This window comes from Saccostrea cucullata, unplaced genomic scaffold, assembly GCF_032062105.1.
Source record: "Saccostrea cucullata isolate Sc308-1 unplaced genomic scaffold, CSIRO_AGI_Scuc_v1 ctg2377, whole genome shotgun sequence".
NCBI classification, from domain to species: Eukaryota; Metazoa; Mollusca; class Bivalvia; order Ostreida; family Ostreidae; genus Saccostrea; species Saccostrea cuccullata.
In genome coordinates, this window is record NW_026941602.1 from 5,728 (window position 1) to 77,816 (window position 72,089).

At 32.2% G+C, this 72,089-nt stretch overlaps 2 protein-coding genes and 1 long non-coding RNA gene across 10 annotated transcripts; all 3 read right to left on the bottom strand.

The window, feature by feature from the left end:
• Nucleotides 1-3,372: 3,372 nt before the first annotated feature.
• On the bottom strand, nucleotides 3,373-5,135 carry LOC134258149 (uncharacterized). Its single transcript, XM_062740703.1, has 3 exons — nucleotides 4,902-5,135; nucleotides 4,192-4,317; nucleotides 3,373-3,992 (listed from the first exon to the last, which is right to left on the bottom strand). Exons 1-3 carry the CDS (start codon nucleotides 5,014-5,016, stop codon nucleotides 3,568-3,570), a joined length of 666 nt encoding a protein of 221 aa, XP_062596687.1. The 5' UTR covers nucleotides 5,017-5,135; the 3' UTR covers nucleotides 3,373-3,567.
• Nucleotides 5,136-22,580: 17,445 nt separating this feature from the next.
• LOC134258146 (uncharacterized) lies at nucleotides 22,581-57,275 on the bottom strand. Of its 8 annotated transcripts, none has more exons than XM_062740694.1 (17): nucleotides 57,213-57,275; nucleotides 52,024-52,120; nucleotides 50,305-50,527; nucleotides 50,028-50,159; nucleotides 49,874-49,940; nucleotides 49,161-49,288; nucleotides 44,237-44,302; nucleotides 39,810-39,875; nucleotides 33,887-33,964; nucleotides 33,379-33,501; nucleotides 31,221-31,286; nucleotides 30,161-30,241; nucleotides 29,199-29,270; nucleotides 28,664-28,762; nucleotides 27,297-27,368; nucleotides 26,584-26,655; nucleotides 22,581-25,424 (listed from the first exon to the last, which is right to left on the bottom strand). In XM_062740694.1, exons 2-17 carry the CDS (start codon nucleotides 52,093-52,095, stop codon nucleotides 25,396-25,398), a joined length of 1,446 nt encoding a protein of 481 aa, XP_062596678.1. In that variant the 5' UTR covers nucleotides 52,096-52,120; nucleotides 57,213-57,275; the 3' UTR covers nucleotides 22,581-25,395. The 8 variants fall into 8 exon arrangements, with proteins under 8 accessions (XP_062596678.1, XP_062596677.1, XP_062596675.1 ...); XM_062740693.1 differs by having other exon boundaries at nucleotides 28,664-28,765; XM_062740691.1 differs by having other exon boundaries at nucleotides 28,664-28,768.
• Nucleotides 57,276-59,179: 1,904 nt separating this feature from the next.
• On the bottom strand, nucleotides 59,180-62,228 carry LOC134258150 (uncharacterized). Its single transcript, XR_009990096.1, has 3 exons — nucleotides 61,532-62,228; nucleotides 61,004-61,060; nucleotides 59,180-59,636 (listed from the first exon to the last, which is right to left on the bottom strand). It is a non-coding gene; the product is annotated as an uncharacterized LOC134258150 (long non-coding RNA).
• Between the last annotated feature and the right edge of the window lie 9,861 nt (nucleotides 62,229-72,089).

The following is a 72,089-nucleotide window of genomic DNA, read 5'->3' on the forward strand; positions in this document are numbered from 1 at the left end:
GATAAGAGGAAGTAGTTTTACCGAACCCCTCTAAGAGAAATTTGCTATAATATTTCATTTTTATCTTTGCCTTTTATAGAGTTAAATCTTTAGGCTTGCAAACAATTATGAAACATTACTTTAATCTATCCAGAGGCCTATTCAAGAGCAAACGTTTGCGAGTGATCGCCAAAATTCCTCAAACCTCCAGTAGAAATGTTCGCGAGCGCTTGCTCTGTTTAACCGACCTCTGAGCATGAGTAAAAAGTCCATATAATGTGAACAGGGACAACATTTGTACTGGTTCTGGCCATGGGTGGGTAGATACTCGGCAGAGTTGTGTAAAAGTACTTGTATCATAGATGGACTCTAGCAAAATGTTTGTGCAACAAAGTTAGGTGAAATGAGAGACGCAAAAATATGTATAGGAGTGGTTACATGTTGACGTTCAATCTACATATTTAACATTATAAAGAAAACAAACATGTTCTTTTAGGGCACATTAAAAGTTGTATAGCAAGAAACAATTACCGAAATACGACAAGGGAACTCGGTCACTACTAAATATTTCCTTTGAATCTCAAGTAATCACTAGGTATTTGAAAAAGATCCCCCCATTGACACTTCCTGAATTTTAAGGTTTAGAGATTTTGATTTTAAACTAAAACGCCATGAAATTCTTGGCATAATATTACACCTACCAATTGTTGTTTAAGGAAGTTACTTTAATCTATCCTTATCATGAGTCGGCGTTTTTTTACAACTACTAAGTTTTTGAAAAATTTATTTTTCCATGCTGATATTCTTCTGAACTTTCTTTTGTCATTTTTATTTGATGAAGGCCTTATCATTGCTCAAAATTGAAGTTTTATTTTCCCGAACGCTATTACTAGTATCTGTAACATTTACTGTGCCTTTCATCAACGAAACTATGACCATGCATGTTAAGTTAATTTTCAAATTGATGGCCACAAAAAAATATTTTTATTACGTTATCACATTTTTGTGGGATACAAGGGTGTACTTATTTTGCATTTACTTGCAAGATGGAACTATATTAATGAGCACATGTAAATCAGTCAATAACGTTCGTTGGATGGTTTCTATGGAAAAGTTATGAAATGTAAACTATGTGAATCTTTGACAGCCAGACACCTTTAGAACGAATTTAAGCTCTTTCAGGGCACCAGCCTGAAAAATCTTCACATTTATGTTCCTGTCAAAATATTAACTAACAGGAAACAAATGAATTTGAATAAAGTGATAATGTTCACATAAACAATTAATGTAAATAATAATAATTTATGTGTTGAATGCTGTTCATTTTCTTTTCTCTAAATGTAAGTAAGTAGATATTCTATTTTATTGTTCAAACGCAATGTTTTGATTTTTTTTTCCATTGCCTGGAATTCTCCCAGGCCTTGCAAGTGGCAGGTGTCATGTTATGTAATTTTCCCCAGTTCCTCAGTTTCGGCTACTGGTAACACAACTCAAAAATTTTCCATTGTCAAACCTTACTCCTTCTTAGACAATTAGTCATTCAGAGATGTCCATCATAATCACGTGTCTTGTTGCTGTCTGGAACTGACCAGTCAGCGCTGAGTCATTCTCGCTTTTACGACGCTATGAATAACAGCAAAAAATTTGGCACACTCACCACCATCCAAGCTTTCCCTACCTTACTTGCATTTCTTTATTTTAAATTTAAATAGATTATATTAGAAACATTGGCATATTCATTTTTGTAGTGCCATCTTTTTGTTTTGCTGTATACCTATGTATACCTATTATTTTATTTTTTGCAAATATTGATTATCTGTAAATTTAGGGCATTATAATATCAATATATATTCGTACGATAACATTTTTATCTGATCCCCTATCATGTGATGTTCATGTATATATTTTTTCATCATGTGATGTTCATGTATATATTTCTTCATTTTAATAAATGACATATTTCATCGCAACAATGGTGTTAATTTCATTTGATTATATCTCAGCAAAAAACAGAGCTGTGGTGAGATTGTGCAGCATGAGGAAACATAAAATTTTATTACAGTTCACATGTATACGTATTTCAGTTTATGCACGGGAAATTAAAAAAAAACCCATCAAATTCCAAAACATTCATGTTATTAAATTTCACTTTTTGAAAAGAAAGTAGAATCTGAAGATATTTGTTCTTTTTTTATTTGAGATAAAATATCTTAGTAAAATGAGATTGCCGTTGAAAATATGTAATATATCTTGATAAATTCATGTTTAAAATTTTACAGACTAGCATATACCCTCGGGTACACCTTTGACATGTCTGAAAAGGTCATATTCATTGCAATGGGATCAATATAATCCCCTTCCATCTTATTGATTCTTAATTTTATTTGTTCTTCCTAAAATTTTATATTCAAGTAACTCACTATTAAACTTGTTTTGCCTTAGATTTATTTTTTACTTACTTATTATCTAAAATTTATATTTTTTTGTCTGAAGATTTTGCATATTTTGACCAGGGTCTCAAATTTAACATCAACGACCCCATTTCTTCGTTCACTATTTTAAACTGTAAGATTCTTTTGACAATCAGCACTTATGTCATAACAAGTATTACACAAGAAAATATTCTTTCATCTAATATAGGTTCTAATGCTCCATATTTGATACTTTTAGTGCAAAAAGGTCACACACAAATTTAAGTGCATTAAATTGAATGAATCATTCTTTGATGCATATTATAGGAGGGATGACCGACAAAGTCTTGGACGAATCGGTTGTCCCGAAAGATAATAGCCGCACACAGCTTAAGTTTTCAGCAAATGTATATTTATCATATTTGAGTTCATCTTAATTTTCTGTTATAAAATATAGACAAAAATAATTATTTTATTATGCTTGAATGTGCACAGGCTACTGTCCTACGGTACACAATGAAAAAAAAACAGAGTTCTATAAGAGAATACATGATTATTGCAATGTATTTCGAAATACATAACAATAAATAAGGTTGAGGTAAATATTATCATATCTTTAATTCACAATCTATTGAATAATCGTTTTGAAAGTTTCTAGTATTTGCTTAATGTTTGGCAGTTTTCCGAGCATTCAGAATGGAAGATTGATAAACACGATATATGAAAAATTGAGACGTTTGATGACGTTACGGTGCACTGGAGGACTGTTCAATTTGATTTAGAATTAGTAATGACGCCCTGAGAGACTGAATATAAAGAAGAGAAAATATAAAAATACCACAAGATCTTTAGTATACTACTGTAATAGGAGTTATCTTGGCAAGATTTATTTTTATCGAGTCCACATGAACAACAAAATATTTATTATTTTATTTTTTTAATATTTATTGAATTCAGAATTGATATACATGTACTTGGCGAGGATTATGTTAACCGATTTTCTGCCATAACGCTTTGACTGGGACTTCAGTGTCGTTTAAACATTTTATCATATAATAAAACCGTCTTGGTGAATATTGGACATCTCAGTAAAACAGTAGAAAATATACAGATGTCTTGGATTGTGAATCCATGTCCACATTTTTTTTTACAAAATGAAAGTTTTGATTGTATTTCGTCATTTTAAAGCATCGTAAAAGTGACTGGATTCTCGATTGTCGGATTCATTTTTTTTCTTGGGGAAAGTCAGCGTTTCAATATAATCATTTTCTGAAGGAAGTAGACATTCTTTTTTACTTTCTACTCTGTTGTTCTCGTCCATGTCTTCGTAAAAGTTTTCTATTGTGCCTTCATTTTCAGTTCTCCTTTTAGACTCTTTTTCAAGATTTCCTAACCCTTGCTTTCTTTGAACCATCCTAGGGTTATATTGTTTTACTCTTTTCCAGGTTATTCTTCCAGCGACAATGAACACCAAGAGAGCCAAGAAAGATACAACACCGGTGAGAATAACTGTTAACTGGGACCCACTATTTGGGTTTTTGCTCTCTCTTTCGGATTCAGTAGAGTTTATATCTCTAAGCATCTTGTCATTTTGAGGTGAATCTTAAAAAATACCATAAACATTAATCTTAAAACGAAAGCTTAAATAGTTGGTATTTTTAAAAAGGATAAGGAATGTTTTCATTAAATATATATACATAAAATATACACATAAAATTTAAAGCAATATAAAGCTAATTTAATATTGACTTGCAGGGCTTTATGAGGGACATTGTCAGTCAATCTTATTGAGAAAATATACCTGGACAGCCTGTTGATATGTCACACAACTCCTGTGAACAGTTACATTGCTCTTGACAGGATTTGCCATACCCAGGATAGCGGCACTCCATGGAACAATTGAGGCCCGTGTAACCCAAAGGACACTCTTTAAATGTAAAATAAAACTATTCTGTGCTAATGATCAAAATAGAATCATGTAATCTCCTGGTGCGGGTCCCAAAAGGCAACTGAGCTTCAATAAAATGAAAAAACTGTTAAATAAACAATAAGCTGAATTTTTAATTTTTCTTTGAAAAAAAACAAAATATTTTTAAATATACAAAATAATAAAAATAATCTGCGGAAATATATGTATATTTTTTACATTCTTCAAATAAATAATCAATATAACTCAAGATGCCAAATGGATTCAAAATTCCATTTTTACTAAGCAATATTATTTTTGAGACTTTTAAAAACAGCAGTTTTTTTTACCTTATCCTTTATATGAAAAAAGGTATAAAACAAATAGTCTAACAGAAATGGTTTCCGTTGCTTAAAGAATACAAACCTCCTTTTACTATGAACATTTCAAAATAAGGATAATAAATCTATGATCCTTCCAAAATAATTGGGCGAGCACAAACTACTGCTTTTGCAAAAAAAAAAAAAAAAATGCGATGTACTACTACAAGTAACAAGTTCTAGAAAAGAAAAATAAAAATTACTCATTAATTTTCAGATACATACGAATTGCTTCTCCTTTGGCAGCATCGATATGAAGAACAACGATTCTACATAATATAGAAAACATTTTCAAGTCAACAGATAATTGTCCTACTATGATCAGCAGCATTACATGCATAACCTTATGTAGTTTGTGAACAGACTTTTCACACGTGACTTACTATCATGATATTATTCCATTGCATTTTGTAAGAGTATTAGTTGTCTGATTTACTTCCTTGATGATGTTACACACAACCTTATTCATATTTCATGCCGATTATCTTTTTTTCTATCTTTCAGGTCAATACTGGTTCAGATTTTTTCTTGGTGAAAAATCATTTTCAAATATAATGTAATACATGGGATCTTTCTTTAAATAAATTTATACCCGCATATATGGAAATTTGTTTTCTCTCTTGAAAAATAAAATCTAAATATTGTACCCTTATTCATATTATTTAATGCATAATTTGAATTTTTTAAATGCCTGCACTTAACGCCGTGTTTTTGGTCTTTTTCGGTCGTTTCTGTTGCTTACAAATCTTGACCTAATATACTATAATACCAAAATATTGTTAAAATTTTATTTAAAAAGGAAAATTTTGAATTCTGTTAAGAGGGATACATGTGGCTGGAACGATATCGTTGACAACTTACACGAACGATCACGTTACACGAACGATTCCGCATGATTAACGCACGATTAAACCTGTTACACGAACGATCTTTCACGTTCACGATTCTACACGTTACACGATCTTACACGATTGTTAACGCAAACGCACGATTCTTCACTCAAAATAGTTCAAAATATTTAGGAATCAATATTTTCAAAACGAAATACGGCTTAATACTTATCTAAGATTTAAAATAATTATCAATATTATTTTATAGACTTTGAAGTAAAAAACGGAAAATGATATTTCTGTAACTAAATATATGCAAGACTTTATACTTAGGATTAAAAATAATTATTTCTAAGGTAATTCTCCGATCAAATAAAAACGGATTTTGTTCGTTCTATTAGACGATGTACATGTATGTTGGTCGTATAATTTGATTGAATTGGATATCATGATATGCAGAAAGGAGGATACGATTGAACAAAAATGGCAGCATGGAATGACTTAAATTTTAATTACAAATTTTATCCTTATGTTTCCAATGATTCAATGTCTGATAAACTTGCTAATTATTCACCTTTTTATTTGCAGAAATTAAAAATAAATTAATAACAAATAGGTTCAAGAGATAAACACAGATATTCAAAACTCTTTTCAAAAAGGCTTTAAAGATCTAAGTATGGTTTATCACAATAGTGATCGCGCTATTTGACGAGAACTTAATATTGTACGACTTACTAATAATGCTTGTTTACAAGCGATAATTAGTTCTTTCTGCATTCTATAATGTAAATTGCGCTTTTTCATTTTATTTGGATTTTAATTAATAAATTAAGAAAAACAAACAAGGGAAATGCTTATTTTACAAATAACATTTCGATAAAAACTTATAAAACGAAATTAACACGATCTCGCACGATTAAAAACGCACACGATTGAGTCTGATACACGAACGATCTTGCACGTTACACGCACGATCACTCACGATACACGAACGATTCTACACGATTGGTTTGTCAACAATAACGTTCCAACCACATGTAAAAAGCAACTTCCGGTAATGGAAAGAAATTCATTCAACCGTTAAATAACTGATTTGGCAAAGTAAAAGATGTCCTAACGTTTTTGGTACATAGTTATTACCTGTATATAATTTTCACCCGAAAATTAAGGTGTTGCAGATCTATTGACGGTGAGTATACAACTACTACTGTTAAAAGGAGAACAACAGACAGACATGTGCTGACTATGTATTACGTCAGTAAATAAAAAATGGGCGTCCTCATTATCGTACGGAGATTGAAAAAAATTGTGATGAATCCCGGCTTAGAAAACAGATTCGTACATCGTAAACACAGACTTTTTTATTGTAATGAATTAAAGTTGAAGATTAAATGTTGATCATACCTGCAATATAAAACAAATGTTGTTTTTTTTTGAAAGTTTATATTTTCACGCAAATTTCGCAGATCCTTATGTGCAGTCATCCTTTTCCTTCGACAGTTTTTTTTAATTTTTTAATATTAGCCGTACAAAAAATGACATTTATATATTTTTTGCGAATAATTCAAACAGTTTTGGATCGAAATCGACCGATAATGGAGTATGTGCGGTATTCATTACGAGCATCACGCGTTTTAGAAATTTTACCATTGATGATATCATATACCCGACCTTAATGTTAGACCTTTCTTTCAAAAATCTCACCATTAAGTATATAGCGTGATCATTACTGGTGATATCGCCTCTCACGAAGTGCAATTCTTTATACTTGACAATTTCTATACGTTTCAATCACGCATAACTTTTAATAACGTTTTCTGGCTTACAATTGCTAATAAATACTTGAAATATCGAATGTTGAAGTTGGATTTCAGATTTCATCATTATCTCTGACGTAAGAACATAAACCTATGTAAATTATAATAAATTACATTATGCCACACATAATTCCTCTACATCCCAATTAGACAACGGGGACCTAAGTTGTTTATTTATTTATTTATTTGGGGGGGGGTGCTATATATTTATTTACCAATGCGCTCTGTACGTTTTATATATTGTTGCAGAATAATTTATACTTCATACTGTATAGGGCATACCATAACACAATAAAGTAAGTCTTTTATTTTAACTTATACATAAATTTGAAAATCAATGATGAATACAAATCCATTAAATAATATTCTATCACGATTATTGCAAAGATCAAACAAAAGCCGTGGACATTATTCTCCAATAAATCACGAACGTCATCAAAAAAATTTCAGATCAGAAACACGTATAAAATCTGAAGAATTCAATGCATGTTTGGCTGTAGACTGAAATACTTGTTTGGACCGCATCGATGTGTCGTCTTTTGCAGTATAAACACTGTAAATTGAATAAAGTACCTGATGAATTTCGGTTTCTGTAGCTAATAAGCGGGGCTATATCACGGACCTCCTCACACATTTAAGAAACGTACGTGATTTTAGTCCCAAAACAGGAACATGATTGTTTTATAATTGACCAATACATATTTGTATTTTAAAAAGGCTATTTTTTATGTCACGAAAGCTCGAATCGTTGGCATTCCATACACAGGTAAGCATTCAAATTTTACCTCTGGTTTTAAATGGAACAGCGTAATAGAAACTTGGTGACCTAATTCGTTTCTCTATAAAGGAAACGATCAGCCGTAATTTAGCGATTATTAGACATGGTAAAATAGAAGAAAAGTCTTTGTTGTCGTGAATGATGCAGAATAACCTCATCGGTGTCGAAATGTTGTATGAAGTATAAATTATTCTGCAACATTCACGAATACGCGGACTTTATTTCATAAACAAATCTATCTACCTTGGCCATTCTTTACGGAAGCCGGTTGGTGAAAACTAGAAAAACTATTTGATCTAAGGGCCGCCTGATACAGACTGTAATAAGATATGGTATCGCTGAAATTATATGGTGGTTAGTAAGATAAGTTATATGGCGACTGTAAGATCTTTTTATAAAGCGGCCGCTAAATATTTTTGTAGCAGACGCAGGACAATAATTTGGGGGAGGCCAGATAAAATATATTCTGTCTGGCACCTACTGACTTCCGTAGTTCATGATAATTTACAACAATAAAAAATGTTCCCATTATTAATTCCTAGAATTGCCTCAGAATCACAGTTCTAATCAGAGTTCAACCCGAAAACAACTCGAACTTCCCTGTCTATTCTCCCCATACATTGAATGTTTTTCATTTTTTCCTGTTTTTATTTAATATAGTATTTTTTTTTAAATATATATAGAAACGGAATTATTTCCTTCAAATGTGATAAATTATTCTGAAATCAAAATGGTTCCATTATAAAGTTATATAAAAATGATATATATATATATATTTCAGAACAATATTTTATGTGAAAGTTGGCTTTAATACATAACAAGGTCATATTTACCATGGAATTTGCAAAATATTGACTCTTGAACAATACTTCTGAAACCCCTGATTATTTTAGTCAGTAGCAAGCTTAAGGCCCTTTTTAGAATTTGTTTGGTGTAGTGCATACTCTAGCATATCGAATTAACTCGGAGACAAAAAACAGCAAATACAGATGATAATGTCTTTATTGCTACTACGTGGAGGTTGACGTTTGAAAAGTTGAAAAGTTGAATTTTTACGTTAATCTTTGTGTTTGTTCTAAGCTTATCGTAAACGTCCTTTTCTAATAGAAAATCAAATATAAAACAGACGTATCGAACAATGTGGTGTCTTAAATTATCACTAGTTTAAAAAAAGTATATGGAATCAACGTAGGAATCGACATGATTAGTCTTTGTCGATTCATCTAAATCCATAGAAAAGAATTCGTTTTACATGGTAGGCTTTTCAAAGACACGATTCCCTAAATTTGACGCGTAGTCTTTTAGTGAATCAAAACTGAATTTTTTTACTTCTATAAATTAATTCCTTTCCTGAAAATAAAAATCAGTTTACGCTTTATAATCAGTCAAGCGGATTATAAAAAAGCGTAAACTGACCCAAACCAGATTATACTCGATTATTTGGCCTAGAATTAGAGTCATTCCTTATAATCTAATTTTAAAATAATTAATCAACTTTGGATAAATGATTAGAAAAAAAAGCATACCAGTAGTCGCATTTCATTTTGAAGATTTGTGTGGACAAATATACTTTCTTGTTTTAAAAATTCGACAAGCAATAAAATCGTTTGAAATGCTTTCAAAGTTTCATAATTATATATTCAGAATATAAAATTGAAAGGGTGGATCAGTGGTGTTAATTTTTTTCTTTAGATATAATTAAAATTTTGTTAATATTAAACGTGCATTAAATTGGGTATATCTCTTCTGGATTTCCTCATTTTTAAAAATATATTTGTAAAATCTGATCAAAGAATTCATGACAATTAATATAATATATATAATTAAGGACTAGAATTAAATAAGTTATTATTTGTACGGTATGCATGGAAAAATAAATATATATCCAACATGTAGCAATATCCTTAATACTCCAAACAAGGAAATATGATATTTTTCTTCTAAAAGTCATAAAAAATAGAGATCAAGGAAAAAAATCTGCTCAAACGCTCAGGTGCAAACCTTTAGGTCTTTCATAAATGTAGATATAGCTACAGTTCCTGAAACGTTCTATTTTCCCATTTTTCCATTCGCTCACCGTTCGTTCAGCGTGCGTTCACCATTCGCTCTCCGTTCACTGTTTTACGTTAACCTTTCAACGTACGCTCATGTTCACCGTTCGCTCTTCGTTCCGTTTATTTTGCGATCACTTGCTTTCACTGTTCACTTGCTTTCACTGTTCAAGTGCGTTCACTGTTCACTTATCGTTCAGTCTTTATTTTCATTCAGAACTTCGAAGTGAAAGGACTTATCTTTCTGATGGTTGGGATTTACACGTTTTTTTTATTTGATATCTAAGATATCGTATTTGAAGAATTTTTATTTCATTGCACAACTTATCAACGATATTTATATTTTTATTATTATAACTATGCTGTTACTTTGTTCATGAACTTTCTCTGAGCACATAAAGTACATATACATGTATGTAGAACGATGCTAAAGTATTAAATTTAAAATAGGACAATGTACAAATACTTCAAGCACGGCAACATTTTGTTGTTATGTAAAAGACGAAAAATCGGTAAAGGATGGATAATAACCGCAACTATACAAAGAAATATTTCTTACACGTATTTTCAAAAAATGCTCGAATACATGTGAGAACTAGTTCTGAGAATTATGAACAGTACTGCAGATATTCAGTTCATTAAATATTTTAAGAGTGAACTAAATTGATAAATGTGTTTTTAAAAAAGACAATTTTCTTTTAAAAATCTTAAACAACAGATTTTTTTCTACTTTCTTAACTTCGACAAAGTCTATTATTGGGAAAATTCCCTTCATCACCGTAACTAAATACATGTTTATTTTTGCCGTTCGCCCCCCCCCCCCTCCTCCCGCGCCTTTTCCCCCGAAATCGATTTCTTAGTATTTTCAGTATATTTTGATTAACATTTAATACGTATTGTAGCAGTCTGAAAACAAACATCAAAATAGTCATTAAATTATAGTATTTCAAAATATACACGTGCCGACTGTGTTATTTTAAATTGGCAGGGTGCATATGTTTCAAATTAAATTTCAATCTTAATCCTTCCAAGTATATAGTCCCAATATTTTTTTTTATCATTTGTTTCTTCAGAAATGTGGAAATCAGATCTAGAAATGAAAGGAAAAATGTTACAATTTCTTGGAAGTACTAAGTGACTCTTTGTCTTCGGCATGTTCTGTGAAACGAGATTTCTAAACTTCCACTATGTAGAAAAATTTTGATTGACAGGACAAGCATGTGGACTTCGTGTGAACCTTGTGAACTAAAAAGGTAAAATAGTTCACATTATTTCATTATTTAAAAGTATAAGCATATTTACTATATAAGTTGATTAAATTTTTATTTAAATTACACGCGTTCGGTAACAAATACACTTGTTTTACGACAATAAAAATCATGTTATTAAAATATAGATTTAAAACATCAAACATGCATGTATGTGCAGAAAAAAAAAATTATTATTTATTTTTTTTTTAATTCATATTGAAGTACCTGAAATTAAAATAGATAATAATACAATAATTTCAATGCATGGAAAAGATCGGAGGCATTCCGAATAAAATGTTCATCTTGCGTTCACTGTTCGTTCACCGTTCACTGTGCTCTCACGTTTGTGTTCTGCGTTCACTCACCGTTCACACATTGTTCATCAAGTTGCGTTAAGAGTTCGCAGATCGTTCACTCAACACTCTGATTTCGTTCACTGTTCAGGTGGGAAAGTAAAACGTTTCAGGGACTGTAGTTATGTTGTACATCACTAGGTTAATATGAAACAATATTCCGAGGATTTATTTTTATAATAATAACAAAGTTACTTGCTCTTTCATTTAAAATTAAATTCAAAAAAGTCTCGAAATGAGACTTGAAATTGAAATCTTTCCATGGAATAATTTTCATTTTATGCTTCTCATTGTGCTTCAATGTTCTTTGAAGTTCCCGAAAGGTCTTATAAAAAGTCGAAAATTTTACTCCATAATAGTATTTTAAAAAGACATATTTTAAAAAGATGAGGTTCTTTAAATTTAACCAAAATACCAATGTTTATTAAAATGATATGAAATCATAAGTAATTTGTGGTGTTTTGTAATGATAGTAAAATCTTTATACGTACACTATGCATTGTAAAATGACCGAAGTAAATAGAAGAAATTAAAGTACCTTATATGTATAAAAATTGTGCAATTTCTTCAAAAGGCTAGATACCTGTAAATTTTATTTCATTATTTTATTATTGAATCATATCTATCAAAATGTATGTTTTAAAGTATTAGGTATCCAATATGTTATTTAAATATATGCAATTTTTACATGAAATCATGGTCGAAAAGGTCTACATGTATATAATTACAGTTCGTAAAAGTATAAACTTTGGCATTTTACATGTATTTAGTTAAAAAAAAAGCTTTATGTTGCACTACTAATTTAAGCGCTTTTAGTGTATTTTGCCCTGAACGCTAATATTTTTATTGTGGGCTTAAGGATTTATTTATTATTAACACTTTTTGTAATAAAATCTATTGCATTTAAAGATGTGTAATCTAGAACGACATGTTGATATATACACACTTACATATGCAAACATAAGAATCGATAGAGTCATGTACCTATTAAAATGATGTGGATTCTCTGACAAAATTATGTTTCGAGTTTCAATTTTCTTTATCTTTTATTCCAAAGGCTTATCAGATTTTATACAGAATATAAAGAGTACAGCATAAAAGATTATATAAAAAATACAAAAAGGATATAGATAGCAAAAGTAATTACAAATTAGACTTTTACAGAGCTGTAGCTTTGTATAAAAAATTTCCCAAATTAGATAACTCTTTTACATTTGACTTCTCAATCAACTAAAAACTTTAAATACACTCTGTTTAGCATACTAACATCTCTGAATATACATACTTCTCAGACGTTCATAAAATAGACATTTTAATCAACAAGAGGCCCATGGGCCACATCGCTCACCTGAGCAATGTGGCAAGAAAAATGTAGAAATTGGTTTATTATTGAAAAGTTTATATCCAAAAGTAGTCCCATGACCAATCATGGCTTTGCTATTCTTGAGAAGAAGATTTCTAAAGAATTTTCCTATATAAATCTATGCAAAACTTTGGTCGGCCATTGTGGCCCCGCCCTTCCCCCGTGGGTCATGAGTTGAACAAACTTGAATCTACACTACCTGACGATACTTTCATATAAATATGATCAATTATGGCTTTGCTATTCTTGAGAAGAAGATTTAAAAAAAAATTCCTATATATTTCTATGTAAAACTTTGGTCGGCCATTGTGGCCCCGCCCTTCTCCCGGGGGTCATGATTTGAACAAACTTGAATCTACACTACCTGACGATGCTTCCACATAAATATGATCAATTATGGCTTTGCTATTCTTGAAAAGAAGATTTTTAAAGAATTTTCCCATATATTTCTATGTAAAACTTTGGTCGGCCATTATGGCCCCGCCCTTCTCCCGGGGGTCATGATTTGAACAAATTTGAATCTACACTACCTGAAGATATATCCATATAAATATGATTAATTATGGGTTTGTTATTCTTGAGAAGAAGATATTTAAAGAATTTTCCTATATGTTTCTAAGTAAAACTTTGGTCGGCCATTGTGGCCCCGCCCTACCCCGAAGGTCATGATTTGAACAAACTTGAATCTACACTACCTGAGGATGTTTCCATATAAATATGATTAATTATGGTTTTGTTATTCTTGAGAAGAAGATATTTAAAGAATTTTCCTATATATTTCTATGTAAAACTTTGGTCGGCCATCGTGGCCCCGCCCTACCCCCAGGGGTCATGATTTAAACAAACTTGAATCTACACTACCTGAGGATGTTTCCCCAGAAGTTTCATCTTTCCTGGCACAGTGGTCTTGAGAAGAAGATTTTTAAAAAATACTCCCAAATTTTCATTAATTCCAAAATATCTCCCCTTGAATGAGGGCTTGGCCCTTCATTTGAACAAATTTGAATCCCCTTCACCCAAGGATACTTTGTGGCAAGTTTGGTTGAAATTGGTCCAGCGGTTTTTGAGAAGAAGTCGAAAATGTGAAAAGTTTACAGACAGACGGACAGACAGACAGACGGACAGCTAGACAGACGGACAGCTAGACAGACGGACGGACAGACAGACAGACGGACGGACGGACGGACAGACAGACAGACGGACGCCGGACAAAATGTGATCAGAAAAGCTCACTTGAGCCTTCGGCTCAGCTGAGGTAAAAATGAAATTCATCTTCAATATCATTCGAAGAGCAAAGTGTGCAAATTCTTTGAGATCTACCAGTTTCATTTTTTAATTGGTGATTTGATAATCTAATCTTGGCGAGCATTATCTTATATCTAGCTTCAATGTTTTTAAGTTTTGTTAAAGGTGTTAACTTTGTAATACAAGATTATTTACAAAGTATGGGTACATTTGTCCTTAAGAAGAAGATGCAAATGGAAAAAAATATCTAAACTATAAACATAAAAGTTTATGTAGATTTAATACTTAAATCAATTGTATCTTTTGTTCTACATGGCTAGCTTAATTTATCTAATCTTTGATTTGAACTTTCTACTATATGTGTAAACGTTTTTGTAAGTATATACGTTTTTCTATGTTGATGCACTTTATGTGCCCATGGTCTTGAAAAATTGAATTAGATTGAATGAATCGTAAATGTTCAGTTGAATCATTAATTAATTAAATAATTGTTCGTTAGTACCCGGTGCCTCTAATAAGCATCTTCAAACGTGGGTTTCCGTGTTTATCTTCTGGCGCATCAAAGTGAATAATGCGATCAAGCATGGCAAATCAACCTCGAAAACATTATTTGAACATGTAGCAGATATATTATCGGTTATCATCGATGCATACGAAGTTTTGATATGAATAAAATGCACGAACACCCCACAATCATGTTTTGAAGTGTCATGTCAATGTGCTTGCATCACAACGAACTTTACATATACCTGTAGACGTGAGTTAGAGATAAATGCTTGAATTGTGCTTGCATGTTGAGGTGAACACAGAATCAAAAAGGGGCGTAAATCAAAGGCTAACGTTTAAAAAAAACACCTATATGAACACGTCAAATCTAGTTGTTTTGCATTATCTATATATTTTTATTTCATTTTGATGTCCATTGTAAAAAAAAAAAGAAAGATCTGGGTTTTGTTTTCCTCCACGACACTTTGCATAAAAAATGATGTACTTTAATGTTCCATGAACATAATTTCACAAACTTTCACACCCTTTTCCCATGTACTTATCATGGTTATCATCCAGCTGCTGAGAACACTCAGGCTTTAGTGACATGGGACTTGCTCTGAAAGTCTCATGGTTACACATTAAGTATATTTTCCTTGTTCTTTAAATGATTGACAGAATACCAGAAATTAGGAAATTGTTTAAAATCGAAAACAAAAATATATACACATTAGTTTGAATGGTTTGAATTTGTTGAACAGTCTTCTTAGTCATTTGATTACCCTGTGCAAAACGGATAAATAAGCAGATGGTCAATTTTTCCTATATTCAATAGACATGTGTTAGTTGTAACTGCACTGCTTTGTACTTTATGTTCTCTGTCATGCAATGTACAACAATATTGGTGCTCAGATTTTTTCCATTTTGATAATATATTTCGGGCATCATTTACAAATACATAATTACACAATATATATTATGTACAGGAAATCCTAAAATACCCATTTATTTGTTTTCACACGGTTTTTGTTCAGTCGATGTATACAGATATCAATCCTTGCTTCATTTAAAATATAGCCATTTGCCTTTGCTGAAAACATAGTTATTTGTTTCAACTAATACCTTTGCCTCGTTTTGTCTGTGTGGAGAGGGAGAGGACTACTTCATCAAAGTTTTTGGAACTTGTGTCCAATCCCTTTGACATGTATGTTCAAAACAAATAGTTATTTGTTAATGACTTTTTAAATCTCTCTTGCCAATGAAATGTAAAGATGATAAACAGTCGTTATACTCAGTAGTCCAGTCTGAAAACAGAGGTATGTCTAAGTGCTATTTAAAGAGGAGTGAGCATCCCCCGTCAACCCGCAAGACCCGCCTTATATCCTTTCTCACAATGGGAGAAATGGAATAATTAAGGAGAAATTGGTATTTATTTACTTTTTTCTGTTTGTCCTATCCCTTTTAAAGAATTTCAAATCTTTTTGCAATGAATTTCGAATGATCTCAAACACTTAACTTCTCCTAAAATGGCTTGATGGTTGGAAAAATACTCAGATCAAGCAAAATATAGCCTTAAATATTAGTTTTATAAACACTTTTAATAGAAGGTACGATTTGATAACACACTGGAGTCCCAAATCAGTTGCCTTTTCCTTTTATCTCCATTCTTTTTAACAGAAAATTCATAATTGTGTTTAGTTTAAGTTTTTTTTTATTTTTGGGTTTTATGGCTTTCAAGGGTAGACATACAAGTAAAAATAGCCTTATATTTATTTTCCTCGTAACGGGAGACATTTTTTAAAGGTAATTTTTTTTATTTATTTAAATTGGAATCTACATGACATCGAAAGTTTCCTTTTGTTTCTATACTAAATTCTCCAAAACGTTATTTCTGTATCAGAGTTTTTATTTGTTGTAACTGGCTCCAAAAGTGAAGTTTATTTCCTCTAAAAGTGTTTTGTTCCTTTAATCAATGTCGCGTTTACCACATGAATATTTTCAATTTTCATGTAGTATATTTTCATTCCGCAGCTCATTATGTTATCAATATTATTTAGTCGTTGCGTATATAAGAGCTCAGGTTTGATTTTATGTTTCAGAATACTGCAGCTGCAGGCTGCATCTTTATACTTAAATCAACAACGATCTGGGATAATGGTTGGAAAAGTTATGAACAATATACATGTAAATGTAGAGATCTGTGTCTAAGACAAGTTACACTACAATTCCACCACTTTCATCCACAGAATAATATACTAGTAGGTTAATTTGTGAAATCAAAGAAATGTATGTCTTTATCCAAGTCTTAAACAACAGAAAACAGATGGATAAAAGTAAAGCTCATGTTCACTTAGTTTAACTGAAATTAATACTAATTTTATCTTATACTATATTTAAGTGAATGAACACAGATGAACATAAATAAAGAATATACCGGGTATATCAGACAATTTATGCGGATTAGATAACATTTTAAACAGTTCCTTTCGTTAAAACAAAAATAAATCAAAAACAACGAAAGACTCATATTAATTCAAAGAAAAATACTAAGCTTAAGGATAAATAACACAATTTTTTTTTCAGAAATCAGCATTATTTCTCATAGATTTACATTTAAAATGGTAACCTGAATAATGTTTACCAAGTAGAGTGGGAGAATTGTATAAGATTTTGTCATCATAAGGTTAAAATTTTGCAAAATTTTGTATGGAATTATATAGAAAGTAAAACAAAATCTCATATCTAAGCACCAAAGAAAACCAACTATTTCTTTATATTTCAGGGATTTATTATTTATGTCATTTCAAATCAAAATCAGTCAAAAAATATATATCAACCCGTGCATCCATTTTTTGTTTGTGGTAAGTACCCTTAAAACATTCATAACATTTTTCACATACAAAAGAAGTGTAAATTGAATTTTTTTTACCCTTTTCTTTGAAAGGAAATATTAAATATCGATAATCATATACTGCAAATTAAAATCAGTAATACTGTTATGATAATGCAAATCTTACAAGTAAGTGTACATCCTCTCGTACGCATTTGACAAATTTGCTGAGTTCACGTTCATTTAATGGGTTCAACATAATCCACATTTTCTGATGTATTTCCATTCGTATTAGTAAATGTACTTCCGTCGTTTTTATTTTCCAGCAACTCAATATAAAAATGTGTTTCGCTTTTTCTTTGAACTTCTGGATTTCTGTCCATCCGTGTAACCCTTTTCCATTTTGTAACGAATCCTTCTGCCAATATTTTTTTGACAGAAATAATTGAAAGAATCAAAGAGAGGATGACCACGAAGGCAATTAAAACTGGTTAAGAGGGATCTGCATGAAATTGATAAAAGATATAAAAGAAAGAGTAGGAAGAGCAAATAAACATGCTGAAAAGATTATCTAATCTAGAAGCAAATGATTAAGCAAAATTGGCTAGCCCGGTAAGACAATTTTTGCGGATTATGGACACCATTTCAAACAATTTTATGTGTTAAAACTGCCTGAAAGTCATCATCGTAATAGTGAAGATAAAGAATTATATAACACCCGGATTACAAATATTTCTACGCATCTATTCTCTAGAAAAATGATGAATTTATACAGAAAAATATAATGTACCTCCTTTTTCAATTCTGACACAGCCGACAATTTTGCTACAGTATATCTCAGTGCAATCACATTGTTGTTGACAAAGGTGGCCATAACTATGATAACGACATTGTAAAGAACAATTTGGTCCAGTAAGTCCAATGGAGCATTCTGTTCTCATTGAAGAAAGAGATAAATTTTCAGTTTTCATACCGGTATATTGGGGGAATAAAAGAAAATTTGCAACTAGATATAAAGTTCCTTGAGTTATCAAACCTACCCTTTCTATCCTACAAGGAAAGTGGGCATGATTTTTAAACTTTAATTAGCGCAAATTAAGCCGGCATATCCGACTATTCCAAGTTTGTATTAAACTTAATCCACGGACTAGACGGAGATTAAATATATGATGCACTTTCCCAGAAAACTTTTCTGCAAAACGTTTTCATTTTCCCACTGGCCATGTATTTCGACAGTTTTTGATAAGTGTTCTTTTTTCCCTTTCTTTTCATGATTCTTTAGTGGGAAGGAACAAGACAATTATAAACAATGAAGACATTTCAATAGTAATGATTGTTGGAATTTAAAATATTAATGACAATCCTTATAAAACTATACCTGATATGATCTGTGCATAAAAATTACCTTCGCATTTACCCCTGTCAGAATTATGTATATATCCCGTGCAGCAATCACCAAACGATGCGCTACAGAATTTAAAAAAAATGAAATATACCCAGGCATTTAACAGTTGACATTTCAAAGCAACGTTTTATATAATTTATTCCAGCCTGTAAAATACAAAAAACAACTTAAGAATAAGAGTCACTGTGGTCATTGAAAGGAAATATAGAGAAAAAGACACTTTGCATAATAGATTAAGAAAGCGTTTCTCTTATATTTCTGACTTAGAATAATAGAATAATAACATAAAGTAAATCTTAGATCACAATTCGAAATTATAATCATAAACTCTTGATCATGACGCTGCATAAAAGGAAAAATGCTGTCAACTTTTCTTGAAAATATACAGATTTGGTCTTACCTTTTACATGTCTCCACAACTTCTCTTAAGCTGACGGTGATCAAGAATATGAATGCAAGATACATTATCTCTTTATAAAACTTGAAATGCCAGTAGATTCCCCATGAGAAAAAGATCAACCTACACTTAAATAGCTAAGTTCGTTGTACAAAATGCTTTGGATTTTGAGTGGCAATCTTTAAATAGTGTTCAAAAAGGAAACTTTATGTTTGTAAGGAAATAAGGAAAATGATTTGGATTTCGAACAAAAAATGTAATGCAATTCATATAGGAATGCTCAATTGCTCTCTCTCTCTCTCTCTCTCTCTCTCTATTGGACGAGGGCATCCATGAAGCAATTTTAGTTCACTTTTAAGATTTGTTTTATAAAGTAAATATAGGAAAATTTTGATTTTTGTAGAAACTGGTACAGAATGAAAGCGGAATAGGTACATATAAAAGTACATTGTCGATTTGGTTATATCAAAATCTATTACTTACAATGACTTACTATTTGATTCATTCAAGGCGTCTACACAGTTAAGCAGACAACAAATAAAAGAGATATAAATAAGACCTATAATGTATATCCAATGTCGTGACTTTTGCTTATTTTCGCATTCTCTCTTTTAGTTACCTGAGCCAAAGACTCAAGTGAGCTTAATTTGTTCTGTTGTCCCCAGATGTTTCAGTCCTAGTCGGTTTCAATAATTACAAAGCAAAACAATCAATGGCATCAGTTAAATCCTTCTAATAACCAATGAGCGAAGAAAAGTGGAAATCATGTAGAATCTTTGACAGAAAGTGTAGAACTAGGTACGGTATGTATAACGAGGCGGCCCTGTCTCTAAATTTGATTGAAGTTTTTTACAAACATGCCCACAATGTGTCCTTTCAAAATTATTTTATTTTTTGGAATTATCTCATACCGTTTTTCCGCCAGAGGTTTGGGAAAATGGTGCATTTTCTTCAATAATTACAACTTTTGACGTAACGACGTCATTACGACGTTACTGATTTTAACGTTACGTAAAATGAAAACTGTAAATTCTCTTAACCGAGAACTATTTACTTAATCCTGCAAATATTCCTGTAAACCATTTTGAACTATCTTTCAATTCACCATACATCGTTGATAGTTTGAAATAGTTTAATAATTTTCAGAAATATATAATTTTTTGACAAACGATTGTACCAAACCCGCTAATCTACGAAACTTTATTCATCCAGATGAAATGAGGTGAGTACTTAAAAAATTGAACGTATAGTTTATGAAGTTGGCAATTTTTTTGGCAATGAAAAAGCTATCAATAGAATTCCCCCTTTCATTCCAACAAATGTCCGCACTATAAGTGCTGGACATGCCAAGAAAACCTTAGCATTCTCTCCGTATAGCAAACTCAATAAAAGCCGAATTAACATTAATCTGTGATTCTTCCCCTGGAAGACGTGCGGAAGCAATTAATGACTGCAGTTTTGAGGGAGGGATCGTAAAATTTACTGGGTTAGAATTATAGGTAGAACATTAGTTATTTAGAAGCCTTTGCCCCCCTCCCCCCATTGTCTTTTTCGGGTGGGGGGGGGGTGAAATTAATTATAGTAAAGTAATTCTTCAATAGAATAAGCTGCCTTTCAATTTTTTTTTTACATAATTCAATTTCAAAATATATTTTCTCAGTACAAATAAATCGACATCAGGTAGTTGTTGAAGTACCGCGTCGAAATATAGATAAAAGAGTACCAAATTTCCGGAAGATTACATCATTTCCTGGTTGAAAAAGATGGAGACGCGTACTGAATGGGTAGACGTAACCCGATTGGCTATGTGTATGTTTTCATTTTAAAGTGAATATTTTCTTTTGATTGTTTTTTTTCTTTTTTTTCTTCAGTCCAATATTTTTTTTTTTTAAAATAAGCGTATTTTGTAAATAAAGATACTTGACAGTAACTTTTTAGGGTATATTTTTTCTTTAACTAAGAAAGCTTAAAACCTAGGATCCACCCCCAGAAGTCTGCTGCCGTAAATTGTTTTGCTGGCGTTTTGGGAATATGGGTGATTTGCATTAATTACACTTTTATTGACTCCATCGCTGTCGAAATCGGACGAGATTTCTTGGCATGATCTTTTTTATGAGCATATTAATTACTCCCTATTTTGGGGTTATATGATATGCCTCTTTCAATTTTCTTTGATTTTAGATTTTTACCCTCGGTTGAAAAGTGGGAGGGTATATAGTGATCGGGGTGGCCGTCCGTCTGTTACGCTTTGGGGGTACCTCTCTTTTATGTTTTGCCGTTAGAAACCCAAAACATGTGTCGGATCAAAAAGTAAAATTAAAGGTGCACAATGGAAATATGTTATTAAAATTTCTGTGAAAGTTTCATTGAATTTCATTCAGTGGTATACTAAGATATGCGGATAACAGACGGGTACCCTTAAAGTGTAGCAGACAGACAGACGGGTGCACATATCGATTACTATAACCCTCCTGATTTTCAAGCGGGAGGTAAAAAACACGAATTTCCGGGAAGGGATCCCAGAATTTAGTTGTACAATGTAGTACCCTGAAGTATAGTTTAGTTTGAGCACTTATACCATTCCAAATTTCTCAAGATTAAGAATAACCACATTTGTTCTCCTTAAAAGAGAATTTTATATTTTGATCATTGATTAAAGGGTTACGTGTATAATGTATTTAAGGAAATTAAATAAAATCTGATAGCACTCAAATGAATTTCCTTTGGTCTCTGCTATCTATTTGAAAAAAAAAATAAAGGAAAAAAAACGAAACAAACAATTAATATTGATCAAAACTTAAAAAGCAAGGAAAGAAATGCATAAAAAAAATTCTAAGTTTCTTTGGCTTTGCTGTCATGCCCCTCTGTTCTGAGAACAAATATATTATCCTTATTAAAGTAAAACGATCAACAAAGGGTATGGCACAGACCCATTCACTTCAAAACAAAGTATATACGTTTGCAATCTTGAGTTCAGAACAATTTATTTACTAAGATCTGCTTTCATGGTTCAAATACCAATAGATCTATTTTCAAAGTAATTTAGAAAGTATACACGAACACAATGTTTAATTTCTTCGTATTTTCATAACACGTCAAACAACGAGCAAAAAAGAAAACATCACAATTAAATGCAGAAAATAACCCAATAAACATTTAATGATGAATCTTGTCTGAAGCCAAATCTTAATCAACATTAACGTTATTTTAAGAGAAAACCTTCTTTTTATAGTATTTCTATGTAAATTAAGGCCATTTCACCCGCAAGCTGGATAAGATGAGTACACGAACGTGTGGGAGTAAAAAAGCATGACTTGTGTTTAAACATTGAAAATTTTTAATAAAACAACTTTTTATTCTTATATTTCAAATTACAAAATTAAATTATCATCCTAGGAGCCTCCATACATTCAATTATTTCTGTTCATCTTTTTTGTTATTTTTTGTTCATTTATTGATATAAATATCATACAAATAGGGACCACATTGCTCACCTGAGCACATCGTCTAGGAAAAAGCACAGATCAGGTAAGAACTGAAAAGTTTACAGAGGAGGGAGGGTGTCCTACCCTCCATTCCCAGAAGACAATGATTTGATCGAATTTAAATCGAATTTAGGATGCTTAAATGTCAATATGACTTAACATAGCTTTTCTGTTCTTCGGATTTTTCCTTGATTTTATTTTCCTTTATTTTTCTTTGTAAACCTTTGATGGACCTTTGATGCCCAACCCTTTAACTGGTGGGGGGTGTTTGTTGGTTATGATTTAAACAAACTAAAATCTACACTAAGGAGGTTGATTCCATATAAATATCACTTATCATGGCTTTGGAGTATTTGAGAATAAGATTCAAAAAGACGTCTATATATATTCCTATGTAAAAGTTTCATCCGCCATTGTGGCCCCGCCTTACCCCCGGGGGTCATGATTTGAATAAACCTGAATGTACACTACCTGAAGATGATTAAACATGAGTTTCATGTTTCCTGGCCCAGTGGTTCTTGAAAAAAAGATCTTTAAAAATTCCATTAAATTTTCCCTAATTCATAATTATCTCCCCTTTGAAGAGCGTGGCCCTTTGACCAAGGTTACTTTGGTGCAAGTTTGGTTGAAATTGGCTCAGTGGTTCTTGAGAAGAAGATGGATATGTGAAAACTTTACGACAACGACGACAACAACAACGACAACGGCAGACAACGGACAAATTTTGATCAGAAAAGCTGAATTGAGCCTTCGGCTCAGGTGAGCTAAAATTGAACGTAAAGAATCAATAAACTAGATAATAATATACACTGTTACACTTCATTAAGCTTTTGTAAAACTTATTAATAATCCCAAAGAAATATCCATTGAAATTTACAGCAACCAATGTATGTTTATTAGACACATGAGCAGGTGGATTTCAAAGAACAAAAATGATAAAATGGGCATCAAGGCAACCAGGACTTACAACAGCCAATGCACTGTTTGCAAAAATTTAACAAATATTTCTCTAACGATGTTTAATTGACTTTCAGACAAATAGACAATTTGATTGGCATCATTTCGGGTGTAGTGTTCACTATTTTAAATAAACAACTGATAGTAAAAAATGCTTAGTACTCAATGGTCACCTTATGTTTAGAGAAACAAGTGAAAACAACAGCGTGTAAGAATATCTAAACAATTAATCAAAAAAAAAATCAAAACTTATAGTCATTATCATTTGTCTGAACTTAAAACAGATAAAGATACTTGGATCCATTGCTTTAAACCCTTAAAACAAAATTATAATAAGACGCATGTGACAAAACCAGCAAATTTAAATGTCTGAGAAGAGCAAAAAAGAGTGTTTAGATCGCAGCTGAGTACACTCATTCATTTATTCTTTAATGAAGGTTCTCAAAAACACACATTTTCTTTAAATACAGTATCATTACAATTTCACAAGGTTTGTCTTTTAATACAAACCTTTTTGATAGAATCAGAATACACTTTTTAAGAAGTACAAAATCATAGTAATGCTCCACAAAAAATGAACCCTTACAAGAAAAAAGCCTTATGATAAGAGTACATATACATCACATTTTAAGAAGAATAGAAGAGTTAAATTAACTTCGCTCTCGCTTAACTGAACTAAAATTTATCTACTTCAAAATTTTCATAAATCAGTACATAAAATGAAACTGACAAAACAGTCGATTGGTTTAAGAATCATGGAGACAAAAACCAGAAGATAGAAAAAATTTAGAACGTGCAAGCGTTTAAAAATGTCCCATTTTGTATTGTCTCTGTGTCTATTTACCACGTTTTACAAATATACCATCGTTTCTTTGAATGAAAATGCACACAAATAGGTTTAAGGATCATTGCGAGAAAACAAAGAGAAAGAAGAAATTAGAACGTGCACACGTTTAAAAATGTCCCATTCTTTGCAAAAAGGTCTGATCTCGCCAGTTTTTAAGTTATTTTTCAGCAAAACTAAACTCACTATATCCCTTTTCACAGGAACCAGATAAATAAAAAAAGATAACATTTCATGTGATATGTCAATAAAATTATTATTTTTTCATTTCTCAAGTAAACCCAGATTCCTACCGAATGCCTATTAAAAGCGCCCTCGTTCTTTGCATTTATTTTAATAATGCAGTGCATTTGGTCGGTAACAAGATCCCTAGAAATTGTTCAACTTCGATTGTTATATAAACCTATAAAGTAACTGTTATTAATGACAAAATTTAAATATTCAAAGCGAATCACATTGCAGGTTGTTTTGCACACACGTTTGTTGAACTAGATATGTTTTTACCAGATGGACATATATCTCATTGTTTATCTCTGGTAATTTTTTTCTAATCTAAATATTTCTAGTCTTAAATCTCCTTCAAAGCATTTCTGTTGTTGTTGTTTTTAAAAGAGAAGCCTTCAACACTTTACTTCTGTGAATTAACTTCTGTTAAGTCTGGAAAAAAAAGAAATAGATTTTACAAAATAAAACTTTTAATTACACTACATTATTTTTTTCCTTCCCTTTTTTTAAATAGAAATAGATATTCTTGATTGTGATATCAATGAAGAAAAATATATGGATCTATTGTGAATCTATTGTGTCATTAAACATTAACAAATAACTTTAGTAAAATAGTATTGCAAAAAATGTTCACTTCATTCATCTATGTCGGGTTAGTTCTTTTTATTACTTCTTCGAAACAAAACACTCATATCGTGCATTCGACCAGCAAAGAGACTGTTGGACTCTCGGTTTAAATTCACTTAATCTGTTGAAAGTCCAGAAGTAACCTGTCAGATCCTCATTTCTAATTTGTAATGGATGAATTGTCAACACATTGCGCTGTGGTAAGAGCGTCCTGGTTTTGCTTTTCTTGAGAAGAAGATTTTCAAAGAATTGTCCTATATATTTCTATGTAAAACATTGGTCGGCCATTGGGCTCCGCACTACCCCCGGAGGTCATGATTTAAACAAATTTGAATCTATACTACCTAAGGATGCTTCCATATAAATATGATTAATCATGGCTTGGCTATTCTTGAGAAGAAGATTTTTAAAGAATTTTCCTATACATTTCTATGTAAAACTTTGGTCGGCCATTGTGCCCCCCCCCTACCCCTGGTTGTCATGATTTGAAGAAATTTGAATCTACACTTCCTGGGGATGTTTCCCCATAAATTTCCTCTTTCCTGGCGCAGTGGTTCTTGAGAAGAAGATTTGTTAAAGATACCACCAATTTTTTTTTAAATTCCCAATTATCTCCCCTTGAATGAAGGCATGGCCCTTCATTTGAACGAACTTGAATCCCCTTTATCCAAGGAATCTTTGTGGCAAGTTTAGTTGAAATTGGCCCAGCAGTTCTTGAGAAGAAGTCAAAAATGTGAAAAGTTTACAACAACAACGACAACGACGACGACAACGCCGCCAACGACGACAGACAACGGACAAATTGTGATTGGAAAAGCTCACTTGAGCCTTTGGCTCAGATGAGCTAAAAAGTTATATTTATTAAATGTGTTTTCAAGGTGGTTTGTTTGATTATGAATAATGAAAAATGATATTTTGTCTGAAATTAATATGTTTAGTAATACTATATAAGGTGTCAACACACCTTCCTCCGGTTTGTTGAAATCTTCTTTTTTGGGTACATTGTCCCGCCTTTCCTCAATATCTGTTGCAAATCCTGTAATAGAGCAAGTGTAGTTTCATTTATATTGCGATGATACTTACAACAATGTATGTAAATAGCACCCTTAAGGTGTACTATAATGATTGGAATGTAGAAATGCACAAATTTGAATCTACGCTACCTGAGGATGCTTCCATATAAATATGATTAATTTTAACTTTAATATTCTTGAGAAAAAAGATTTAAAAAGTTATAAATTTCCTCTTTCCTGGCGTTGTGGTTCTTGAGAAGAAGATTTTTAAAAGATTCCACCAAATTTTCATTAATTCCCAATTATCTGCCCTTGAGAGAGGGCATGACCCTTCATTTGAACGAGCTTGAATCCCCTTTATCCAAAGAATCTTTGTGGCATGTTTGGTTGAAATTGGCCCAGCAGTTCTTGAGAAGAAGTCGAAAATGTGAAAAGTTTACAACAACGACGACAATGACGCCGTCAACGACGACGACAACGCCGCCAACGACGACAAACAACGGACAAATTGTTATTAGAAAAGCTCACTTGAGCCTTTAGCTCAGGTGAGCTAAAAAGTTTTATTTATTAAATGTATTTTAAAGGTGTTTTGTTTGATTATAAATAAGAAAAAATGCAATTTTGTCTGAAATTAATATGTTTAGTATATAATGTGTCAACAAACCTTCCTCCGGTTTGTTGAAATCTTGTTTTGTGGGTACATTGTACCGCTTTTCCTCATTACCGTATGCAAATCCTGTAATAGAGCAAGTGTACTTTCATTTATATTAGGATGATACTTACAACAATGTATGTCAATAGCAACCTTAATGTTAATAATGAGTGGATTATAGAAATGCACAAATATTAACTGTTAAACTAAATTTACGTTTTGTAGCTGACATACTATAACACGATATCTATAACATATGGAGTCGACTAATTTCTATTTATCAAGGATAGGCGGAGTTGAAAGTCCCTTCAAGTTCTTTCTTGTAAGTATATATAAGTAATAGCTTTACATTCAATAAAATTACAGTTAAACACAATTTCTTAAATTGTACCTATTAAGAAGTCCGTTTTATTAATATACGTAAATCACAGCAAGTTTTTCGATTCGATTGTGTGACCTTTCTACATAATTCAGGAATGAGGCTTATTTGAACTTATGTTCTACGATCTATCATAACTAGGGGCAGTTCAGGCTTGACAAACTGCGAAGCGGTTTATAAAAACAGATTAAATTTTTCCCAGTGAATCTTGAGAAGAAGATAAAAATGTGAAAAATTTACGACGACAATCACGCCCACAACAACGACTGCAACGACGACAGACATTGGACAAATTTTGATCAGAAAAGCTCACTTTAGCCTTCGGTTCAGGTGAGCTACAAATGAAATTTAAACAAGACTGTTAAAAAATTCGTGCTGACTTATTGATTGTATTTATCATTTGCGTGCCTTGCCCAGCATTACATTCAGCAAGAGCGAGATTTCACTTCATTCATCTATGTCGGGTTGGTATCATTTATTAATTATCTAATAAAATATACATCTACCACACTTTTTGTTACTTCTTCGAAACAAAACACTCATGTCGTACATTCGAACAGCAATGAGACTGCTGGACTCTCGGTTTAAATTGACTTATAATTTGTAATGGATGAATTGTCAACACATTGCGCAGTGGTAAGAGCGTCTGCTCCAGATTTATTATAATTTATATACTGTAGATTGGCAAATAATCACGATGGTTTTAATTTCGCTATGTTCGCGATTTATCATTTTCCGCGGTATTAAATCCATCGTTAATGTCATTATTAGTTTTGAGAAACGTTTAAATGCTTGAATTAGTTTCTTGCATCGTGAAATTAAAACTATCATTAACGATTGGTACTTTTTGAGATATCGTGAAATGTTAACACAGTGGAGTTAAAACGATTTACAGTATTAAACTACAATATTAAAATTTTCTATAGTATCCGTAAAGAGGGATACAAAAACTGTGTCTTTTCACATATTAAAACCACAAAATAATATGAAAGCAGTTCACCTTCTCTATGTGGGCTTGGGTGCGGTTGATTATTCCCGGATGTAGAGTTTGTAATTGCTAGCTTCTTTTCTTCTTTTTCCGCTTCTTTTTCTGCTTCTTCTTCTTCTAGAATAAAAAAAATATTTAAAAAAAAATGAATAAACATCTTTTAATCTCCAGACAGTTACATGTAATAAATATGGGGTCTTATTCAGAGTAAATGTTTAGGTCTTTCTGTTCATTTTTTTGTCCTCAGGCGACAATAGATTCTCTATCGAAAATATGAAATAACTATTTTAAGTAAATTTGAGATAATCCATGAAATAGATTTGTTTGAAAAATAAATTTGTTATCATCTCGCAACAGAGTAAATTGCCAGAATTTTAATTTGAAGTGATCATTTTTCGATTTATTTCACATCCTTCTTTATAACCATAGTATTTAAAAGTTATATTTATTAAATGAATTTTCAAGGTAGTTTGTTTGATTATAAATGATAAAAAATGATTTTTTTTTTCTAAAATTAATATGTTTAGCATATATGGTGTCAACAAACCTTCATCCGGTTTGTTGAAATCTTCAGATGAGGATACATTTTGTCGTTTTTCCTCAGCACCGTGTGCAAATCCTGCAATAGAGCAAGTGTAGTGTAATTTATATTGCGACGAAACTTGCAATAATGTATATAAATAGCACCCTTAAGGTGTAATATAATGAACGGACTTTAGAAATGCACAAATATCTACCTGTTAAACTAAATTAACTTTTCGTAGCTGGTATACTAAAACACGATATCTATAACATATGGAGTCGACTGCTTTCTATTTATTAAGGATAGGCAGAGTTGAAAGTCCCTTCAAATTCTTTCTTATTTGTAAATTCAAGTAATTATAGCTTTACATTCAATAAAATCACAGTTAAACACAATACTCCACAATTAAAAGAACTTCCCTCATTTATTTAAATAAAAGAAACCTAAGAATAACGAGGATTTCTTCCGCTGAAGACCAAAGGCCATAATTACTAAAAATAAAGAAGAAAACAAAATATAATCGGAATAAGGTTCTTGGAAAAGATTGGACGATGCAGTCTTTTTCTGCTTGATAAATATAGTGTAGCTGAGACCAGTGGTTTTTGCTTTACTTTCTTGCATTTTACTTTAAAAACAAGTCCGTCCTGTTTATGTATACGTAAATCATAGCAAGTTTTTCAATCCAATTGTTTGACTTTTCTGCATAATGAAAGAATAAAATCTATATGTGTTCTCCATTAATGGAAGACACTATATACCAATCTGATTTAAAGACACATTATATAATTACTTATTTACATATAATTATATACTTACATATGCGCACTAAGCTCTATATTAAACGTATGTTAAACATTACTTTTTTTATTATTTAGATAATTAAAAGAAATAAGATCCGAATAAACAAGTTTGAAATAAAAGTACATTTTCAAAATATATTTTCAAGAAATAAACACATATTACATATCAATTTGTGAATTTTTAACCTCTTGAATTGTTCTCTACTGTCTGCCCCACACAGCCAAGAATATTGCTGTCTGCAGCTTTCTCTCCCTCGATTCTCCTACCTGTAAATTAAATATTGATAGGAAATAAGGTAAAAATTTGATCATTTGATTCTTTCCTAACTATCCTATACATAAACATACTATTTTATTATGTAGTATTTTCTTCGGTCGTGGTTTTTTTTCGCACAGCAGTGATTAACCAAAGATATAGAAATAAGACAGTAACTGTTGCTAAAATTATCATTATATAAATACTATAAATAATACATAAAAATTACGATTGGCTTAGATTATTAATGCTGTCCTGTTTCCATTAATTTTTGTTCGTTGATTAACGTCCCTCTCGATAATCTTTCACTCATATGGAGACATCACTACGGTGCGGGATGCAAAGTTATACTTTTTGTGGCATTATACTTATGAAGCTTTTACTTATATCTACTAATAAACGCACTATCTTATTTCCCATCATCCGATGTATCAAATATATGAAAGGGAATTACCGCTAAAATTCTATGTACATGTACCTTGCTTTTATTCCTATTCTGCCAACCTCTTTATTTTATGCTATTTTTGTAACTATATGTCGCTTTACTGTTTTCAAATTCATTTTTATTGCATTCACTTTTATCATTCTTCAATGTGTCGTTATTTCTATGTTGCTTTATTCTTGTAAATTCGTTCTTCTTTCTTTAAAATTGGTACAGTTTCTTATTTTTTTTATTTTCTCTATTACAAACGTGAATTCATTCAGTCAAGCAAACAATGAAGCATATTCAATCAAGATGAATGCAAGTAGTACGAATTTAACGCTAGGCCTCAGCGTGTTGGTAAAATTAGATAGACAAACCCGGGCCGTTGTTTTAACAGATTTTTTAATTTCTATAAATTTTGTATTAATCAAAGAAAGTGTATTTTAAAAAATGCAATTAACAAAAAATAATAGTAAGGTGTACATGTATGTACAGGAATACAATACTTTGTAGTTTGACTTCAAATTAAGATTATTTGTAAACAAGAAAAAGGTACATGTACTTACCATTTAAGGTTGTTTCTTTTGATTGTCCAGGAAAAACTTCAGCATTTCTAGCGGCTTCATTTTTTTCTACAGGATTTTAAGACTTGTTTATGAATCATGAGTATGAAAATTCAATTACGTACATAAGTGAAAAATAAAGTATTTCATCTAATTTATAGAATGCTATCAATGATTAAAGAAAATTAAAAATAATGGTTTTCTTTCTTCTTTTTATTTTGTTTATGCAAGACCAATTTAAATAAGACTTCCGACGAGCTGTTTCTCCACTGGTTTGCATTTTTAACAAATGAAGAGAAATATAGAACATGGAAAAGTGTGATAATTTTCCGTGCTTGATTCATTGTCTGGAGATTAAATTTTATTAATTTGATGTGTTCTACGGTAAAACCGTTAGGGCGAGCGCAGAGTTAATTGTAATTAATAACTCACGACTTTAAACACCTCTCAAATTATTTTTTATTGGTTTTGCTTAATACGTTACTTTTCTACAGATAATTTGCCTTTCAACATAATTATACAATATATCTTTGCATTTTAAATGTGTACTCTTCAACCTATTTCAAAGATTAACCCCTCTAACAGTTATTGCCTCCTGTGCAAAACAAAACTTGTATTGCTTCCCCTTGGAAACCGTAAACCACAGAGACACAAATCTTCACTTAGCTGAAAATTCAATCTATTCAGTAAGAAAGAATCTAATGACACCCCATATGATTCATTGTCCTAGTTCTAAAGTCTTAAGGTTGTACTACCTATCAATCCCATTACCTTTCGAAACAAGTCCCGTAGAAGCATGCGACCAATTGCACAATGCCCATTGACCTTTAATGTTTGGTAAAGGTCAAGGTCATTTAATTTTTTCTAAATTTATCTTTTAAATCATTAATATTTAAAGTTATAACCCCTTTTACTCTAAACCTTGTTATCGCCACTCCTCCGAAATGGTAAATCTTAGTGGTACAGAACCATTACCAATGTCTTATTCTAACTAAGTACATGTGCTTTCTTAAATGTTGACCTTGAAATTTAAGTCAAAATCAACGATCAAGGTCATTGGAAAAGTATATTAATTGTCAATATATGATATATATTTAAATGGCTTAGACCTAGATTTTTTTTTACCTTTGACCTTGTCTCTTTTCAAGAAAAAAAAAGAAATATTCAGTATATTTTTCTTGAGTCAGCTTAAAGTTCTGAATTCAAGATTACAACAACTGAAAGTTTAAAGAGTCTTGTTTAATGAATTTACTTTTGACTCCTTGACCCAAAAGTCACAATCAAACTTAATTCGTGGAGGTTTTTACAACTCTCACTTTTACAAATGCTTAGAATAAATAAGTACCCCCTTGTAATCAAAAATTCAATAGCAACGTAATAAAAATCCGACAACACCTTAGATCGACATTAAATTTTAGGGAACTGCAAAATAGACCTCAAAAATGTTTCATGAAAGTTATGGTGAGACCTTAAAGAATACATAAATTATGATTTGTTGGGCAAAACTTACAAATTCTATCGTGTTTGAAATTGACGTGTAGATGAACAATGATAAGACATAAACCTTGCCAAACCTTTTTTTCTTCAGATATTGTTTATAACATTTAGTCCAACTGATATGAAATAATATTTTAATACCAAGTAGTCTTCTTTTATTTAACCTTTGAAATTGAATTTAATTCACATATATGTTAATTTAAATATTTCAATATCATTTCGGTAAGAAATTTTAAAATCCAAACATGATTTTTCTGGGGGGTTTTTCTCTCCATTTTTACAAACTGCGTTGCGTCCCCTGCTTATGTTTCTCAAAACCCCTAATCTTTTTTTTATCTACATCCATTTAAAAAATCAATCAACTCAAATCATATCTCTTCAAGCACCTCTTAATATGCACAGATCATGTTATCTATCCTCTTAAGTTAGGGAGACACGTATTCAGACGGAATTTAACATCATCACTGTATCATACAATAATAAAATGTGCAAAGGGTGAGGCACAACCCCCAAAAGGAAAATAGTAAAACTACATTTAAAATTTTATCTCAGAATAATATGGATGCCCCTTCACCATTAACCCTCCTAAGCCTTCCTTGGGCTTGGAAAGGCATCTGTAATTAAGATAAAGGAGTTTATTTCAGAATCAACAAACAAATGGTACCAAATATCTCCCGGCCTTGTTGGACACGCTGTTTGTCTGCAAGTCCCCTACGTTCCTTTTCTCGTTCCTTTTTTGCTTCCTCGTGATCATTTTTTGCCTTCTTGTTTGTTTTTGTTCTTTTTTCTGGAAATATGAATGTATGATTTTAAAATCAATATTTTTCCCAACAAAGATACTTATTCCAATTTTTCCATTATCAATACACGGGTTGAGACATTTTCCAAATTCCAAACCGCGATGTAAGGACCGTATCCTTATACTGGTATCAAATGATAAACGCACTGATCACTATCTTTTTTCCCCTCATCGGATGTAACAATTATGCATACTTATTTTTAGTTGATTGCAAGTAAATTTTGTAATCATAATGATATAAGAAACTTGTATCCTAAATGATGCAATTTACAACAATAATAGTAAAACTATGTACAATGTATTTAAAGGAATGCAATTGTTTGTAGTTCTATTTTATATTTAGATCACCTGCAGACAAAAACAGGGAATTTACCATTTAAGGCTGTTTCTGGAGACACTTCAACATTTCCCATTGGTTCTTTACTTTGATTTTTTGCTGCAGTCTTGTTTTCTACAGAATAAAGACTAAACTATGTATTATGTCTATGAAAATTGATTTACATATTATTAAGTGAGAAAATAAGAAAATAATCCAAATTAAACGACAAGCTGTTAATTAACCGGTATGCACTTTTAACAAAGGAGAGATATCTAGCACATTGACCTTCAATCTGATTAAAATCAGCTGTTCTGATACGCTACCGCTTACGTAAGCGGTAGCGTATAAGAACAGCTGATTTTAATCAGATTGATTGACCTTTGATAAATTTCCATGTTTCTATTCATTTTCTGGAGGTTATATCTTATCAATTAAATATGTTCGATGATAAAATTGTTAGGGCAAGGGGAGTGTTATTTGTAAGAACTTATACATTATACTACTCTCAAATGTCTTTTTTTCATTTTGCCTTATACTTTACTTTTTTGTGATCTTTGTCTTTCAACTTATACAATATATCTTTGCATCTTTAATATGTACTCCTAAAACTTATTTAAAGATTTTATTCCTGTCCCTTAAAATTAACCCGTTTAACAATTTTTGTGCAAAAGAACCCTTGCGTTGCTAATCTCCTTGCAAACAGTAATTCATAGAAACACTTATTCTTCAATAATGTCTTCTGAGTTTTTAAATACAATTTCAATTTATTAAGTACGAAAGGATCTAAAAACCCTTATATTATTTTCGCCCTTTAAAGTCTTTGCACTTTCTATTGATCCGTACAATTGTAAAACTAAGTGTCATAGAAGCATGCAACCAATTACACAGTGAATATTGGCCTTTAACGTTCAAGGTCATTTCATTTCCTTAACTTTTAAACCATACATGGATTCTTTTGATTTAAAAAAATGAGGTTAAAATATTAGAATTAAAAAGAAAATTAAAGAAGAGAGAAAACCTCTAATTCATCGACTAGTTATTACGTTTTAGGCCCTTCTATCTTTCTGTAGAAAGACCTCTTGAAAAAATTCTGTTAATAATAAGTTCATTATACTTCTAACGCGTGGAAAGACCTATTGATATTATATATATACTGAAACGCAAAATACACGCAACATAACATTTTAGGGGAAAATAGTGATATATAGTATAAAATTTTGTATTTCAAATTTCTATCTTTTGTATATCGTATTTTGTATCTTCAATTTTCTAATTATCGGTAATTTTACGGTTGAACGATTTTCTTACTATTTCTGGAAGCTAAGTATGAGTCTGTTTAACAGAAATAAAAAAAAAATGCAAGTTTCACAAAACATTGGGCAATATCAGTAAGTTTTAAAGGTTTGTAACTGTTCATTATGAGTAATGTAGAAATATTTTTAGAAAAATAAATTTTCCTTTGTTTCTCGTACATTGTAACAATGCTAATGCTGCCTGAAAATGACATAAGTTCGTATCTCCATTGCCTTAACTGAGAAGTCTCAAAATAAAGGTGACTGAGAGTTACTGATGCACAAATACTTTACATTACGCATCAGCGGGCTCTAATGTATCATTTGCATTCATGACAGTCCGTGGACCGGAAGTTCAAGTGTTTCTACAATGCGTTAGATTACAAAAAATTCTACCTTATCAACTGAAAAACTGCAATTTAAAAATAGCAAAGAATATTTCTTTTGCTCAGATTTCTATATTGATGAACCAATTGCATCGTAGAAAATAAGCTGCAATTGTTGTGTTGGGAAGCCTTGCACATTTCACATTTTTCCACCTCACCCATAGATGCTGTATCAAAATTTGTTTGAAATTGGTTCAGTGGTTTCAGAGAAGCTCAAAACACACAACACACGACGCATGACGGACGACGACGGGCGAAAACGGGTAGCAATAGGTCACCTGAGTCACTCAGGTTTCATATTTTAAAAATTCAAATATTTGTAGATCACTGCTAATTGCGTTTTTTTTGCGTTTCAGTATACAAAGACACTTATTCCAATTTTTCTATTATAAATAGCCCCGTGGGGATCAGGGTTAGTACCCCTTGCTTGTCGTAAAAGGCGACTAAAAGAGACCGAATAAACCGAGGTCCCGTGTCACAGCAGGTGTCGCACGCTAAAGATCCCTCCCTGCTCAAAGACCGTAAGTGCCGAGCATAGGCCTAAATTTGCAGCCCTTCACCGGCAATGGTGACGTCTCCATTTCAGTGAAATATTCTATAGCGGGACGTTAAACAGTATACAATCAATCAATTCATTATAAATACATTGGTTGAGACATTCTGAAGAAAAGCAAGGAAACAAGGCAGTTTGTACTTAGATAATTCTTTAATAAATGAACATTTCTGTCCTTAAATTAAAATAAAAAATAAATTTTAATCTAAGCTTGCAATTGTGTAATACTATCCAATCCGCGCTAATCAATGTAAAATGTCAATAATGTCCAATTGAGCCATTTTCCTGTTTTGAATACGTTTCTTCCAATATATCCACAAGACATTGAAGGAAGTGTACAGCTGTTTACATATTCACATGCTTAATTACTCACAAAACGTCGAGAAGTAAGTCTTTTCTTTTCGTTTAACAGATATAAGAATGACTTTCTTAAGGTATAGGATGTACAGTAAAACTCGGTTATAGCTAAGTCCTTGGGACCTGTGAATTTGATTCGCTATATCCGTAATTCCTTATATCCGTATATCGAATTCGCAATACTGTATACCGGGAAATATTCGCCCCCTTGTTATTTTCGCTCCTCTTGCATCATCTCCACTTTATAAAAAGATAGCATTAAGATTGAAATGACGCAGCTATTTGAAGGCTTCCAAAGCTTTAAAATGCGTTTAAATTATTATATTGCATTGCAAAGTCATTTTTCTTAATTTGTTATTTTTATATAGAAGCTTACCTTTGCTCTATATTAACATATTAAAGTGATATTTTATTAATCTGTTTATTATATGACGATCTTTTTTTTAGTGTTTCATATAAATCACTTCGACACATAACTCTATATCAAATCTTTTAAACATTTTGCCATATAAATCAAATCATCGTACATGTATTGTTGTAATCCGGAAATGTGCTTGGGAAAAGTCAAAGTGTTACTCGGGAAGAAAATATTTCAAAAGAAGATCAAATTACGACACATTTGATTGATTGATCGTTTTCTGTTTAACGCCACTCTCGAGATTTTTTCACTCATATAGAGACACCACAATTTACCGGTGCATAGGTAAAGATTTTGACCTATACTTGGCACTCAAGGTCATGGAACAGGGAGAAATCTTTTTCATACCGGCACCTCCTGCAACATGAGACCTCGGTCTCATCCGAAGGACTGGTCATCACGTCCAACAGTGGGATTCGAAACCGCGACGTAAGGATCAGCTCCTTACTTCGCGACTCAAAAGCAGACGCTCTAACCACTGCCCAACGCGGGCGACCAACACATTTGACGGGTTTTCCACTCAATAGCGTAATCTTTATTAAAATAAAGCCATTACATATTTCCAAAAGCATTCATATTCATATTGTATTAACGCAAGCGAAAGGGAAACTAGAGGTACTGTGAGCGATAAGCTCACTAAATGATACCCCCGCCTCCCATTTGGTTATAACTGGTGAGAAAGTCCATGTTTTCATGTGGCCGGGAGCCCCAAAATATGTGTCGGATCAAATAGTAAAATAGGAGGTGCACAATGGCATTATGTAAAAAAGATTCTGTGAAAGTTGCATCAAATTTCATTATATTATGTATTCCTATTTCATTTACATTATATATTTCATTTATTTCATTTCATTCGTGAGTGGTATGAGAGGAGTTGCGGATAAGAGATGGATACACCAAAGCGTAACAGACGGACGGACGGACGATTGTTTTTTGTTACAGTAGCTTCATTGGGAAAATGAATGTACACACACTGAGTTGGTAAAGGGACCCCCAGGAGAGGGACTGGTGAATTTTCTGTTTCAGATTATTTCTTTCATATCATCATGTAAGTCAGGGACGGATAACTTCTTCTTTTTTTTTATCCGAAAAAAAGTTTGACGAGCCAAAGAAAAAAGGTAAACTCTATTTCAGGTGGGGTTAGTTCAAAATATATTTTATTCATTGAATTGGATTGAACAGCAGACTTAGATGCCTAGGATCGTTCTCTCAATAGGTCAAGGTACTATTACAAGTACATGTAATTGATGTAAACATTGAAAAAAATGTATGATGAGTAGATTATCAATTGTTACATAATTAGAATGAATTCAGAGAGAGAGAGATTTAGAATGAATTCAGAGAGAGAGAGAGAAAAAAAAGAGATATCATAGAGTAAAACAAATAAAAATAAAAAGAATAATTTAACAAATCGAATAGAGAAATAATAATTATATGAATAAAAACAAAAAAAAATTGGGTGGGGGGAAGGGAAAGAAGCACCAGCCAAGGACAAATTATTTATTTTCTTGCTGGTGGAGGATCGATTTTTTTTTTTTCGAGAACGGCCAATTTATTTCGAATATTTGCAATAAGTGCACTGCATGTGTAGATAGATTTACGCTTTACATTCTGCCGTTCGGTATTAACTATACTGAACATACAAAACTAATTAAAATATAACTAAATTGAACTTCAATCGATAAAATTTGAACGTCTCCCCCGGCCTTCCCTCTTCACCATTTCTCTCGAATGCCTGGAGAGGGGGCTCTATTTTTTGAGCAGTTTTTTGTACTAAGTTGCAACAATATCAAAATTGCTTGGATTGATACGCGTTACCAATAAATGCAATTATCAAAGTCTTATGCAATACTTGAATTTTATACATGTACGCAAATATGAAGAAGATAAAGTTTGCGATAGAATGTAATAATCGACCAATTTAAATATTCGTAATGGACTGAAAAAAAAATCATAAAATGCTTTCATTGATTAATTCAAGTTTTAAAGACATTTAACTATGCTGGTAATATTCAAGAAAACGACATCGGGACTGTTTAGTCCACCTTTTTTACCCAACAAACAAGCTGTATGTTGCAGCTGACCGACTTTAGCGTGGGAGAAACGCGATCTTGTCTACTTCCTTTGATTTGGTGACAATGTGACGTAGCTTTTAAACCTCTCGACAAGCAAGGCGTTAGCACGTCACAAACAGCGCAATCCGTTAGCCTTTTTGCATTTAGCAATAATGAATGCATACTTTGGGACTTTCAAACTGTACGTTCGTTCCAAAATGATTTGGGTTTTTTTTTTGAGAAAATTATGAAATTGTTTAATTGAAGCGATCAATATTTTATTTTGGCAAAATCCCAAGATTGTGCTTTCGATTTAAAGCAATTCGTTTATTGCAGGAATAGTTACAGTTTTCTTCAGATCAAAATATATACATCTTTAAAACACCCAAATGACAACACTGGTGGTTATTTTGTACAAAAATACAAGACTATTGACTATTTTGTTTCTAAGCAAATATTGCGTCATAAAAAGTTGATGTGCTAGTGTAAAAGGAAGATTTCACTTTTTTCAAAAGAAGGTATTGAGTTGATAGATTTTGTATAGATATTTTCAGGGACAGAATGACCTATGTGCTTAATTAATATGTCACAAATACTGTATATGGCATCACTGGGGATTTTTGCCGAGGAGACATCATCTGTTTCTGAACATAACCTCCCCTTTTCGTTTCAATACGGCACAGTTAGAGAAGAATTCTACCCGGTATAGTCAATAAAAGCCTTTTAATAAAGTGTCCTGTCAAAACGGATTTTAATAAAACAAACTTTATAGCAGTTGTCCTAGCACAAAGCTAATGGTATGTTCTGTGGTATTTACGCTTATATCATGTTGTAAATTTGGCATTTACCTCCCTCTAGTAAATTCTAAATTTACAACATGATACTAAGACTAAAGTAAAATTAAAAAAATTATTTACCTTCAAGAAGGGGATGATTTTCGTCGCCGATACCATCTTCTTGTGATTGAATCTGGTGTGTGATTCCTGTTGTTGGTAAAAATTTAGATATTAACACCTGTTTTGTTGCTCCATTCCAGATAGATCAAAATGATAGGTCAAGAAGTGAGATATGAATTTGAAAAAGTCTTATCACAGGTAATTATTAAAGTCTTTTGGTAAATATTACGGCATTCATTCACATAGCTATTTATAGATGTCTTTATTGAACCATTTGATAAGCAAAAATAAGCAGTTATACAGAGTTTTTGACTTGTTCACATATGGATCTCATTTTGCAATATTAGTGATAAGAATTAAATTAGAAAAAAAATTCTTAACATATCCCGTAGTTTTATACCAAAATAAAAAAAAAAAGCTTATAATTTTGGACAAAGTGCAAAATACATGTAGTTAACCATGATAGGTTCTTTCTTTTTTTATTGTTGCACGCCACAGTTATGTGATGCATATATAGTATAGGTAGTTTATACAGTCGTTTCCGATGAAAAAAAACTCCCTGTGGTGTCATTCCTTTAGTCTTGCTGTCTTAAATAAACCTTTGACAGTCCAATATTTGTGGAAAGTCTTGTATAAATCGTAATGACAAACTTTTTCACTTCTGACATTCTATACAACTGGACTGTAACTGACCAAAAGGAATAAAAACTATGATTTTTTTAGCAAATAGCAGAGAAAATGGATATTATATGTACAATGATGATTTAAATTCTTATAATGAAGAATTAAAAAATAAAAAGGAATAAACTTCAAACCGAACCGTATACATTTAAAAAATATCGATACTTAATTTGACAGATTCAACAAATGTAAAAAATAACAAAACACCAAAGTTTTTCTCAAATTAATTTATTTTTGTAATGCTGATTTATATGATATTCTGCACTGGCGTGTCAAAAATCAAGATCGATGCAGGCGGATGCTAAACCAAAAAAAAAAAAAAATGAAATGGTCTAATTTACTTTCAGTACCGCATTTTATTTTTCTGTTGTTGTTCCGTTCGAATCCATGTTAATATCTTCATTTTCTGCTATTCCAAAATTAGCATGCACTACATGTATATTATCTGCATGATAATCCCTGCATTGCTTTAAGCTCCTGGTATGGTTATAAGTTCAAGAAAGCTGAGCCCCCATTCTCCCTATCAATCTCATAAAATTACTTCAAATACTTTGTACAGTGAACTCGATTCCCTAAATACGGAGTACTTTTCATTTAAGCCTGCATTTTCAATGAAATTACTTCAGTGGTCCTAAACATTTGAGTCTCTTGTTTTAATATGGTCTCACCCAGGTAAACCAAAACAAAATTTTTACTGTACCGAAGAGTTACTGTACCCATGATCTATCATTTTCATGTAAACAGCATATGGTTCAAGTATATTCTCATGGACAGAGTCAGCCATTTAGAGGCAGTCCACTGAAAAACCAGGCAGCATTGTATAAATAGCTAGGCGGCACATCGAATGTGAGGAATATTTGATATTTTATGAAAAACAATATCAATGTAGTCCAAAAGGAATAATGTAATTGAAGATTTGTTTGAAAATTGCTTATTTAGTAAAATTTCCTTTTGTTTTGTGTTTTTGAAGTCCCCTATATAAACCATTGAATGTAGGTCAGAGACAAAGAACTGTAATTTCCAATACATTTTCAACGGGACTATACTTCACACTCAACTAAATCTAGAAATATTTCAATTTTTTTCTTTAGAAAATAAAATCAGTGGGAAAAACACTTTTGATAGTAGTTTTCTGGCAAAATATATAGACGTTTGTATGAACTTTTGTGATGCAAGAGTTATCTCCCGTGGCATCGGTAAATCTGCTAAACACCTTTTTATCGGAATGCTAGTGAAATTTCCAAAAGTGGCTCTATTATTCAGGTTGAATCCACGTTTCCATTGATGTATCAGTGACGTCATATACCTGACTAGTATTGCGTCATTATGAAATAGTTACAAGTTTTCCAGAGAAGTTTGTAAATGCTTTGCGTAAAAGTGTATGGAAAAAGAAATTATACACGGGCAGCGTCTCAGCTAGATGTATTAAAACGTCTGTTTTGATAAGTAATTCTATACATGTCTGAGAGCTATTTAAAAAAAAAAAAAAAAAAAAAAAAAAACTGATTTAGTAGGAATGCGTAAAAATGCATTTTTTATAATGAACATTTCTTATAAAATTGGGATGAAGCGATTTTATTTTCTTCTGATTATCCAGGGATCAATGATGAATATTTTAGATTTACGCATCTTTTAATTCAATGAAGTTAAGATGTTTACTTCATGAATTGTAAAAACTTAAATATATTTATCTATGCAGTCAAATCAAAATAAACAATCTGCGGTACGTTTAAAAATGAAAAAAAAACCTGAAAAATAAGTTATGAATTCAAAATATATTTATTGTGGTAAATTACTGCTGAACTCCCCAGTAACGGAAGATTGTTTAGTGAAACAATTCGTTTTCTTTTTATTTTATTTTATTAATTAATTTATTTATTTATTTATTTATTCATTTATTCATTCATTCATTCATTCATTCATTCATTTACACTGTATTCATTTATCTATTTAGCCATTGAGATAATCACACACTTACATTGAATATGGAGTTAAAACATGTGACTATGTTGGTCAAAATGTTTTCAAACCAGTGTACAGTTTTTAAACATAATGATGCCCCCCCCCCCCCGCTTTTTCCAAGCGATTTATGGACTCGATCAGCTCTTAAATATGATGATACTTTATATGAAAGAACTTGTTTTCTTATTTATATAAATTTAAATTTCGTTGAAGAGGAAAATGTCGGGGGAAAGGTTTACAGGTGGCAGGTAAAAAAAAATTTGGATAAAGCCGAGACTGTACACATAAAATATTTTTTGTATTTAGGCAAGTTAAATTTCGCCAGTGATAGAATTTAACTCTTTAGTTCCTGAGAAAATATAAAAAGATTTCTTGGGAATAAGATTAATAATGCAGCTAGAAATTAAGCTGTCTGCTCTCAGTTGTTTCATAATGCATGTACAAATAAATTTTTCTTTAAATACCGAGTATCATGAAATTAAACAGATGTTTTACATGTAATCTTCATGTATGTAAAAGACATCAGTAATTTAAATATATTATACATTTTAATTTATGGATACACTCATCACAAAAGAGTTGATTGACTGAAAAGAAATAAAAGACACGCATATTTTCCTGATAAATAATGAAGAGCCAAACTTAGGAAATATTTCTAAATTTACGGTAAAAACCGATCCCGATTGAAATAAAACCGATCCCGATCGAAAATAAAGCAAAATTAATAAATTTATCAAACTAAAGACACCTGCCACCTATGAGACATGTAAAAAAATAAATCAAGTAATTTTTTAATCATATCACAACAAAAGAGCCAAATTCAACTTTACAATCGTAGTATTTTCTTCTTTATAAAAAACCGGTCGGGATCGGTTTCATTAGGGAAAATTATTTTAAAAAAAATGGGTAAATTTGACTCCTTTCATTTCTTTCAATATACCTGTTCCCACTGATTTTAATGTGTGACTTAAAAGTTTTTACTTTGTATTCATAATAACATCAGAAAAAAATTCTGTCCATGTAATGTATTGGGTTTTATAACGTAATGAAAATTGGATACTGAATTCAAAAAGTCATTTGCTAAACTCAAATTTGGACCATATAATTTTCTAAAGAAAAGATAAATTGGAGTCTTATTTATTGATTAATTAAAAGATAAGAGTCTATGCTATAAATAATATTCATCAACACATCCAGCTTTTGATTATCTCTTACATATAAAACAGCTTAAAAACTTTTTTTACCCTTATTGTTGACCTTTTTGCACTTAAAATTATGCATTTACCAAAAATAAGAGCACTAAAAAAAAAATTTTTTTGATGTTGTCAACTTGTCATGTTTAAACACTTACTTTAATTAGTCTACATGCAAAAAATAATTAAAATCCATGTACCTACATGTATCTCATATTCTCATTGCAAGGTGACTTTCACATTAAAACATTACACTGAATCAAAATGATACTTATGGCCAGTGACAAACATTGAAAATAGAATATATATATAATGACCCTATTGTGTTATTAGACAGACAAAGTTGAGTATTTTACCGTCTATATTGCAAGGAACTGTCTAGGCGTTAAGCTGTACATGTAGACAAAATGTAAAAAAAAATACATTAAAAGACATTCTTACTTACAACTTATTTCTAAATAGATATTGTAATTACCAAACTGAAATAAAGTATAAAGAGACCTTTGGTCCTGTCCTAACAAATGTGTCCTTTAATCTTAATATTTTAATCATGAAACATTGATTGAAACTTTAAAGTAAACTTTAAAAAAAAAATAAAGTAAATACCATTACCTTGATTATTTCCAAGAAACGGATTTTCCTGCGTGGATACATTTGTGTTGTTTCTATATGTCTGTTCTGCAATATTGATTAATACTAAGGTCAAAACTACATATTGTTATATAACGTTTTTAATACGTTTTCTTATTATATCACAAATGTAATAAGTTTCGCTATAAACCCTAAAAAATGCTGAGTCACACCGGAAACAGTTATGTCACGCCGGAAACAGTTATGTCATCCCCGCCAGAAACAGTTTTGTCATCCTTTCGATCACGTTTACGTGCTTTTACGCTACGCATTTTAGTTCGGGTTCGAGATTTTATGACGTCGATTGCTAGGCAAAGGCAAACAACACAACGTATTTCTTAACGTCAAGAAGGCATTTTTGGATTATTTGTGTAAATTTTAACGCTTTTGAATGATTTTAAATTTTCTTTTAATTTTAAAAATGTCATATAACATATACCACATGGCTTCTCGGGTGACTATACCAGAATATTTGCCCCTCGGTGACAGGAAAGCCCTGGAGTGTTATGTCACCCTCTGCCTTCCACATCAGGTGACATAACACTCCAGGGCTTTCCTGTCACCGAGGGGCAAATATTCTGGTATGTCACCCTTGAAGCCATGTGATATACGTATAATACCATCAAAACTATGTTTCTATATTATACATATATCACATGGCTTCTCGGGTGACATACCAGAATATTTGCCCCGAGGTGACAGGAAAGCCCTGGAGTGTTATGTCACCCGATGCCGAAGGCAGAGGGTGACATAACACTCCAGGGCTTTCCTGTCACCGAGGGGCAAATATTCTGGTATAGTCGCCCGAGAAGCCATGTGGTATATGACTATATGTTATACGACATTTTAAAATTAAAAGAAAATTTGAAATTATTCAAAATCGACAAAATTTACACAAATAATCCAAATTTGCCTCCTTGACGTTAAGAAATACTCTGTGTTGTTTACTTTTGCTTAGCAACCGACGTCATGAAATCTCGAACCCGAACTAAATTGCGTAACGTTAAAACACGTGAAGGTGATCGAAAGGTTGACATAACTGCTTCAGTCGGGGATGACATATCTGTTTCCGGCGTGACATAGCTGTTTCCGGTGTGACTCGGCATTTTTCAGGGTTTATAGCGAAACTTATTACATTTGTGATGTAATAAGAAAACTTATTCAAAAATGTTATATAAATATATACTTGAAGAGTCTTACATTCCCTTTTTTCCGAGCGATCATAAAAAAACTTGATATTTGACCACAGAGTGATATATTGTGTTAGATGTATTTTTTCACTTACGTCACACAATAGGCGAAAATTATTTGATCTCATTTGCATTGATCGGTGTTCGATATTGACAGAAATGAACCAGTTTAACCTCAGTGTGGATAACGGAAATATATATATCAAGGAATCCAGCAGAAGATACATATATGTTAAAACTAAAGATTATAACAATTAAGATCTATTTACTTTGAATTCTTTTCTTCACAATGCGTTTACTCAGACCCAAACACCAATCTGTTTTCTTGATATCATTTGGTCATTGCAATCTACACAGGCAATGAATGTAAATTCCTAAAAATGAAATTTTCTTCTCAAGAAATTAACTGTGATTGAATAAATTTCTACTGTAGCAACCGTAGCAACGTTCCTCGAAAAAAATTTAATACATTATTCAGCATTGCTATGCATTTGTGCAAGCTACCAGATAATGGTACAAGTATCATCTTCAAAATTCTATTTAAAATCTATAACAATTTTTAATTTATATATATCCGAGTCATTTTGAGGGTATCATAACGAATAATGATTGAGGGTATCATAACGAATAATAACCAATCTAAAAAAAGATCTATAAACAGAAAAAATATCAGAAGAGGTCTTAAACACTAACCCCTTAAAATTTGGAAAATCATCAGTTTAGAAAGTTGCCTTGGGGAAGTGAGCACCCCTTATTTGCAATGCACACCTTTTGAAAGCACAATGAATGAACCAGGTAGATGGAATTTTAAGTGATCAATTCGGCTATTGAATTGGTATGAAACACATTAGCCAAGATACATCAACATGATACGTAATATCTTTGCTAACAAGGTTACTAGAACCACAATAAAAGTTACGGAATATGTTTTTTAAACAAAATTATTTTGTCAATCCCATATCAAGTTATAAGTGAAAAAATATTGAAACGAAGTAAAATTTGATTATTCTCTGAGCAAGCTCCTGATCACGAATAGCGAATAAGAGATAGAAATACCAAATGGTGGGGATAGTGAAAAACACTAAGTCATATAAGAAATAACAATTTTCCTGTAGTACAGGAATGTTTCCATGAGATACCATATAAAACATGTCAGGCCAGGATAAGAAAGATTAAATCACTTTTTTAAAGAAAGACTTCTAAAACATCAAAGGTGGGATCAGGTGTCATGTTGGAGTCAACATCACATGCCAACCGGTCATTACCACCGTGAGCTTCTTATCATGATCGGAAAATAACGGAAAATCCGTTGACAATTCAGTTTGTAAATAATGACCTTGGGAAAGCCGATGACCGTAATAGATATTACGGTCGTAACGATATATCGGCCAAGCCGATAAGATGAAAATTTTCGACAATGATTACAAACATAATTCAATAAAGCTAAGCAATTTAAGATAAAGGTTATGCGATCATGGATGTTATCTCGACGCAAGTTTAGTTTTTTTTACTCAAACAAACAAAATGAAAGAAAAAAGCATTTGAAATTTTAAAGTATGATAGCCGTAACAAACATACCCTAGCAAGTACATGTATATGATGACCGTAATACAATTTTACAGATGACCGCAATCTTATGCCTAATACACAAGAGGACCACGGCCCTTATAGGCCATTTCAGCATCATGTAACAACTTTCAAACTACTGAAAAAAAATTTTAAAGAATGTGTGCATTTTCACTATATATGATCAATAGAGCCCCACCCTAACACCAGAACCTTGACCCTGGGGCAATAAAATTCACAATTTTGGAAGAAGCAGTCTTACAAAAGTACTCAACCTAACTATGTACTTGGTTAGTTTATTCAATACCCAGGAGCAGAGAAGAAGACTTTTAAAGAATTTATGCATTTCACTGTATGATCAATAAAGCCCCGCTTTAACACCAGAGCCTGCAATCATTGGGCCATGAAATTCACAAAATATAGAAGAAATATTCTTGCTCATCATAAATATGTACAAAGTTCATTGGTTTAATACTCGGGAGCAGAGGAAAAGATTTTTAAAGAATTTAAATGCATTTTCACTATATGATCAATAGAACCCCGCTCTACATATAACACCAGAACCCTCAACCCTGAGGCCATGAAATTCAAAATGTAAGAAGAGACATTCTTGCTCATCATGATTATGTACTTTGTTAGTTTATAAGATACCACAAAGCAAAGAAAAATTCAAATATATCATGCATTTTTACTATATAATATATAAAGCCCCTCCCCAGCACTATAAAACCCCAGACCCTAACTGGGGCTATGAAATTCACAATTACGCGGTAGAAGACTCAATGCTGATTCTATCATGCCAACAGTTTGACTGCTTTGACTGCCAGGAGTAGAGAAGAACATTATTTAAGATTGCATTAATTTTAGTGGTTTTGGCCCCATCCCCAAGGCCCCACGGGGGCAGGGACCATGAAATTCACAAATTTTGTTCCCCTTGACCCATTAATGCTTTATGTCACACTTGGTTGAAATTGGTTGAGCGGTTGCAATGAAAAGATGCTAAAAATGTTCAAATTTTAACATACGACTAACGACGCACGACGTCAGTCGAAAACAGAAAGCAATAAGTCACCTGAGTTCTCTCATGTGATCTAATAATCATGAAATATGTATGAAAACAATTCATGTTCAATAACACCCCTTTTACCGCGAAAAAGTGGCAAAAGTGAAAGGAGCCCAACCTCTCACACACCCTCCCACCACTCCAAACTTTTCCAAACATAACCCTTTCTTTGCAATTGTCTATTGAAAAAGATCATTGAAAATTAAATCGATCCCTCCTTCTCTCCCAAGTTAGTTACAATATAGTCAAAACACCTCTTCCTTCCAAGAAACAGGGTTTTTGAGTTTGGAAAATTTTTAGCATGGCTTGTCAATTTTTTGTTTGGGGAGGGGGTGAGGTGAATTTTTTCCCAACCCAGATCGGCCGACATGTTTTGATGACGTAAAATATGTAATGGTCATCGGCTTTCCTACAGTGAATAATGGCCTAACAACTAGTATGAAAAACTTCATTCAGAATTTCACTCAGTGATGTCTGAATGTAATACTTTACTTGTAACTGATCTTAGATGAGATAAATTTCATGTAGAGGCATAAAAAAGACTCATTTGTATGGTTTTGAATTAAACTTGTTCCTTGACTAAATACTCTCGCGCAGTTTTGATTTTTTCACATTATCAAATATGGAATACCGAGAAAAAAATATCAAGAACTGGTCAGGTAAATCAGAGTTTGATTTGTAAAAGATACCAAAACATATTCGTTGTAGAGAGCTCACCAAAAAAAAAAATAATTTACAAAGTTTTTTTTTATCACTGAGTGCTGATCTAATCTGACAAAACTTCACGAGATTTGCAGGGTTGATTAATTTTACGCAGACAACGGATGCACACCATTACATGCGAATACTCTACGTACATGCAATTGATCATTAAAATTATTCTGTCTGATTTTGACTAATTTAAAATGCTTAAATTTCATTTTTAATCGTATTAACATTTCGTATAGCAGATTTCCCTCATTACGCCTCTTTTTTAGAGTTTCGTGTTTTCTCTGCTCATAATTCACACTCTTTGTATTGTTTTTCAGGATTTTTGAGCATAATAATTGTTATCTTCACTTTTTAAAGGAAAGTTTGAAACTCTTACCGTTCTTCCATATTTTGTCACAGCCGACTCGATGTAACAATACACATAGGAAAATTGACGCAATGAGTGCCAAGATGAAAAGAACAATAAACACTGTTGTCAAGACAAATGGGCTACTTCCCTCTTCCCTGTCGATAACAAAAGAAAAAAAAATCATTGAGAAATACGCTGATGAACATCAATTACCTGCCCTATACACACGTCAGGCATACAGACACAGGAGCTAAGCAATTCAATACATTCATGGAATTAAAATCCCAATATTTCCATTTCTAATTTTTTTCCTGTGTGATAATTTTTTTGAAAATTGTCAGAGTTGATATCTTAATTATTCTACAGGAATGTATATTAGACAGGTCGGTAGGTCAGGAGTACGGAAGCGTATTAGTGCAACTTGGACACTTCACTTTTTATAGTACGAGCTATAAAGGCCTGATATGCATGCAAATCTGGTGCGTATACTTGTCTTTTTGTCCGACGTTAAGGAGGCCAAAATAGTATGCTTTTCCCGTTATGCAAATTATCCCATTTTTCCCACTATCGTTGATGCCCTGGCATACTATACAAATGTTTTTTCGTAATGTACGTTTAATTTTTTTGCGTTGATACTTAACTGTAACAATTGAAAGAGTACGTGATGTATCAATCGCCATAGGGTCATGTTAAGTTAATATGTTCGAAAAGTGCTATTTCTTATCAATAAGTGTACTTACATATTTGACTGGTGAATTCTGTCAGATTCCAGATCTTTTACTTCTCTTTTTCTGTAACAAATCTGGTCTAAAAAAAGTATAAATTCATAAAAGGTTTAAACACTTATTTGTTGATATGTTTTTAGGGGGAAATTGAAGAACTAAAGAGCTTTACATTTGTATGTCTCTGTTGAGATGTATCTGGAAGGGCATCTATCCCCTTTCTTTATTTTTGTATTGTTATTGCAGTCGAAGCTAAAGTTATCTATTACTCGAAACTCATCAGTATTATAAATTGCGCAGAATCCTGAAACGAAAGAATTAAATCAAGATTAAAAATAAGTCAATCCAAATATTTTTAGCAATTTCAATCAAGAAACAAATCCCAGGCTTAAGATTTTCCTCTTCCTATTTATACTTATCTAAATATAGAAAATTCTAACACAGGTTACCTGATAAAAACCATGTTGGTGCACAGACCTCCACTGTTTCATTTCCATTCTGATTTAGTAGACAGTGATAAGCAAAGGATGAACACTGAGATGTCCCCGCTAACATGTCACATCGTTTTTTGTCTGACCTTTTATTCCATTCCTCTTTTGTTTTGGGGCACTCTTCAACAAGCTGTAATGTTGGCATACTAGCCAAACAGCTTTTAGAACTCACACTTTCATTCTATCGAAATTTAAAGAGAGTTATGATATTGTACCAAAGATAAGCTTTAGACGATTGATAATTTTATTAATCCAACAATTTAAATATATGTTTGGTTATGTTTACTCAATTATCTATATTTGTTCCTTTTTCCGTAAAAATGACAGTGCGTAGCTGTACGTTAATTAGATTTGGTGAGGAAAAAAAACAACTTGGTTTGGGAACCATAAAATAAACTATAATGATTGGACTGTACTGAAAATAGAAAAAAAAACGTTTACCAATTTTGATACTTCGGGCTTAAATAACGAAATAATGGTTTGAAAATTGATATGGTTTGTTTAAGAAATTAAAACAAATGACCACCTTAAGATCATAGTACTTTCCTCTTAATGATCAATACAATGCTCGCATGACGTTTTGAACAATATCAGAGCCATTTGTAAATGTCAAATTAAACATATACATACAGTCATGTTTTTAATTATAATAACTTCTCCATATGAGTGAAAATTTCTCGAGAGGGACGTTAAACAGTATACAATCAATTAATCATTTCTTATTTAGTCAAATCTTAAATCTCTTTCAAATCGGTACTTTGGGGTGGAGAACTAGATCTTTTTCTCGCCATTGATGTTGCGAGTTTAAGCTCTAAATGCAAAAGAACTAAATCATGGCTAAAATTATTCTACTGTCCGTGTTTGTATTATACATGTAGAACAAGAGGCACGGGGGCCACAACGCTCACCTGTTTAGGTAAAAGCACAATATAAGTTCACTTTTGAAAAGTTTAAATATAAAATTGGGTTCAGGGGAGGGAGGGGTATTTGAACAAACTTAAACCTACACCTCCTAAAGATGCCTTTGAGTTATTATGACACACAATGCCTCTGTTGTTTATAAGAAAAAAATATTATTGATAAAGCCTCTATATTCCTTTGTTATGGTCCACTCTAATGAGCCATTCTCCCAATTGTCAAAATGTGCACAAGTTTAAATTTAAGGTACCTTTTATGTTGCTTTAAAGTTGATTACCAATTATGGTTTTGTTGTTTTTGTGAGAAAAAAAATTATGTATCTTTCAATGCATCCCTACGTAAATCCTTGTTCTCCTGATGCGCCAGTTGGGCGACTTAACGCTAAGGATAAGGTTGCAGCTCAATAAACCTTGATCACATTGTTCTCTCTCTCTCTCTCCCCCGACTTTTTCATGGCACTCATTTCATCCCATTGATTTTATGCTCAAATTAACCCGTGTTTAAAAGCAGAAGGTAGTTTATATAAAAATATAAAAAAAAAAGTTTTTTTTGCAATTGAGGTAAGAAGTTTGAAGAATTATTTCAGAAACTACGCACTTTTTTGTGCACAATAAATATACAGTTTTTTCAATGGATAGCACTGTAGCTCTCCGGTCTATCAATATATATTTTTCGGAGAGCTACAGTTCTGCAGCTATGTAGGAATATGAAAACGACAGAAAATATTGTCTGACTCTGTTGTTTAAAAAATTTCCGTACCTGCGCAAATAAAATCAACAAAGAAATGAATATATTAGCAGAAAAGCAGCTCATTCTTTTCCTCTTCTTCATGGCCAAAGGAATTGGATTTCAAAGGCTATAATAAAAAAGAAATTCATTTACGAAAGAATTATCTTTCACCCCCTTTTTTATAATACAACGGAAACATAATGCCAAGATTAATTGAGATTTATTACTTGTATCTGAGTTATTTGACTTAAATCTACGATATCTGTGATGATTGCATAACATTTTGTTTAATACGAGTAAGTTTTTACTTAAATATTAAACAACAAGAAGGTGCTGGCATATCAATGTGATAGCACATTTATCTTACCGTCCAAAAGCGGTGTTTGTTTGTGAAGGCCTAGGAGGGAAGATAGAAATTGAAATGTACATTTAATTACAAAGAGAGCAATATGAATATTTTGATAAAATGTGTCATTTGTGTTTTTAGCATACGAGTTTTTTTTAATAAATTGTAATTATATTACAAAGTCGAAGTCAAACTTGAGATATGATAATCTACTGTGGCATGTGACTTTTGTCTGAGGTGCATGTCTATTTCTTACATGCATACAGAGAAAGATTCTTTATATCCATTTTCTAATATATACTCGTATATTTTCCGATGTTTTCCCTAATATGACAATGACTTTGCGCATGCATGGTGTTAGTGTCAATTTCGGTAACGTCAAAATAACGTCATATTGTGTGATGTTTGAAAATTAAATAGACGATACTTTTCTTACTTACATATTTGATGCAGAGAAATATAAACCTTGTACAATGTAGTGTAGACAAATATACAATGCAGTTCATATTATTAAATCCTCTGCCATTTTACATGCATATTGCGTGAAGGAATTTTGTGCATGATTTGCCTAATTAGGTCTTTCCACTTTCCGTGGAAATACCTCTTCAAATGTTTATTATTATTTGTTCCGTTATGGCCTTTTGAACCGACTTATAAAAAAAAACTTTTTACTTCATGATACTGGATATTAAAAAAAATTATTTCGAAAAACTAACCAACGAGTATGACCTATGACCCCTTTCGGAGCTCTTGCCCCCTGTACGAAAACAACGTTGTTATTGCTACTCCTCTGAAAACCTTAACCGTAGCGCAAAACATTCACTAATATCTTCGACTCACAGAGTACTATTGAGATTGATCTTTCGAAAGCATTCGCTAACCTGTTTGATGAGTTTTTGCCCCTGAAAGTTTTTGAAGTTTACGAATAGTTAAAAATTTAGAAAACGAGAAGTCGTAGAGACATGAGGCCATCTACATATCATTTATTGACCTTTGACCTTGAAATTTATGTAAAGGTCAAAGGTCAATGTTATTTCAAATACGATTAGCATAAACATTTTGTCTCTGCATCAAAAATATGTACTCTTAAAACTTTTTGAAAGATTACATTCTTGTTCCCTTAGATTGACCCTTTTAAAAGTTATTGCCTCGTGTGCGAAAAACCTTGTTATCACTACTCCCTCAAAACCATAAACAGCAGAGATAACAAACTTTAATTAATGTCTTTAAGAATCTTTAGGTACAACTATTATCTTCAGTGCCTAGGGATCTGCTGACCCCTTATATAAGTTATTGCGTTTTAACGCTTTTGCACTTACTATTAAAGACATATGATACAAACAAAAAATATATGCTTGGATTGGTTTATATTAGATTTGATTTTTGATTTAGCTTGGATTGGATTATATTTTCTCGTCTTATTTCAGGGGATCCGGGTTAGAATAAGTCCTCAGAACCCCCTTTCTTGTCGTAAAAGGCGACTGAATGGGGCGGTCCTTCGGATGAGACCGTATAAACCGAGCCCCGTGTCACAGCAGGTGTGGCACGATAAATATCCCTCCCTGCTCAAATGCCGAGCATAGGCCAAAATTTGCAGCCCTTCACCGGCAATGGTGACGTCTCTCATATCAGTGAAATATTCTGGAGAGGGACGTTAAACAGTATACAATCAATCATATTAAATTGAAAATGATGTTAAAAATAAATTTCTAGAATATAAAGAAATTGTAAACCTTCTATGATGTTCAGAATTCTACCTCTCTGAAACAATCCTTATTAATCTATACAAATATTTTTCTCTTCAAATCCCATTTTTGTGAGCATTTGAATAAAAATTAAAAAACTGCGCGGTTACACTTATTCATTTTAGTCATTAAAACATGACTCAAGTTGTTATTTTCAATTTTTTTTGACAAAAAATTGTTTGTATCACCTATCCTTTAACATTATAGCTTTAAAAGTGTAAGTCCTAGAGGCATTGTAACCCTTGACCTTTCATCTTGAAAAATTTATCAAGGTCAAAGGTCAAGGTCATTGAAAATAATTTTATTTTTTTCTATTTTTCAAGCCATTTCTTGATACTTTTACATATAAAACAACTTAAAAGTGTAAATTTCAAAGAAGGTAGAAAGACCTCTAATTGCTCTGTGAACGATTAGTTTACTAGTTTAATAAAAAGCTCGGTAGAAATTACAAAACGTGCCAAGTAAAGTATTGTGTTTTAAAGCTACTTTTTTATTTCATGATCATTAAGAGGAATTCATAACAATCCATATCATGTCAGTCGACCAAATAACCTGTCGTGTATTTTCAGTATATTAAAAATATGTTGCTGATTTAGTATTGAATTAATTTTTCCGTTCAAAGTTCTTTTTCCAATTCTATCTTTAACAAACAACCCACATGAACCCTTAAATATTGAATAGATTTTTACAGTAAATCTAAGTAGGTCACCTGGGTATCATGTAACAACTTTCTAACAATTGAATTTCGTGCATGTTTCTTTTTTAACCAAAAGCCATAAAATTCACAATTTTCAAAGAGGCACCATTGTTTATCATGATTATACATTTAGCATGCTTACATTGTACTATGGTTACTTAATACCCTGAGGTAGGGTAACAAAGAGAATGAATGTATTTCCACTTTATAACCAACAGTTATGCACCCAACCCCACACGAAAAACTAAACATAGGGCCACATATTTAAAAATTTTGGAAATTTTATCATAAATTTTAATTCATCATGAATGGTTGATTTATATCAAAGAGCAGATTTCAAAGCATTGATTTATTTTCTGACTAAGTCCCCCTACCCCCCCCCCCCTTCCCGGTACCTTTGATCCAGGGGTCCTGAAATTAATCATTTTGAAAGAGGCACCTTTCTTCACCATAAATAGATTCATGTATATTTAGATCATTGGCCTAATATCCAAAAAAAAAAAAAATTTGAAAGAATTCACTGTTTCACTATATAATCATTTGAGTACCGCCCTAACAGGCTAAAACAAAAACTTTTGACTGCAGGAGCCCTGAAATTCACAAACTGGAAAAAGGCATTTTTCCTCATCACAACTATGTACATAGTCCATTTTTAATTAGTTTAATACCCAGGAGCAGAGAAGAAAATTTTTAAAAATAATTAATGCATATCTCTATATAATTAATAGAGCCCCATCCTAACACCAGAACCCCTGACAAGGGGGCCATGAAATTAACAATTGAATAGTATACAAGAACATTTTCTTAAATTTCAATATTTTGGGTTCTGCACCTCATACAAAATTAATGTAATTAGAAACTGCCGGAAAATCAAGGGTCGTACAACTTATTTCTATTGACTTGTACATGTACCCCGTGTATTTTAAAATGACACGTGCGTACACTGAATGGTTAACAATATATAATGGAATATGTGGTACATTTAAAAGCAACTCTCAAAATCAACATATCAGAACTCTTCGATAGATTTATATAATCGTTAACGTTTTTAGTCTGCATTTAGACGAACTAAACAGTATTAATTAAGAACAAATGTTGACGTTTTGTGTATTGGGGTCCTGGAAAGAAAAATCATACATTATCGCGGCAAAATTTCAAACAAAATATTTTTCTGCGGTCCAATTACAATTTGCAGTTCAAAAGTAATAATTTAAAATATGTCATAGGTGCATTTTTATGCTGAGCATACAATTTTATTTCTTTGAAAGACTGGGGATACGAAAAATGATAGCTTGTACCAACTAATCTGTATAGTAGAGCCTTCGCGATCCCCCCCTCCCCCCCTCCCTGAGTGGTCGCCGAGACCCCGTGTCTTCATCCAGTGAATTGATTGTATTAATCTCCCAACTATTTTTTTTAATTCGGAAAGTTGCTTTTCAAGCTCTATTTTTTTTTTGTCGACTTTGTCAATCTATCGGGTCTACTGGAATTCCTTCTCTTACCATGCTGTTTTGTTTATGAAAGCTACGCATGCGTGTAAATAATATATAATTAATGGGCCATAAACAATTATTGATTTTTAATGAAATAATCAGAATTATTCACAAATGAAACTTGTAATTTTCTAAATATGAGTAGTAAAAAAAAAATTCAGATGCTATCGGTAAATTTTTACGTAAGCCTGTTCTTTGGTGAGATGGACCATATAGCTACTTTAGTAAATATAGGTAAAAGTTTTAAACAGAAATAAAACGGTTGATAATAGCTAGGTTTATCTAGCATAATTTCATGGTCCAGTCAACATTAAGAGAGAAAGAATGAAAGAATAAAGAAAGAAGAAAGTTAGAGAGAAAGGTTGCATGTGGGAGTGGCTACTGGTGGGCTTTAAAGGTATCAAACGAAAAAAGTTAAATATTTACGATGATGTTGTGAACCGGTCATAATGTAGAACAATTCTTACGGTTAACCATGTGCATGCTTACCTTCTATTTTGTCTATAATAAAATTTCCGATGTAGTTGTTAGATTATCACACTGTACAGTATTGAAATAAATTATCTCATATCTTACATATTCAAGGAAAGCTTAAAAGATATATAAGTTTTGAACATTCACTAGACTGGTTAGAAGTACATACATGTATGTATACATCATACAAAGAGAAAGTATGTTTACCTACAAAAAATCCGTCTTTGGCTGGAATTTACGCTTAAATTATGTAGTTTCGGTTTCAGTTGCTACTAACCTATGCATTTTAATTGGGTATGCATTCGTTGCGGTTTAAATGCAGTATACGACAGGTTTCTTTCGATATCAATTATTCTTCTTTGTTTACGGAATTTTTCACCTACATTGAAGTGAAACATTTGTAAATCAGAAAAAAAGGATAATAACTTAGTACTTAATAATTAAGTACATCATTTTAATCCTACCTGGTAGAATGCATTTTGCACAGCTGATAAAAAACTCTCAAAAAGTTTGATCAACATGTATGGAGGGCCTTCCGTGCCACATTTCTTTTTAATACCTTTTTTATATCTTTTTATATCTTGTTATACCCCATTCTCCCGCTTGAAAAGTGGAAAGGTATTCTGTAATCGGTATGTCCGTCCGTCCGTCTGTCTGTTAACATAAAAAAATCGACTCATTTATAAGTCTTAGTTATATTTAAATAGTGAAAAACGTTTCTTACAACAGGCGACATCAATTTTATTTAATTACAAAGAAATTAATTATCCTTTTACAGAGAAATAAATAATAATTGACAATACACAATAATTATTGAATTATTACTTGAACAGACAAACGAAATTCGACATCCTACCAATCAAAGCATATTTAGCTTTTTTAACTGCATGGTCTATGAAAACTTACTGATGGCATGCACAGTACAAGTAACTTAAGGTAGGTCCCTGGTTTAATGCATAAAAATTCTTACGAGAAAACATATCCTGAAAATTTGATAAAATGTTCCTTAAAATTTAAATCGTATCATCTGCAATAATTATTAAATTTGCATAAGTACAGTGCTGCTATCCTAGAAGTTGACAATTCTATCCTATCCTATCGTGAATCCTGCATCCATAATCCTATCCTGTGATTTCAGTCTAATCCTATCCTATCCTATCCTGCAACTCTCAGTTTTTTAATATTTAGGAATTAATTTGACAAAACGAAAAAAAAGGAAATACCAGGAAAAAACTCAGATATATTTATTTTATTCATTTAAATGTTATATATTTTAATGGAGAAAAATAATCGAGATCGGCATTCCATAATTCCCGACTGACCGCACAAATTAAATTTACGATTATCATTACCATGTAAAAAATTAATGTTAACAAACAGATCGTAATTACACGTGGACAAGTACTGATTTTGCAAACATATGTTAAGAAATTGGCAGACCAGAAGAATTAAAGAAAAATATACTTAGTGTTTTAATTTTCCTACTTACAATGATCAGGAGACCCGGGATCGCGACTTGCGTCCGACGTGTAATATTTAATTATTTTTAAAAATCATAGACCTTTACGGTAATAATTTTTAAGTATATGTTTCATGTAAAATTTTATTTTTTCCTAAACTGAGCACCATGAAAATAACATGCATGTACATGTATTGTCTAACTGTGCCTGTGTAACAGGTTTTTCTGTATGCAATTCTGAAAAAGAAAATATGACTAGACCATAAACCAAACAGACAAGTCAAAATGTAGATCTAGAATATCTTGACTTTCACATATTAAACATTTTAAATGTGAAATTGTCTTATAATATCAATATTAATTGTATGATTTTTTTATTTAGATTCATAATTTATTCTTTTTTAAAATTTCAGTTCATCATCTATTGTATGTGATTTTTTTTTCAAACATGCAAAATATATAGTTGCTAAATTCAAGATAATCTAAATGTTAATTTTTTCATTTAACTTCAGTTTCTCCTCAGTTTATGGTCAGCTCAGCACCGTACAAATGTATTTCAATTTCCATTTTTTTTTTATGTGTGAAAATCTAATAATTTATTTTTAATAGAATATATTTTCTAAATTTGTATTGGTTAACAGATTGACATGAATATTTGTAGTGAGGTCACACATGTTTCTAAGATCTTATAAAATATGCATGAGAAATTCAGAATTTACAGTATTTACATGTATAACTCATTCTTGAGTAAAGCAAGTTTGTATTTGACCTTGGCATTTGATCTTGTATGTTAATCAGTGTCAGATTGAGAAATATTAAAATGCTCTACACATGTTCCTTAGATCTTATAAAACATGCATAAGAATTCACAGTACTTACAGCATTTATAACACATTTTTGAGTAAACTTTGTATTTGACCTTGACATTTGATCTTAAAATTTTCATTGTTTAAATGAGGAAACATATTTTATCAAGTTCACAATATTTTTATTCAAGGTGATTCCTCAACAATGTTTAACAATTGAATATTCCATTACCATGAGACAGTCATTAAAAGTATCCATGTACAGCATTTATGAATTTCAATGCAAAGATAACAGATACATGTACATGAACCAAGTTTAAATTGAAGTTTATCAATGTTTTTATTACACTGGTATAATGTTTTACATGCATATGATTTGGCTTTCTTAACCAACGCTCAAATTGAAATTCAAATGTCAGAGTTATTGTCAGAGAGATGGTCATAAACCGAAAAGTTCTACAAATGTCAACAACGCACAGAAAACAAACACTGGTCTCCTTAATAAAAGCACCATGATTTCAGACTTAGGACTCTTTGACACTGGTTTGAACATCTTTCATTATTTACTCTAACAGCATATGGCATGAACTGCATTCTGTACAGCTGCAAATGTGCAGGGTTTCCTGAAAAAAAAAAAATTAAAATGAAATTTTAGGCATGTTGATTGTACATTTTGTCATAAACATTTCATACACTTTTAACATGTTTAAAATATTTTTGAATGTGATTATCTTTCACATTTCATGTACAATTGGTTTTAATTTCACCTTTTTCTCTCCAAAAAGTTATCCATTTTGAAATCATGAAAAATAAAATCTTATACTGCAACCTCAGTCATATAAAATTTAAAAAAAATCTTATTTAACATAATTTACTTCTACATTATAATTCATTTTATCTTGTCAACTTCCTAACAAGTATGAATACATTTGTTTTAGTGACTTTTCTCTATTTTCTGCTTGTATTTATCTATTTTTTTTTCTTGGTTTTCTTTTTTTGGTCTTGAAATTTGAATATGAAAATCTAAGTAAAAATAACATGATGACCAGAAAAATTTAATACTGTACAGCAGGAAATTAACTCGCGGAGTTAATTTTCGCTATATTCGCTGATAAAGAAATTCCGCGAATTTAACATACAGTGAATAATTCTTTAAAGAGTTTTATAAAGATCAATTGAAATTTTATTATTTTCTGTGATTAGATGAAGACTGTCTTTATTAATTATGCGAGGGTCTGGATCAATTACAAACTCGCAGTTGTTGCTACTTTTTAAGCTTATTAATTGTTTAATTCATTTCTATAGCAAACGATTAATTTTGCCATCTAGTAGAAGTGCGATGAAATTATTTAATAAAACATGCTTGTTTAATTTCACCGTGCGTATCACTCAGTCATTACCTTTAATCAAGGCATTTACTTCGTAAACAGGGTAACGACGATTAATTAATTCCAATTATATGATTAAAAGTTCAACATTTTTACTACGGTATATATTTTCTGATTTGGACCCGGAAATGAAAAAAATAATGCGTAGCATTATTTTGACTTCAAATCGGGATCAGTCCGGTGTTCAGTTATTATTCAATCGGGATCAAAATCGACACAATATATATACTTTTCTGTCTGATATGCGTGATATACTTGATTACATACTTTCGTAATATACTATAGAGACGGGAAATAGCAGTTCACACAATATATGACTACAGAAAAATGCTTGCAAGTACTGTTTAAGAAATTTTTAGTTTTTCCTTTTCCGCGAATTCAAACGACCGCGATTTACTGAAAATTGAACAAATCGCGATCTTTTCCGACCGCGATTTTAACCTGCTATACAGTATTTCTTTCAGTTTTACTCTCAATATTTTTAGAAGAAGAAAATCACTTGTTCTGAGAAACTGCAGACATGTCACGTCAACTCAGATAATGATGTTTATGTATTTTAATGACCATGTAAAAATACATGATAAAAATAAAATCATACATACTTTTTAGGTTGAAATCCTTTATACTGTGTTGACGCAGGAGTACAGGCAATCCATTTTCTGTAATTATGATTAAAAGATTAACTTATGTTTCATAACTCACAATACATCATACACACATGTACAATATGTAAGTGCACTGCTGAGTGAGCTCATTAAACATTTAAGCAGAAGCATTAGAAATGATCATGATGATTCTACATTCATTTATTATTAATTACACAGAAATGAAAAAAAACACTATTTTCTGACCTTATTAGGAAAATGATAAGAGTAACAACCTGATTAAGGCATAATGCATATGATTGTTTTAGTCTTAGAGCTCATTGATAGGTGATTGAATCATATGACAGAGTATTTGTAAATATTACCCCCCCTTCTGTCTACACTACTTCTTTTTTCCACACCCAATTTTTGTTTATATTAAATAGAATACAATGTTTATATTTTAAGACATTAGAACATTGTTTAAAGGGATAAATATGTATAAAAATGCACACATGTACAGTGTACAGTGTGAAGTATACTTACATGATCTCGCTCATCATCTATTCAAGTCCGCTGTTGACGGTTCCTGTGGAATTATCCAAACAAACAGACCATATTTAACTTAAAAACATGTAATTACACTTTTACACAAGTAAGAATCGGTTAAATCATCCAAACAAACTGAAGAAATACGGTCTTTCGATGCCTGGACTCTTCGATGTAGCTATTCCACCTAAAAATTAAATAGAAAACATTGGTAATATAATGATCATCAATAGGTCCTAAAGTGCAGAACATAGTTATAAATAGAAAGAATTTCATTGGTTGTCCTTCCCATTGTTATTGAAATTACTTCTAATAACCTCTACCTCAAGTGGAAGTTGGCTCCAAAGGGCAGTAACTCAATTTCATTATTGAAGGAGTAAGTCTTATAATGAAAGATAACTCTTACTTCATACCTGCTATAGTCTTTTTCTCAAAAAGTGGTAAATTATCTTCAGCTCTGATCTCTATACACTACAATTTATTTGCCTACCGGCGATGCCAATGTAGTAAAATAATGCATTTTACTATGAATAATGTCACCTATCTTAAAATATAATATAAGGTGACGACGAACCACAAGTTCTACATAATGGAAAAACATGGTACTGGTAACATAAGGTAAATATTTACATAGAGCAATCCAGCCCAATACCGTCACTGAAAATGGTCAGCCAGGTATTTAACGGAAAGCATAAGGTTATTTACATAGAGCAAGTCAGCAATAACTGTTTTATAGTATTGCATTGCACACTTTTGTCATTTTTTTTTTACATTTTCTTTTGTCATTTTTTAATAACATTTTCTAATTTTTTTTATTTTCTCATCTTTTTTTTTCAATTTTCTGTTTGTGTTTCTAATATTAAAACCTCTAATTTTGTCTTTGAGAGCTGCATTCTCCCTCCTCAGGTGCTCAATTACAATATTCTGTTCAGATATAATTTTTGATTTCTCATTCATTGCTTCACTTTCAAGAATTCCTCTCTGTTCTTCTTTTCCAAATTTCTGGCTGTCTGTCTCCTCTTTTCCAAAGTTCTGGCTGGCTGTCTGTCTCCTCTCCACTCCCATTACTTTTTATTGAATCTTGTTTAGAAAGCGGCAGTTCGAATATATTGCTTAAGTAAGAATTTAATCTGTCTTTGTTTGTAAATTTCTTTAATCTATCAATTTCTCTTCTCATGCGTGTTACTTTGTACAATAGACTTACTCGGTTCACCTTTGTAAATTCGACTTTTAGTTTTTCGCATATTTCATGATGTAAACATTTCATATAGTCTGGTCGGTTTTTATGCTTTAAGTAGATTTCATGGACATCTAAGTATGTGAGAACCATGATTATGTGCACAAAAGTGATTGTTAACTGAATTTTTACCATAGATGCTGTGCAAAATGAAACACAAACAAAAAAAATGAAGATTGACACACACACAAAACAAAGACAATAAACTAAATATAAAAGATGAAGAAAAATGAATTAAAAATAAAAGACGAAGACAGTGAACGAAAGAAAATAAAAAAATGAAATAAAAATATGATACGTATATAAAAGCAGTTAATGCTTTCTTGACAAAACATGTATTTACCTTCTATGGAAATTTCAGTCACTGTATCACTCTGTAATTTCTTACTGTGTCACTGTAATTTCTAAACTCCTAAAATTAGAGAAAAAAATATCTATAATAACTTTAATTCAGAAGTTCATTGTCTAATTGTCTTCTTTACATCCATATGTATGTAAAAAATACATGTTCTTGTGATTAGTCTAAAAAGAAATAGACTATATCAAGGGCAGGCAATTCGATTTAAAGAAACATTCTGTGTTGACCAATCTTCCAATTCTTTAAAAAATACGTGGGAAAATATGCAATGCTACAGAAAATATTTTACAGTTCAATAAAGATTAATAGCATTAAAAAAATCATTTAAAATGTTTACATCTGTGATATTTCTTCATGATGCCAAGGAATCAAAGAAAATACCAACGGAGCGACCTTCTCGTGCATACATACTTTACCTGTTCTTCATTGATTTAAAATAATTGAACAGGTTTTAACATCTTTTTGACAAAGCACAAACTATATCCAAACAGAAAAATACCTTACACATCACTGTCATCAACATCAATGTCCATCAATAGTACTTACCATGATTTAACTATAGGATCCAATATCCTTCCACAAAATCGCCTGCAGTAATGGCTACCGTGTGCTTTCCGGTTGTTACTATTTTAAGATCAAAATGGCGTAAACTGGAATAGCTATTCGATGTTTACATTCCCAAATTCTTCCGGTGATCGTTCACGGTTAGATCGTACGCCGTGTTACTCGAAATTTATAATGTAAATCTGTGTTTAGAGAAAAGAATGTTTTATTTTCTATTGAAATTTTATAAATATTTCTTTTGTTAACATTTTATATCGTATTTCGTTTTTGTAATTTATTCTGAAATATGAATAAACCTTTGCTCGAATCTGATTGGCTGTAGGATACAGGATAGGATAGGATAGGATAGGATTGGATTAACTTCTATATGTTTCTATCGTGAATCCTCAATCCTGAATCCTATCCGATCCCATCCCATGTCAACTTGTGGGATAGCAGCACTGTAGTTTTAATGTTATAATACTGTAAACGCGGTATAGTTTTTAATCCTTTTTGACGCTTTAACCATTGAAATTTATGGGAAAATGCCTTTTTAAAGCCAATTTTGTGAAAATAGTTTCCTTTAAAAAAGTTGGATAACTTTTTAAAGACGTAGACGAATTATTCAGGAATTTCAAAATGTCAAGATGAGGTTAAATCAAAAATATAAATATAACAAAATCAATATGTCTTCTCGCTAGATTGTTTGCTAAATAATTTCAAAGTTTACTTTTAAAATGCTAAAATTTGGCGTTTATGGCGTTATCAATATCTACAAGGTCATTTCATGAACGTAGTCACGTTCACAGCACATGTACGAGTATAAATATATAGTGTAGCAGATTTACAGTTATTCATATTATGTCTATATATTATTTTGTATAAACTGTTTAATTATTTAAAGTTAACTGCAGTATTTTATTATGTGGGCTAACATGTAATCCAGTAACCTATTTATTTCTTTTACTCCTCTGCACAGTGACCTAGATTTTGTATTAGTATTCCCAGTGAGGAGTTATTTTGGAAAGAGGAGTTAGATTATTGCATCATGGGAGGAAGAAGTTTTTCAGTATAAAAGGGGAAATATTGTGGAAACGCAGGAGTATTTAGGAAAATTTTGACCAAGTCACTCGTCTGTTTTGTTTATATGCTATGTTTTTGATTTATCGCCATTAATAAATTGTGAACTTGATGCCGTGTTTTCATTTAAGAGAAAAGGAATATAGTAGTGTTTGTGGATGGAATATTAAATTATTTAGGATTTACATGCTCGGAAAATAATAACGCTACAAGTGGTGGCAGCGGTGGGATACAATTTTCGTTAATGGTGATATGGATTAAAACGAAAACTGGATTAACGCTTGGAATTTTTACAGTGGTAATTCATTCTTGTGGGATTTACTAATTCGTAATTTTGGATACGCAAAGACAACAAAGATTTGTGAATTATTATGACATTACGGAAAATGGGAATTTTATTCTTATTGGGCAGATTGACCTAAGTGGACGAAAGGAATGTCCCAACTGCTTTGTTATGTTCATGAAATCCGAGAATCGTCAGTGCATGGCAACAGCAAACGGAGGGAAAAGTGAATTTTACAAATGTCCATTTTGCGGCTGTCGTATTAAGGCATTCAAGGAAACATTTGTGTCACACCGATAAATTTTTTGTGAATTCGTTTGGATTTAGATGTGTATATATTTTAGAATTTTACCAGGCTGGATATCTTTGTAAGTGCCGTTTTAGTGACACGTTATAATCATCTGTTTTCTTTATATGCAACCTTTGGAGGAAAATAAAATTAAGATGACTACGCCTCGAGGAACTACGGATATTCCACAAACTCCCCCGCGTAGTGCTTTACGTCGAAACTTATTGACAGAATTCAATGAAGCCTATTCACCCGTTTGTCCGATTTACGGAGACGACCTAAATACTCCAGTAGCAGAAACGGATATAGCTACACAGGAAGAGAACGTAGAGAAATCGGCAGGATGGAGATATCTAATCGGATTTTGGTTCGGATTGATTTCACTTTGTACATCTCTATCGTTTGTGACCTATAGATTCTTTCCAGGAGACTTAGTATTGTGGGCTACGCGAGAGTTGATCATTATATTTGTTTTTTTGGTCGTAGTTGTCTTATTGATCAGTGTTTTGTGTAAATTTTGGAAATCTAAAGAAAGATCAGGAGACGGATATCGCCGAGAGATAGAAGTGATTTTGTCGCCACACCAGGAATTACTAATCAAGCTGGAAGCACTGTAAGTATTCCAGTTAAACGAACATTTTCCGGAGATGGAGCAGCTACCTGGACGGAGTTCTATAGATATTTTGAGAATGTTGCTACTTTAAACCAGTGGACTATGCAAAGGAAAAGAGGTGTGCTGTTGACCACTTTACGCGGTCAGGCAGAGACTTATGCGTACGGACTGCCAGACGATACTTTGGGGAATTATAAGCTTTTGACAGATGCATTAAACGAGAGATTTGGACAGACAGCCTTATGGGATAACTACATTGCTGAAGCAAAATGGCGCCGAAAACGTGCAAATGAAACATTCAGAGATTACGGACAAGCTGTAGAAGATCTATATAGAAGAGCTTATCCTAGTAACCGAGCCTGCATCGAGGAAAACAGTCTGAAGACATTTCTTGACAATTGTTCTGAAAACGAAGAGTTCAGAATGGCAGTTAAGCGAACGCGACCGAAAACAGTTCAAGAAGTAGGTACTCCAGCCATGCAAGAGGAATGTATCCGGATAGGCGAGGAACAATCCACAAAGAATTCTAGAACACCAAGAAAAGATATTTATGCAGTGAACGCAAAGCCTACATATCAGGTAGGAGACAAAAGTTATCAAATTTTATGACTGCGAGTGGCCAAGATTTAATTGTAATAGGAACAGCGTACATGACTTTCAACTTTGACGACTTTGAGACGGATTTAAGAGTATTTGTCGGTAGAGTTTCTCAAAATCTAGTAGGAGTAGACTTTTATTCAAAATTTAGATGTAACTGGGATCACGAGAAGGGAGGATTACTTGTTAAAGTTCCATACAATAACACATGTTTTAGAAGTACAAACTGGATTATAGCAAAAGAAGATGTTTCCGTGCCATCAGGACATGAAGTGGTAATCCGAACAGAATTTTCATACTCAGAAAATAAAGAAGGAATACCATTTGTATTGTCAAATTTTCTACACCGACATGGATTACTGGCGGCAAGAACACTGTTAAGCGCAAACAGCTTAGATGGGTACTTGAGATTATTCAATCTAGGGAGAGCGGATGTGACAGTTAAACACGGTGTTAAAATTGCAATATTTTCTCCTGTGATTAAAGTGTCTAGTAGTGAGCGTCTTAATTCAAGTGAAGTTAATCTAGTGGAGGAAAACGGTCCAAAGGAGTTACCAGTTCAGTTAATTCCTGTATTTGAAAAAGGTCGAGTTCACCTCTCTGAGGAAGAGGCATTTTGTTTAAGAAGTTTCTGCAGAAACGTGTTGCTACATTTGCGGGTCCTAATGGACATTTAGGACAGACAACTCTGGGAGAACATCATATCGTTCTGAGTGATGAGCGACCTTTTTAGGAGGCATCAAGGCATATGCCTTTATTTAAGCGTGATATTCTGGATAGTGAGATTCAGAAATTGGAAGACTTGGGAATCATAAAAAAATCCCATAGTCTGTGGTCATCTCAGCTTGTGTTAGTGCAAAAGAAGGATAAGTCGTGGAGAGTGTGCGTAGATTATCGGAGACTTAATTCAAGAACGATAAAGGACGCCTATCCAATACCAAGAATAGATGACAACTTAGACGCTTTGGTTGGATCGTTGTGGTTTACTTTGCTAGACTTAAATATGGCGTATCATCAAGTACCAATGTCGGAAGCAGATAAGGAGAAAACAGCATTTGCTACCCCGAGAGGAGGACTCTATCAATATAATGTTATGCCATTTGGTTTGTGTAATGCGCCAGCGACATTCCAAAGGATAATAGAAAAACCTCTCTATGGATTGCAGTGGAATATTGCTGCACTGTACCTGGATGATATTATCGTGTTCGGCAAAAGTTTCCGAGAACATCTTGAAAATCTTAATCAAGTTTGTGACAGATTGGACTCAGCAAACCTGAGGTTAAAACCAAAAAAATGCTTTTTCTTTAGACAGGAAATAGAATTCATGGGACACGTAGTTTCAAGACATGGTGTTCATACAGATCCTAAGAAAATTGCGGCAATAAAGAATATAGGGATTCCTAGAAATGTGACAGACCTACGAAGATTTCTGGGTGTTATGTCTTACTATCGGAAGTTTATTAAAGGATTTGCGGAAATGGCAAAATGCCTTCATGCCTTAACTAAGAAAAACTGTATGTGGAAGTGGACTCCTGAGTGTGATCATGCATTTCATGAACTTAGAGACAAACTTATGCATTCTCCAATTCTTGGATATCCGGATGTAGATGGTGGTCCATTTGTGCTAGATACCGATGCTAGTAACGATGCGATTGGTTGTGTATTGTTGCAAATTCAAAACGGTGAAGAAAAAGTGATGCAGTATGCTAGCCCAACATATCATGAGAAAAATTACTGTGTTACTAGAAAAGAAATGTTAGGAGTCGTTTTCTTTGTGAAACACTTTAAACATTATCTTCTTGGACGGGAATTTATCTTACGGACTGATCATGGTTCCTTAACCTGGCTACACAGATTTAGAGATCCAGACGGACAGGTTTGTCGGTGGCTTCAACAGTTATCAGCGTATGACTTTAAAATTATACACCGACCAGGGAGAAATCACAATAATGCGGACGCATTATCCCGATTACCCAAACTAAGTGAACATGACAGTGAGGACGATTGTAGGCAATTCAATCGCAAAATCAACGATGTTTATGATGGAAAACAACAATCACATGTGAATAAATTAAGAAAGATTACCGTTGACATTGATATTGCATCTACCGAAAATATTATTTGTGATATTGAGAATTTATTCAGTGTGGAAAATTGTTTTGAAGTGAAAACTAAGAAGAAAGGACGCGTGGAAAATAGACCAAAGCGAGCCTAAGGAGTAGAAATGCCAGTAGCAAAATTAATTTTTGAAAACATACGTAAGGCACAAGAAGATGATGACGGAATTTTCCCCATTTTGAAGTTATTTGAAAAACACGGAAAAGAAAATAAGTCTTCGTACCAGGAAATTTCACACTTTAACCCCGAGTGTAAATTTTGGTATGCACGTTGGGAAGTACTTCGGATTCATGAAAATGTATTGTGTATTCTTTGGGTAGAAAAGGAAAAGAATAGATTGCGTATCTGTACTCCTAAAGGAATGGGCGAGGATGTCATGTGGCATTTACATGATGCACCTACCTCTGGACATATGGGAATCTACAGAACACAACAACGAGCTTTACTTTCTTCATATCATTGGTCGGGAATGAAACAAAGTGTGCGTGATTATGTTAAGTCCTGTGATGTATGTGAAGAAAGGAAAAATCCAGGAAGAAAAGGGCAGAATTATACGGAAACGTATATTGCTGGTGGAAGACTTGAAAGAGTCGCAGCAGATATAGCCGGCCCATTTCCTAAAACTGCAAATGACAATTTTTATATTTTAGTTATATCGGACTACTTTACAAAATTTGCGGAGATTTTTCCTATACCGAACATGGAAGCAAAAACAATATCTACTGTCTTTTTCCGGGGATGGATTAACAGATACGGATGTCCATATGAATTTCATGGTGATCAAGGTGTACAATTTGAAAGTTTAGTGTTTCAACATTTGTGTTCAATGTTTGATATTGCGAAAACAAGGACAACTGCATTTCATCCTCGATCCGACGGAATGGTGGAAAGACTAAACAGGACAATTAAAGAGATGTTGTCAAAGTACCAGGTATATAAATGTGAAACAAACTGACTGGGATGATTACATTGATTGTGTTGTGATGGCCTATAACTCTTCAGTACACGACACAACTGGGATTACACCTTACCGTATGATGTTTGGTTCGGAGATGACTGTACCCGTAAATTTACAAACAGAATCGCTAGAAATCGGAAAAGGAGAAAAGATAACAGAGGCGAAATATGTAAAAAAAAAAAATTGTGTAAAAACTTAGAATTAGTACACAAATTAGCACAGAACTTTGGGAGCTGTCCGGAGGCAAAAAAAAAAAACACGATAAAACTGCCGTACGAAAAACTTACAATGAAGGTGATATTGTGCTAAGATGTCAGCCAAAACAAATAGTGGGAACGAAGCTTAAATTAGCTCGGAACTGGACTGGACCCTGGATTGTTACTAAAAAATTAAGTGATGTGTTATTTGAAATCAGACATTCAAGGAAATCTAATCCCGTAATTGTCCACGCAGACAACCTAAAATCGATCCAAATACGGAAAACTGCCAGGCTTAAACTAAAACACATCCTCAAAATCAAAAAAATACCCGAGAAAACTACAGAGACGCCTTAGCTGGAACCCTCCTCAACCTCTAAAGAGACCGCAGTATCCCCGCGTATGAGAAAAGTCAGCGCGCCAAAGACAAACCGCGGCCTGTGTATTCCAGCTGCAGAGCCTCCCCCGACCGACCAGTCACGTGATACACAAAACAGGGTACATCTACAAAAACAAGACGGGGAAGGGCCATTCGAAGACCAAAACGTTATGAGGACAGTATTATGTGAAAAGTGTGGTTTATTATTCACAAGATTAGACAATTTCAAAAGACATTTCCAAAGACTTCATGAAGATGCTCTGAAATCGTTCAATTGTGGATTTTGTGGTGAAAGTTTTAACAGGATTGACAATTTGAAGAGACAAGTTAATGCCAGACATGAGGATTTTTTTAAACAACTAATTAGTGAATTCGATTTAAGTGCTTTGATATGTAAACTTTTCGTCATGGATTACAACGATAGAATAATTAAACATCCAGACTACAGTGATGTATCCAGTAATGAAGAGGATTTCGTAATAGAATCGCGATAGGACGAAATCTCAGACAAACAGTGTGAGGATGACCATATAGTGACAGTGACACATACGATCGGAATAACAATGACGAAAACTATTCAATACAAGAATAGCGAAGTAGCGAGTGAAAACCGATCTTTGGACATATATTTCTCGGAGGGACTTGATTCGAAAGGAGTCGACATAGCTAAAGTGACCGAGGAAGCCCTACAGGAGATTCCCACATTCCTTGATGCCCTCAAAAGACAGAACAATGGAAAAAAAAACTAAATTTGTGAAATATTGGCTGTAAATATTGTAAATATTGTGCATAATTGACATTTATTTGTTATTGTTAAATTACTTGCTTATATTTTTTTGACGGGGTCAAAACTTGCGTGGGGTGAAGTGTAGCAGATTTACAGTTATTCATATTATGTCTATATATCATTTTGTATAAACTGTTTAATTATTTAAAGTTAACAGCAGTATTTTATTATGTGGGCTAACATGTAATCCAGTAACCTATTTATTTCTTTTACTCCTCTGCACTGACCTAGATTTTGTATTTGTATTCCCAGTGAAGAGTTATTTTGGAAAGAGGAGTTAGATTATTGCATCATTGGAGTAGTCAGTTTTTCAGTTTAAAATGGGAAATATTGTAGAAACGCAGGAGTATTTAGGAAGGTTTTGACCAAGTCACTCGTCTGTTTTGTTTATATGCTATGCTTTGGATTTATCGCCATTAATAAATTGTGAACTTTACGCCGTGTTTTCATTTCAGAGAAAAGGAATATAGTAGTGTTTGTGGATGGAATATTAATTATTTAGGATTTACATGCTCGGAAAATAATAACGCTACAATTGACCTATGGAATATGCAAGAATTAAAAGGTGATATCGATACAAAATTTTATTTTAATCATCATTTAATTTATTGTGGAGACATATAAGATGACCAGCAACTAATTTTCACTAGTATTGTGAAATTCATATTCTGATCTCAAAGTCAGAATGCATGGTATAAATAATCCTCGTGCAGCGACCTTAAGGTTTCGTCAAACATGTCAAAGGTCAACATGTCTAAAAAATTGTTTTTACAATTGCTCCAAAACTATGTGTGGTATATATAGTCAAAACGTTTACAGTTTTTAAATATATCAACGATTAATAAATTGAAAGTATCACTTGATAACAAATATAATTTAAAAAAGACTTTTTGGAGAAAAATTATATCAGAAAAATAGGCATATTTAAAGAAACATGCACCTGCTTAATTCTGTCCTTTTTGTGAAAACCAACATTGTAGAAATAATAAATGTTTATCATTGAAGGGCAAGTTGGACGTGAATGGTCTCTGGAAGGCTGTTATTGAAAGCATGACGTGCATAAAGACAAGACCCTTATAGAATTCGCCATTTGCAGTGTACTTTCACTTTCAAGTC

Excerpts from the sequence above, each read along its gene's own strand:
- LOC134258146 (XM_062740691.1), bottom strand. The coding sequence starts at position 52,095 with ATGAAGAAGAGGAAAAGAATGAGCTGCTTTTCTGCTAATATATTCATT. Across the intron at positions 39,876-44,236 it reads GTTTCTTGGAAATAATCAAG|GAATCACACACCAGATTCAA; the intron begins GTAATGGTATTT and ends TACCAACAACAG. Across the intron at positions 25,425-26,583 it reads TTTCAACAAACCGGAGGAAG|ACTTAACAGAAGTTAATTCA; the intron begins GTGTGTTGACAC and ends TTTTTTTTCCAG.
- LOC134258149 (XM_062740703.1), bottom strand. The coding sequence starts at position 5,016 with ATGCATGTAATGCTGCTGATCATAGTAGGACAATTATCTGTTGACTTG. Across the intron at positions 4,318-4,901 it reads TGCCAAAGGAGAAGCAATTC|AGTGTCCTTTGGGTTACACG; the intron begins GTATGTATCTGA and ends TTACATTTAAAG. Across the intron at positions 3,993-4,191 it reads CATATCAACAGGCTGTCCAG|ATTCACCTCAAAATGACAAG; the intron begins GTATATTTTCTC and ends GTATTTTTTAAG.